At 39.2% G+C, this 72,089-nt stretch overlaps 2 protein-coding genes and 1 pseudogene across 4 annotated transcripts; 2 read left to right on the forward strand and 1 right to left on the reverse strand.

Annotated features, from left to right (window-relative positions):
* Positions 1-12,703: 12,703 nt before the first annotated feature.
* On the forward strand, positions 12,704-14,785 carry LOC145066286 (glycosyltransferase family 92 protein RCOM_0530710 pseudogene; annotated as a pseudogene).
* A 15,589-nt stretch (positions 14,786-30,374) lies between these two features.
* LOC145070310 (structural polyprotein) lies at positions 30,375-34,316 on the forward strand. The gene is made up of 4 exons (XM_079017248.1): positions 30,375-30,559; positions 30,693-30,822; positions 33,642-33,899; positions 33,982-34,316. The coding sequence occupies exons 1-4, from the start codon at positions 30,438-30,440 to the stop codon at positions 34,093-34,095; spliced, it is 624 nt and encodes a 207-aa protein (XP_078873374.1). The 5' UTR covers positions 30,375-30,437; the 3' UTR covers positions 34,096-34,316.
* Positions 34,317-34,904: 588 nt separating this feature from the next.
* LOC145065712 (serine/threonine-protein phosphatase PP2A-2 catalytic subunit-like) lies at positions 34,905-37,123 on the reverse strand. Of its 3 annotated transcripts, none has more exons than XM_079012761.1 (6): positions 36,688-37,123; positions 35,999-36,113; positions 35,783-35,891; positions 35,627-35,704; positions 35,352-35,543; positions 34,905-35,263 (listed from the first exon to the last, which is right to left on the reverse strand). In XM_079012761.1, the coding sequence occupies exons 1-6, from the start codon at positions 36,938-36,940 to the stop codon at positions 35,090-35,092; spliced, it is 921 nt and encodes a 306-aa protein (XP_078868887.1). In that variant the 5' UTR covers positions 36,941-37,123; the 3' UTR covers positions 34,905-35,089. The 3 variants fall into 3 exon arrangements, 2 of the variants coding, with proteins under 2 accessions (XP_078868887.1, XP_078868888.1); XR_013688516.1 differs by having other exon boundaries at positions 35,048-35,263; positions 35,627-35,658; positions 36,688-37,087; XM_079012762.1 differs by lacking the exon at positions 34,905-35,263 and having other exon boundaries at positions 35,351-35,543; positions 35,627-35,658; positions 36,688-37,087.
* Between the last annotated feature and the right edge of the window lie 34,966 nt (positions 37,124-72,089).

Below are 72,089 nucleotides of genomic sequence, written 5' to 3' on the forward strand. Positions count from 1 at the left end.
CATCCTTTTGTCCAAAGGTGTGTTGTGATTCCATTTGAGGCATTCATATTATTGGTGCTAAGCTCTTAAAGGTTCAAGGCTTTCAACTACAGCAAAAGGTATGTCATCTAACTAGAATTTTGTAGTATAGATACTGCATTGTATGCTAGTTAGGATGATGCTTTGGAAAAACAAAGTTTGCATGTATTTAAGAGAAAACATGGATCCAAAGCGTCTAGGGTTGCATGTACACCATAGGAGTGTTAGAATGCTCAAAACCCTTTAGTGGTATCAGAGACTAGGGTTGTTTTCCAATATACTCGATGCTACTTGCTTTCAAATGCTTAAAAAATCGGTTTTTCTGCTTTCTGGACAGTGGACTCGCCGAGTCACCTCACAAACCTGACGAACTCGTCGATTCAGTTCATGCACTCGACGAGTTGGTGCTCCAGAATGCAGATATTTGAAGTTTTTGGCTAGAATTGGACTAGGATCATTACACTAAGCTGTTTTTGAACTTATAATCAATGAAGGTACTATTGTGAAGAGATTAAAACCTCGCGCTCGAGGGCATAGTTTTGCGATACAAAAACCTACCTGCCATATAACTATTGTAATGAAAGATATATCCTTAGATGAATATATAGATACCGACTCTATTACATGGTCACAAAAACCTAAATCGAAAAAAAGCATACAACTATGTCGTATTATGATATGTATAGTAATGGGGGAACATGGGACAAAAAATAAATCCAATTGGTTTCAGACTTGGTACAACCCAAGGTCATCATTCCCTTTGGTTCGCACAACCAAAAAACTATGTTGAGGGTCTGCAAGAAGATAAAAAAAATAAGAACTTATATCCAGAATTATGTACAAAAAAATATGAAAACATCTTCTGGCGTCGAGGGAATCGTCCTTGCTTTTAGAGAATTCATGGCTCTGCCTCGGCCTTTCTGCCTATAGTCTAAGGAACCTATTATAAGGTAGCAACAGAGCTACCCTCCAGCATGCGAGTTCATTCAGTATCGAAGTCAGCTAGCCTTCATTCAATCAAGGCAAGTTCCATCTTATCCATTGAACTAGCTAGAAGTTATCGCTTCGGGTCGAAGCACTAAAAGAAAAGGACCGGGAAAGGCGGCAAAACCTGTTGTTGATGTGGTAATGATCACGCTTATCCAATTTATAAGATAATTGTCAAAGTTTCATGTTTTGTATTAGTTTATATGGTTAGGCTAATTATATGAAATTCGTTTGATATGAATTGTCTTGTTCTTATGAGTTTAAGTTTGATCATAGACAAAATTATTTGTTTTTTGTAAGTTACAATAGTTGATCTAATGTGTTCATGAATTTCATAACTTGTCCTCAAGTTATGGAAAATGAAAAGTTTTTCTTTTAGAAAGATCATTAAACTTATAGGTTATGAACTTGAAGAGTCTTTTTCCATAAATGTTTTTATGAACTCCATAACTTGTCCTCAATTTATGGATTTTCAAGAGTATTTCCATTAAAACCTATATTAAACTCATAAGTTATGGATACCAAAAGTTTCTGAATAGTTCAAAACTTGCCCTCAAGTTTTGGAATTTGTAAATGCAAAGTCCCACTTTGAAACATTTAGTTCCAAACCCTAGAATTTTAAAAGTTTAAAATTCAACCCTTATACTATTATAATATTATACGTTTAATATATATATATATATATATATATATATATATATATATATTGTAACGCCCGTGTTTCTGGGCTTGCCATTTTTAGCAATGTAATAGTCTAGGTTAACCTTTGTAACCCCAATTTGAAATAATAAAATGTATTATTTGTGAATTATGTGAATTATGTGACTTATGTGTCTTTTCTTAATTATTATAATTTAAGGAATTAAGAATAAAATGAGCGTCAAAATTAAAGTATTAGATATGCCCGATATCTTTGCATAAAGTTGTAGTGGCCGAAACGAGGTTTCCGAATATATATAGAACGCCCAAATCTGACTTCGTATGAGGAAGTTATGATTTTCTGAAGTTTCGACTGGGCAGTATGCAGCCCGAATACTCGATTTGAGATCGAGCGATTTTTAGCCGAAACAATCTAAACGAGAATCGAAGATCTCATTGTTAGTAGCGAAACGATGAAAAGATAGGCGAGAACGGACGTCGGACGAAGAAGTTATGAATTTATAACGAAGTTTTTCTGTCCCGCCCTTCTAAAAATAAATAATAAAAATAAAATTCAAAATTAGCTGACGGAGTCTAAATGAAAGTTGTAGAGTATGGTCTAACCTACGCGTGGATATAAAGAACGTTGATAACGGAGCTCGTATGCGAAAGTTACGCAATTTAGAAGTTGACGAGTCAAATTACGCCGAGCGTAATTTGAGTACGCCCAGCGTACTCAGTCGGATGCAACTTGTCTGACCAATACTCGAGTGCCACCAGTCGACGCACGCAGTGACGTCAAAGTATGCCCAGTGTAACCCGAGTACGCCCAGCGTAATCCCAGACCCAGCAGCCTATAAATAGAACTCGAGATCAGCCATTTTCCTTGCGATTTTTCTTACTTTCTCTCTAAGTTTTGCATCGTTTTGCGTGCCAATCATATCCCGAAGCCCCGGTATTATTCCCGAGCCCCGAAGCAAGTTCCGAAGTCCCGAGGATCCCGAGAAGTGAGATTTCCGAGCCGAAGCCCTGCCCGCGAGGAGCCCGGTTTTTGTGAAGATCTTCCAGATCTACGGAGAGACACTACATCTGCAAGCCGTAGTGCTGCCCGATCGTCTTCCGATCAAGTGAGTGTGTAGTCATTTTCATTCGAACGCAATATTATGAAGTATTCTATACAAAATACCTGCTATGTGTATATATTTTGTTGTTATATGTGTGAATGTATATTCACTCTCTTCTATCTCATAGATCTGATATATTCTCTATGAAATACGTGTTATGTGTGTATGCCTCATCTGTTATGCGGAATATGTATTGATTAAAGCATGCTATACAGGTCTTTAAACAATGTATAAAAATGTATATTTTTATCTACTAATATGTTGGGTAGAACATGGGTAGCTAATTGGTGTGAAATAAACAGATGAGAGGCCTCGGTGTTATTGGTGTTATTATAGTCGTTCAGCAGAGTATGGATGACGACCACGGACTATTCTAGACTGTCCTGTGCAACACTAGCAGGCTCATTACCTGTAAGTGTTGTGAACGACGTGTTCACCGGTGTACTCTATCCCCCACATGGTTGCCTTTAGGGCACTTATTGTTGAGGAAGCCCCTCTGCAGTAATGTCCGTCCCGATGAAAATCCTGAATTAGGTTCCTTATAATAGATGTTATTTTAAGGACGTAAAGTGAGGATAACGGGAATGGGTAATTGGGTTTATTGTGGATTGTTGAAATTAAATATAATTATTGTGGGTTGAAAACCCTATATGCTCATCAGGATCCCAAGCCTGACCCACTCAGTTTATTTGTATTACAGGAAGTGGCGCAAGAGCTTAAGATGGGCGAATCATCAAGTTGTTTTGTTTACAAGTCTGTATATGTATATATTTGTTGAATGACTTGTAATGTTATCGCTTATGCTTTATGATCTGTATCGGAACATGACATCCCGACTTTTGATTATGAAATGAAATCATATTTCTATATGAAATGTTTTGATAAATATCTATTTTATCATGTTTTGTTTTTGGGAACAGATTCCGCATCTCTTTTAAAATTAAAAGGATTTACTCTTAAATTGTTTAAAAAGCATAAATGAAATCGGTCTTTTCTGGCCGAGATTTTGGGGATGTCCCATATATGTGTGTATATATATATATATATATATATATATATATATATATATATATATATATATATATATATATATATATAAGAGTAAAGTCAGTATTACCATTACTAGGCCTCATTCACGAAGCCGGTCAATAAGGGGGTATATGGTTACTTCTTATAAAATGGCTGGTGGAGGGTCGTTAGCTGAACGAGTTTGACATGACATTTAAATTCTCATTAAAAGTATAATGAAATACTAAGTAACTAAACACTTCTAAATTCCCAATCTTAGTTACTCAGGAAAATGTGAATTTGGTGCTAACCCATTAAATTGCACTTTACACCTTGTTAAGTCGTTAGCGGAGCGTGTGTGGTTAACCAGCACACTAATCTAGGACTGACAGTGCGTGACAAAGGGTAGCTTGATGTTAATCATGGATCAATGGAGCATGTGTGGTTAACCGACACATTGATTAGGTGGTTGTAACATTAATTGTACCAAGCTAACTTTCATGGTTATTCACACCTTGTTTGTGATCCTCGGCATCCCGGTCATAAAATTGAAGGTCACAATCAAGATTTAAACATGCCATTGAATATTTCAATGAATCTCAAAGGATCTAGTAATTTCAATTAACTTAAAACCTAAAATTCTTTTTCGTTTGTCGTGGTGGAAATTGGTAAATCGTCATTTACCTACCATCAAATATTTTGCAGTTTTGATTATGGCATTCCTCTTCCAAATTGTAAAATATTGTGTTGGGTCCTAGCTTTAATATTTCATGTTGGGTGTTATATTAAGCAATAAAACCAACTAACTTGAATATTCTCTCATTGTAGATGTCTAGTTCAGATAACTATGGTCTTCCCGAATCTTTTGGAAAAATATTTCTAAATAAAGATGATTTTCCACAAGGTGATCAAGGTGAAATATTAATCCCTTCTTCGTGCTATAGTGGAACTTCACTTCCTCCACCTCCTCCAATTAATCTCCTTAACCCACAAGTTCAAGGTCACCCAAAGCCCTATTGGCAGGAAGGAAAGTCTATATGTGATCACGTCTTGGAGATGAAGTTACATATTGACAAGCTAGGAGAGTTGGGTGTCGAAGTCTCGAGGAAGTTGGTTGTTGATCGGTTTCTTCAATCACTTCCTAATTCATATAGCGGGTTCTTTAAGGACTACTATATGGGAGACCATGACATGACCCTTATTGATTTACCTATTTGCTAATTGTTGCTGAATCAGAAATGATTTGGCGCACTGGTCAAGCAAATTTTATAGGAAGATCTACCTCCCAAACATCCATGGACATTGACAATGGAAATAGTGGAAGTCCAGAAAAGATTTCTCTTGCTAATGGAAAGGGATCGGCCATGGTCAAGTCATTTGACCCAATGGTAAAGAGAAAGGCTAAGTCTGAGATAGTCCCGTGTACCATTCCCAAAGAGTCCATATGTTTATATTGCCATTTGAAGGGACATTGGAAGCGAAGCTGCCCTGACTACTTGAAGGATCTAAGAGAAGGTAAAGTCAAAAAGGTTTGACTTTATTTCAAGTAAGTCCACTATCTAACTCAATTAAGTTCATAATTGTTTATTCTTAATACATGATGTGACAAGGTTGCATTTTGATGTTTTGTAGGATCATGCAAAAGGAGGGAAGCTTAAAGGAAGAGTATGTTGCATCGGGTCGCGAAGATGGATTTCAATCGCATGGTTCAATGATCGGATTTTTGAGCTGCTGTTTATGAGTTATGATAGATTGCTTAGAGAATATGTAGTAACATAGTTTTCATTTGTAATTGCATTGTAAGGAAAAGTTTTTCAGCATTTTATAAATAAATAAAAATTTGGTTTTATTTTATTATATCTCCTTAAATGGCTTTTGTGAAAATTGATGTTTATGTATATTCTAGCAATGTTCAATATGAATTTTATTCTTTCGTTTGTGGTAGTGTCGAGAATTTACCAAATAAGGAAAGATTCTCATCATCCAAGTTTCAGTTGGACAAAAACTTGGAATCATGCAACTTGCATTGTGTGATGAATGAGAACCTTCATTTTTGGGAAATTAAGACTAATTTCTTGTTCACATGTATATGTGAGTCACGTGAAGGACTAGGAGATTGGGTACACTTGGTTGTGCGCTGGTTAGGTTCACCACAAAGATTGATAAAACAATTCGTCATGATTAACTAAAGTTTAGTAAATATGGTTATGCTTACAAGTTTAGGTATAATTCTGAACATTAGAAAAGTTTCAACGTATGGTAGAAGGAATGAGAAATGAAATTAGGCAGAAAAATAGATGTTTCTCCAAATCTGAAAAGATGGGAGAGTACTTGAGTATCGTGTTTTATGATCATCTTAATGATTATGAAAACCATGTCACAATTGATCCTCTAAGGATATCTTAGTGCATTTTTATTGCTAAGAAGAGGAATCGTGAATTTTTGAACTGGTTAAATCTAGAAGATGAGTCATACTTCGTTCCCAAACAAGTATTAGAGTCATACTCCAAGATTGTAACCTTGAGTGACATAATCTTAAGAAAGGTTTATAACACTTATCAAATGTAGAGTAAAATGTTTTCTACTCTTATACATTTGAAATTGGTAAGTTGTGATGTTTTGGATAAAATAAAGACCAACTAAGGCCAATTGTGTGAAGTGTTAGTCTGGATTAAGATCCACATTAACTCTTGGATATTTGTTTATCAAGTAATGTTCCTTGACAAAGTGAATCTTATATGTCAAGAGGTTAGTAGGAGTCTTAAAGATCTTGAAAGTTTCAAGAACTAATCAAGAGTAAACCTATTATTAAACACTAGCACACGACTTGAGGTTTATAACCTGTTATGTTGACATATTCTTATTTTTGTGCCCATTCCAGTTAAAGTTGACTATACATGTGAGTTCTATGAGTTCTCGGTTGTTTTAATAACTACTTGGAAGCAATGGTAGGCCCTTGAGCTGCCACGTGGCAAGAAATTAAGATTGAACAAGTTCAGTCCATATGAGTTTGGATGTGTCACTAACCCTGTCTTATGATTATGATTATGACACATTCACATGGATAGGAACACATACACCATAAAATCTAAGTTTCATAAGGTTTCTCTTCGATTTATGAAAATGATGGTGAGGAAACGCTTTCACTAAGTAGAATTTAAGTAGATAGCAGTTGTGAAATTTGCATTCTCAAATTCGATTATGATTACGGAATCTATTTTCATAAGTCGAATTCTGAGAAATGGCAAAGGTCTAAACATTTGAGAATTATTTTTATAAGTTCTAAAATTATATAGACACACGTGTAAGTTGTCTGAGGAAAGGTGTATGATTTTGAGAATCTTAGATAAAGTTTTATCGAAGCATCTCATGTAAGAAATCTGAACTTTGATAAGAAAGTCAATGAAGTATTGATTACTAGAAGTCCAGCTAATTTCTAAATACATGTCAAAGCTAGTGGGAGCATAAGTGTTATGCTAGTAAATTATTATTATTACGCTAGTGGGAGTATAATCAGTTATGATGAATGTTGCAAGTTAGCAATGTTAATTATAGAAAACAAAATTTTTAATTTGCAAGTTGCAGAGTTTGAAATTTTTTTTTCTATAATTAAGGGAGAGGAAATTATACTTCATTTCAAATCTAAAAGCTTTGATTGTGAGATTTCAATTAAATTTAGCCATGATTGTGTTAATTTCGTTCTTAATTTGATTATGATTATGGCATCCCTTTTCATAATTCTAATTATGAGAACATGGCAAATAGAAATATTGTAGCAAAAGACTGTTTAGGTATCACGTCTTTATGAATCGTGTCCAATATGCTTCGAGTATGGGGTCGATTGCATGTGCTATTATATTTATCTGTTCTAAAATTTTCCAAATGCCTAGGTAATTAAGAGGTAAAAAGGAATAGAATAAGATATGACTAAAGTGGTTAAACAACTGCTAAGGACAATCTAAGGTTCTCCAAGGATTGGTCGCTTGTAGTTGGAAGTATAAAAATGGATGGACCATATTGACATATTCTGAAAAGAGGCATCTCTTGTTCAGAAGTGATAGTCAAAATGGGAATATGGATATGTTTCCATAGGTGGAAGTTATTCCTTAAATCTGTGTAAGATTAGAAAACCTAATGCAAGAAGGATGTTCAAAGGTATGTACTTTGAATTTGAGACTTCTCTTCCTTGGAATTGTTTTGTTGTCAATATCCATTGGAATACTTTGTAATGTCTGTTGCTAAGTCTCTGTGAATTTTGTGCATAGTCATTACAAGAGAATCATTGCATATAAGTTTAGAATCTAACAAATTACACTTAATGTCAAGAATTTGATATTCTCACATTTACAGTAAGGATTTAGGATTGTAAAATGAGCATCATGTAAATATTTTCAGTTGATCTATTTGCACAAAGTAAGGACTATAGACAAACATAGTGTGCATGCTTGGAGCATGGCATAGCTATTGTCTAGCAAACATAGTGTGCATGCTTGGAGCATTGCATGACCATTGTTTTTAATTCAAGTATTGAGTTGATTATTCGAAACATTATACAATGAATAATGAGTAATCAATATGGCTCAAAAGTTTTGGGGCCATATAGCATTAGTATTATTCTTGTGTTTCACATTGCTTGTTTTGACTTCCCGAATAATTGGGTTATTCAAACCATCCACAGTCGATCATACTTTGGAAGTGGGTATTGAGGAAAGACTGTCATGAATGGGTTTGTAGTTTGTCTAGTTGTTTTAGACATAGATGTATTGTTCATGAGTGCTCCTGGAATAAGATTCGAGTATTGGATTCAACCCACACTCATTTGAATCACTTCATGGATTTTATCACGAGTGATCATAAGACGATAATATCTTATATTGTTCAAATGGAGAGGTATGAGTTACAGTTTACAAGTTGATTGCCCATTGATGATATGTAAACGCACCGGTACCTCGGTATTATAAAACATATCATTTTGTGTGATTTGATGAGTAGATAGAGCAAGCATATGAGTTGAAGTTTATCCATTCCTTTTACCCTTGGAGGGATAAAAGCGATATATGTGGGCCCCTAGATGATTTAGTGATGACACCCCTAAGTTCTTGGCCAAGCCTGTACTGATTTGATTTGTTTCATTAGTCGGTCGTCATAAATCAGAAATTGGGAAACAATAAATGGATAGAGAGAATGATTATAATCCATGTCTCAGTCCATATGGTATCTAGAATGGAGGAATATATGATCCCTTATCTAATGGACATGTCATTGACTAGGTCAGAGTTCGACATCGGCTTTTAAGAGCTACGATTCTTAGTCGGGTTGTAGAGTTGTACTTGCAATAATAGTTATTAGACTTATCCAATTGGGAGGCTGTTGGATTAGTGTCTAAGTCCATAACTATAATTGGTCTGTACTTGACCCGAGAGTAGCATGGTCCATTTGGGTTGCATATCATCAGGACAATTTGATAGGATGGACTTTTGAGAAGAGGTTATTTGTGATTTATTAATATATTATAAGTTCTAATATATTAATATGAAATCATATTATTTAATTAGTATTGATCAAGAATTAATTTGGAATTAATTTTGTGATCAAAAGAGACTAATTAAATATATGGGGATTGATTGTGTAAATCATTCATTTTTATAAACTGGGCTTATAATCCATAGTTCTTTATGTTGGGCTAAACCCATGTGGTGACCCATGGATACTCCATGGAGGTTAAAACCCATGGAGCCTAAGGAATGTGGAAATTCATGCACATTAGGTTTTGCATGGTGTAACCTTAGTTGTGCCACACTGTATAAGAAATCCCTTGGTTGGTGAAATTGGTGCTAGATGGACTAGATTGTTATTGGAGAGCCATAACCGATTTGTATACACCATACTCTATCAAAAGTAATCCTTTGTCCAAAGGTGTGCTGTGATTCCATTTGAGGCATTCATACTATTGGTTCTAAGCACTTAAAGGTTCAAGGCTTTCAACTACAACAAAAGGTATGTCATCTAACTAGAATTTTGTAGTATAGATACTGCATTGTATGCTAGTTACGATGATGCTTTGGAAAAACAAATTTTGCATGTATATTAGAGAAAACATAGATCCAAAGCATCTAGGGTTGCATGTACACCATAGGAGTGTTAGAATGCTCAAAACCCTTCATAAGATTCATCATCCTCTCCCTCTTTCTCGTTCAATCTTCTCAGCATGCACTCCTTGGCCAGATGGTTTTTGCCATGATAGTAATTACAATCACAGCCAGATTCCCCCATAAGCTTTTTATCCTTCTTCACTTCTTCTTTCTGTGAGTTATTCGCATTCTCCTCCTTTACCTTTTCAGAGATACAATTGCCCTGCCACTGGCAGTTTCGGTTCTTGTTACGACCGAAGTTCTTCTTTGAGAATCTCTTTGGATTAGATACCATCAAAGCGAATTCCTCCTTAGAAAGTTCACAGTAAGGGAGATCAGACTCCGAACCATCACCATCTATATCCTTTTTACCCTTCTCAACAAGGGCTTGTGATCCCATCCCAGAAACTATCATCCCTTGTTTCGTCACTTCATCTTCATGTGTAGTTCTTGAACTGCTCATGCGCTTTTACAGTCGAAACGACAACCTTCCATTCAGATCTATGCCCGTTCGTGAACATGACCTTTTGCTCGATTAGTTCACATCCAATGTTGTGCTTCATCATCCTACTGAGAATATGATTATAGTGATTGAAAGTTTGATCCAGACTCTCTTCAAGCTTTTGTACAAATGATCCAAACTCTGAAAGCAGTAAAGTCTAAGTGGAATGCTCAAGATCAGCATCAGTTGAATACAATTCTTTATGCCTATCCGAAATGGTTTTTGTTGTGTCCTATGAACTAACCAAACGAAAAGTGTCTGGTGGCAAAGCAAATTTGATGATTCTCATTGCTTTGATGTTGCTTATCATCCTGTCCTTCTCGTCTTGTGATATGTTTTTAACATCAAGAAGAAGCTTGTTATAGTCGCCTTGAGTTTTGATTTCTCTTCTTGTTCCTATATGAATAAACGTCTGGACAACAATGGCTTCCCAAATCAAATAGCCATTGTCTTCAAGACCAAGTACGTAGTCTTCAAAATGCAACGCCCACACTTCATAATCATTAGGAAAAAGAATGGGAATTCTGGTTGTAGATCCAATGTTTCTTGAAAGATTTATTGAGTTAACGTGTGAATCATCTATCATGTTTAGAGACCAATAAAACATGTATGAATCATATGCGTAAACTAAATGGTTTTTGGGTAATATCAAGATCAAAGCTCAGCGTCGATAATGATCACGGCTGAACCAAATCTAATAATAGCGGAAACCCTAAAAACTCTTTCAATAGAAGAGAAGCATATAGATTACACAGTCTCCTGCTCTGATACCAATTGATGAGTTGGAAAATCTAAGGATCGATTAGATTTAACAAGTAAAAGCAATAAATAATAATAATATGAATCAAGAATGTGTCGAATGGTTATAAATCACAGCCTCAGAAGAGCTCGATAAAGAACTGGTATTGTAGAGGTGTGTAGGATTTACAATGACACGATTAACCAATACATGATGCATGCATGCACCTTAATTAGTAAAACCCTAATCATTAATCATGGGCGGACAGGCCCAACCCAGATACACAAAACACTAAACAAAAGGCCCAAAAGATGCAACACTAAAATACTCCACAACTGTGATATCTAAGTTTGTATTATTTGTGAATTGATCATTCCCACTATACTGTCAAAAATTATGCATTACACTTCTAGTATGACTGGCATGAAATGATGCAACATAATCCATAATCAAAGATTCTATTGAGTTTTCAACACAACAGATATAAGCATTATCATCAAAATATGCTGCCACATTCACCTCCTTCTTGCATTTTCCAGTTTAGTGTTTTGGCTACTGATTTTTGAAGTGATCGTTTTGCTTGCAATTCCACCATGTAATATCTTCATATCTAGAATGTAATACCTATTTGGATATGATTTAAATTATTATTTATCAAAATGGAATATAAATGAGATTTAAAGTTTTGGGGAAAACGTAAGTTCGAGGCGCGTGGCACATCATTAAGTTTGGGCTTGAGCTTGGCTCGTTTTTTGTCTAACATGCCTAAATAAACTTAAGTTTGGTTCGAGCTCATTTACTAATATTCTAAATCACTAATTCCACAAATATATTTTATTTTAATATATAAAAATTATAATAAATTATATTATATATAGGCTCGTTTAGGGTCGCGAGTCTAATCGAGCTTAGTGACATAGGCTCAAAGCTTGAGCTCGTTTAATTAACGAGTTTAATATTAACCTCGAGCTCGTCTTAGGCTCATTTAAATCGGTTTGGAGTCGAGCTTTTATCAAGCGATCTCGAATAGTTCACAAGTAGTTTGACTCGTTTGTACCCTAAGTACAACTACGATAGACGGATTCTAGCTTGAGTCCTTATCATCCTCTTGGTCATTGAATCGAAATAAACATATTAAGTTATCCGGAATATCCTTTACCCTACTGGCGTGGTGGTAAGTCGGCCATGATCACACCACGCACCCCCAACGTATGTTAAAGCCATAGTATGTGGCTAAGTGTGCCATAAGCCATAACTTCCGCCACCTATGGCATGCAAGATACTCTGAGGAGCATAAACACCATTTATGGCTTAGCTTGTTGAAAAAATTAAGTGAACACATATCAAAAACTAAATTATAATGTTCTGTTTAATTGTTTCCATTGTCAGGAATAGTTAAATTATGTTTTTAATAAAATGAGTCAACACAATTATACACAATTATAATATAATAATGGGATGACACCAAAATCAACACCAATGTGCCTCTAATTAATATTAAAATTTTATTTTGAGTCATTATTCTATCATTTTAATATGCTCAAACATCGAAGTCGACAAAGTTGAAATTATTTAGCAGCCTAAAATTGAATTAAAAATAACACAAAAATACAAATCGACATGTGTCAAGCACCAATTGTTCCTCCCCACGTTCAAAAATGATTGAAGGCCATTCTTTACGCGTCATAAAGAGACTCTGCAGCTCATTTCTTCTAATATTCCTTCACTGAACCCCTAAGTACAACTCCCACTGCCAAACGTACAACACCCACATCTCCTCTTCTCTCTCTGACATAAAGACACAGACCAAACTCTGAATATAAAACCTCCGAACCAGAGGACCGGCCATACTCTGTCGGCCATTTACATAAACACACCAGATCCAAACTACAAACCGTTAATGGATTCTTCCGACCAACGGCGGAAGAGAAAGCGTTCTCTAAAACCCACCCACCATTTCTTTTCACTAAGATCTCTGCTTTATTTCTTCTCTTTCTTTGCTTTCTTCTTTATCCTTTTCCGGCGAAACACGCCGTCGTTTCACCATGTAGTCGTGCTTCCCGGATCATCAACATCATCTTCAATTCACCGACTATTCTCCGGTGAGTTGACTCGGTTTAAGATAGACGATAGAGTTCTGTTCCCTGATCATATTTTAATATTACTTTCCGGAATCGGAATTGGAAGTTGGAACGTTGTCGGAAATGGTAAAGGATTGGAATGTGTTTACAGAAATAATTATACAGAGGAGGAGGAAAAGGGTGTGGCAGTGTTATCAGTGGATGAATATAACGACATCCAGTGGCTTGTTCGGTGTCCGCTTCCTCCGACGAACTTCTCATCCGTCGTCACTCTCCGGAGCCGGGGCGCGATCACGGTCGCTGATACGACGGTGGTAGCAATGAATTCTTGGGAGAATTTAGCATACGAGGCGGTGTTGGACGGGAACACGGCGGTGGTGTTCGTGAAAGGAATCAGTCATAGACAGGACAAAGCATCCGACCCGAATCGATTCCGATGTCATTTCGGGTTCGGGAATCAGAATTACATTCTCACCTCAAAAGCACTAACCGCTGCTCAGGAAGTCGTAAGGTGTGCGTTGCCGAAATCCCTCGAAATCCACCCGGAAAAATCTCAGGGAATTCGAGCCACCGTCAGTTTCCAACTCCCGATGAGAAACCACCACCACCGAACAATTTTTGTTCCATCGGTCGCGAAATTATCAAGCTCCAAATTCGAGATAAACACCCCAAAACACGACCTTTGCGTCTGCACGATGCTATGGAACCAAGCGGATTCAATTCGCGAATGGATAACTTATCATTCATGGCTCGGAGTTCAAAAATGGTTTATCTACGATAACAACAGCGACGACGGGATAGAATCGGTGATAAACAAGCTCGATCTCGAAGGTTTCAACGTCAGCCGCCATGTTTGGCCATGGATCAAAACTCAAGAAGCAGGATTTTCCCACTGCGCAATAAAAGCCAAAAACGAATGTAATTGGGTTTCCTTCATGGACGTCGACGAGTTCTACTACTTCCCAAATCTCCCCGGACGTGACGCTTTAAGAACCCTAGTATCAAACTACACTTCATCGCCATCAATCGGAGAACTAAGAACGCGTTGCCGGAGCTTTGGGCCATCGGGGTTACGTTCGCCGCCCAAGAACGGCGTAACGGTGGGGTACACTTGCAGATTACAGAGGCCTGAACGGCATAAGTCGATTGTAAGACCAGAGGCATTGGACACGACATTGATGAATGTGGTGCACCATTTCCATTTAAGGGAAGGGTTTAGGTTTCTTGATGTGGGTCAAAATACAGCGGTGATAAATCATTATAAGTATCAAGTTTGGGAGGCTTTTAGGGCGAAGTTTTATCGGAGAGTTGCGACTTATGTGGCTGATTGGAAAGATAGCCAGAATGAAGGGTCGAGAGATCGGGCCCCCGGTTTGGGGACTGAACCGATTGAACCGGCGGATTGGAGGTTGAGGTTTTGTGAGGTTTGGGATACCGGTTTGAGGGATGTTGTGTTGGCTAATTTGGATGATGTTTTGTCTAGGGGTAGATATTTGGGGGGTATAGATATATAACATATACAGTAATTAATATACGGATTGATTTATTATTGCTCACATGTATATTCTTTTGTTTCATTGTGAATTGCATTTTAAAAAAATGGAGGAATTGAATTGAGTCTACTCGACAACCCAATAATGAAATGGAATCTTCAATTCCTGTTCTGTTGGATTCTGTTGGAATCTTCAATTTGAGAAAAACGGAATCATTTACTTGTCATTGATAAAAAGTTTAAAATTTGAACTAAAATTTGTTCAAAGCATCATATGATAAAATACTCTAAATTTTAAGGAATTGGAATGTAAATTCCTGGTAAAATTTACGTTACATTCTGTGTTTTGAAATTTACATTAAATTTTTTAAGGCTATGTTTCGTAACAATTCGAAGGAATTGGAATGTAAATTCCAATAAAATTTGGTTTTAGTTGACAAAACTAAATGAATTAAAATTATTTTAACTTTTATACTTTTAAGGTTACGTTTCAAAACAGTTGGAAATTTGAAGGAATTGAAATTTAAATTCCACAAGAATTTTAGATTTCATTTCTAACGTTTCATTAAAAATATAAAAATACCCTCTCACCTTATTTTTATTTTAGTTTATTTTGGTCATAACAATGGTTGTAGAAATCGAGATTAATCGGTGATTAATCATGGATTAATCGTTTGGCGTTCTCCAACCATCGAGGATTAGGACATTAATCAGAAATTTATGATTAATCGGGTTTGGCGGGATTAATCGGCCTTGGAGGGATTAATCGGTCAACAAAAGTCGAAAAAAGTCAAAAAATATCAAAAAAAAATTTAAAATTTAAAAAAAAAATTCAAAAAAAAAACCAACTTTTTTTTTACTCCAAAATTTTCAAAATTTGAAAATTTCAAATATTATACAAAAATGTTCATATTTTCGTATTTCCAAATTTCCAAATTACAAATTTTCTTATTTTCTAATTTTAAAGTACTTGTTTTTTAAGATATATTAGTATTTAATTAATTTTAATATTTTATTAATAATCTATGGTCTCCGATTAATCCCCGCCAAGATCGATTAATCTCTTAACACCAGTCGATCATCGAGCTACCGTTAAGCGATTTTTACAACCTTGGTCATAACTAATAAAACAAAAACACTTTATTATCATCTTTCACATCTCACCTTTATGTTTTATTAAAAATAGAGTTAATTATAGTTTTGGTTCTTATGGTTTGGTTAGATTTTAGTCCAAATTTTGAAATTTTAGTAAGATGCATCCATGTTTGTTTTATAAATTACACACATCTATGATTCATTTAAAAAAAAAGACTATTTTACTCTTTATATATATATATATATATATATATATATATATATATATATAGGATTAGGTTATTTTGTTTTCACTATCTATTGTGTGCATGTATGACTGATTCTGGACAAATCATTTTAGTTATTTTAAGAAAGTAATTAATGCATATTACATGTTGAAGATATAATAGGTATTAATTACATCTTCAACATTTAATAAGCATTAATTACTTTCTTAAAATAACTAAAATGATTGGTCCAGAATCAATCATACAGGCACACAATAGATAGTGAAAACATTTGAACCTAACTCTATATATATATATATATATATATATATATATATATATATATATATATATATATATATATATATATATATATATATATATATATATCAGTTCATCTGTTCTAGATATCTGTTGTGTGGATATTGGAATCAATATGATCAATCATTTCAGAGGGATAATTTTGCAATATTACATTTTAATTAATATTTTTAAGTTAGTTAATTTGATTCTTATCCCGATCCAATCCCTTTAGATTAGACAATTGTTTATGAATATGTTAACTATCATTAAGCCTAATAATCTATATATATTATCATCATCTGTGAAATATACGTAATTTCCATCACACGACCTATTTTCATCGCTACTTTCATCTTCATATTTTTCATAGTATAATGGATGTTCTTGAAGAAAAATCGATGGAGGTATTAATTTTTGCATTTAATGTATATTCTTGAAGACATATTTTTTTCATTGTCATAAATATGTAATACAATTTATATTGGCAGGATAACTATTATACTGATAAGAATTTAGATGTGAAGTCTTCTAGGAATGCCTTCTTAACGAAGACATTAAAGATAAAAAATGGTGGTAATGTCAATGATTCCAATGCGAATGAAGTTGTCAAGAGAAAAAAAGGATGTGGGATTTGCTTTGGATTTAGTCATAATAATAGAAACTGCCCTTATGGATCTGTCAAGAAAGCATAGAAGTTCAAGAAGTTTATCAATTAGACGTTTTAGCTATTATGAAGTTGATTTTCAGCAAAATAAAATTATGATTTGATGAATTTTAGGGGTTTTTCCTTAAATGTTTATGTTTTTAGTCTATAAATATTAATAATAGTTCATAGTTTGATGAATTTTAGTGGTTTTTCCTTCTGTATATTTTGTAACATCCAAAATATGATCCAAAAAATTTCATTTTTAATAATAGATAAATAGTATTTTCCAATATCATCCAAACATTCAAATAAAAACCAATGTATCAATTGTCATAAAATCAGAGTAAACATCATATGCAGAATCCCAATGGTGTGTGCGATGTAGTCATCCCGAGCTCTTCCCTTTAGAAGCGGAAGTACCTGAAACATAAACTACAAACAGTAAACACAAAGCTTAGTGAGTTCCCCCAAAATACCACATACTATACATACAATAAACATATAGTGGGCCCCGCCCAACATATAATAACATATATCAAATAAACACATACACATGCAATAATTGTTGGATTAGTGTCTAAGTCCATAACTATTTTGGTATGTACTTGACCCGATTATGAGCATGGTCCTTTTGGGTTGCCTTCACCATAGCAATATGTAGGATGAATTAAGGAGAGAGAGGTTTAAATATGATTTATTAATATATTATGAGAATAATATATTAAAGGAGAAATCATATTGTTTAATTAATATTAGTCAATAATTAATTATGAATTAATTTTGTGGCTAAAAGAGATTAATTAAACTTAGGGGACTGGACTGCAATTATTGGATAATTGAGTTATTGGGCTAAGGAATGCTAAAGGAATAAGGGGTGAACGAAATTATGATGGAAGCCCATCATATTTTCGTCCATGGCCTTATCCAGAAGGTTCCATGGGTTGCTTAGAGTTTAAGCTGTCCATTAGGGTTTTAACTGAAACCCTAGCAGCCCACACAAGTATATAAAGGACCCCTTAGGCTCCAAAAACGTGTGGAACTAATTCTCTAGGGTTTCTAGCTGGTTTTGGGCAGCCTCCTTTCTTCTCCTCTTCATCCAAGTTGTATATGGTGTTTGTGACTCCATTAGAGGTGCAGCATTTGAGGCACTAAGCTTTTGAAGCCAATCTAAGCAAGGAATTGATTGTTATTGCTATATAACAATCAAAGGTAATTCTATAAACCCTAATTCAGTTTATAATATGTTAGATCTAAGTTTATTAGTCTTGGATTCAAATCATGTACAATAGAGAAACCTAGATCCAAGCATTAGGGTTTGTATGAGCACATAGGATTGTTCTTATGCCTAAAACCCATCAGTGGTATCAGAGCCTTGATTGGTTTCAGTTGTATGTGATGCTATGTTGCTTTATTTGCTGAAAAACGAATTTTTGGCCTCTGCCCGACCTGACTCGGCGAGTCCAGTCCCTGACTCGGCGAGTCCAGGGGTCAGACAGAGGGAATTTCGGGTTTTTGCTGCTGTTTTGACTTGGATTTGATGCCTAATTTGTTTTTTGAAGTTAAAATCCGATTTTTATCTTAATTATATGTTTATCCTTGCCAAAACAATAGATAATTTCAAATCTTTTAAATATTGGTTGTTTATGTGATAAATATGGATTATTTAAAGTTATTTGGTAATTATCTGATGACTAAAATAAGATTAGGTCAAAAATAGATAATTATGAAATTAATTGTTTAATTTGAATTATTTGTTGTTTGATCCCTAATGTTTTGAAATGTTTCAAAACTTGCCCTCAAGTTTTGGAATTTAAAATTTGACTAAAAGTTTAATTTTGAAATGTTAAATTCTAAAACCCTAGTAATTTGAAAAACTTCAAATCACACCCTTATGGTTTTATTAATTAATTAAAGTGTATAATTAAAAGTGATTTAATAAACCCATAAAGTCTTGGTTTACATTTAATTAAATTAAAAGTATAATTTTACTAAATTAAACCATCTAGTATTTTAAAAGTGTAAAATACACCCTATACTATATATAACATTAAAAGTCTAATATTATATATGTATGAGTAAACAGTCAGTCTTACCGTTAGTAGGTCTCATTCACGAAGCTGGTCTATAAGGGGTGTTTAAGGAAATTGCCTATAAAATGGCGATTGAATGGGTATCCACTCTTACCCACCGCACTCTTGACTAGTGGAAGGTCGTTAGCCGAACGAGTAGGATAGGACAGAAACCTTCCATTATAAGTATAATGGAGTACAAAGTAACTAAATCCCTTTTCAAATTCCCAAATCATAGTTACTTTAGGAAAAATGTGAAATTGTATGCTAATCCATAGAATTACACTTCGTACCCCTGTCAAACGTTAGTGGAGTGTGTGTGGTTAACCGGCACACTAATTTGGGGATGACATTGGTAGCGAAGGGTGACTCGATGTTTGTCATAGATCAATGGAGCGTGTGTGGCTAACCGGCACATTGATTAGGTGATAGTAGCATTGGGTGCACCACGTGATTCGTATGGTTATTCACACCTTGTTTGTGATCCTCGGCATCCCAGTCACAAATAGTAGGGCATAATCGAGATTAAACATGCCATTGAAAAGTTCAATGAATCTCAAAAGATCTAGGAGTTTCAATTCATTTATGTCACACCCCCGAACCAGACGGCGGAAACGTCCGGGGGCTGTCGTGACTCAATTGAATACCATAACATTGAATATATGAAACATAACAACATTCGTCACCATGCATTAATACAGTACAACCAGTAGAATTTACATGAAGTATATTGGTTAAACATTACATTCCCAAAAAAATAAATTGTTCGATTCGTACATCAATACACTGCAAGCCATCACTGAATATGATTTCCTTTGGTTCACTGGTTCCCTGAGAATACAAGTATTTTGAAAAACGTCAACATATGAAATGTTGGTGAGTTCATAAGTAGTGTTTGAAATCCAATGTTTTGTGTTGTTTGAAAAACCACCAGAAAATCCGATATTTTCTGAAAATAGTATAGTCAAAAAGATGTGAAGATCCATAGGTATGCTTGTTTGTTTCTATACTTGTAAAAATTGTTCATTAAAATTGTATGCATTTTGAATCCGATATGTATTGAAAAACCTAGGAAAACCCGATGTTTTCCTAATCCTTTGAATTCCATGAAGTTACGTTGAAACCATTACAAAAAGAGTAGTCTCATTCCCAGGCGACGTTGGATTATTTTTGAGCATGATTAATTGCTACAAACACGCATTACACAAACGCCCAGTTTATAGCTATACTAACGATCCCGAAGGCGTCGTCCGTACTAATCACGTTATCCAACCGCCCTGACTACGTGTCGTCCCACATCCGAAGAGTAAGAGGACACGAAGACCTCGATGACTCTATTAACCGGTTGGGGATAAAAATGTGTACGAGGGGTCCCCGACCCGCCTTGCAAAAAAATGTAGACTTTACTAGCAATACCAAAGGACCCTTGGGGACCAGTAGTATACAAGCCATTGAAAGTCCCTCTACGTTGTGCCAAGTCGGTGAAACCCAACACTTCGTAGAAAAAAAATGTCTTCGGGCCTTAAGATCAGGTCGTTGGGCTAGCTAGGCCCAACAAACAAGATTTTACACTTTTGGGGCCCAAAGATGGTGCGTAGACGTCTGTGCACACTCGCATGTAAATTGAGTTCCCAAACGTTATTTGTATGTATCGTAGTGTCGCCATGTTAGTAGTTTCGGATTTTCATTGGTTCGAGACCGAACCAATTCGTTTTACAACGATTTTGGTATTGTAGTGTATTGTATTTCGTCGATAGTCGCAGTACCATTGTTTGATCAAATTGCATGTATTGAATTAGCCTTGAAAGTTTTCTGTTTCAGCCCCTCATTGTTTGTAAAATTTACTTTTTCACCCCTTTAATTGAATACTTTCCGGTTTGGTCCTTAAATCAATTTTCTTGACATTTTAACACCAAAAATTATTAAAATTAATATTTTTCAGCATATTTTTCATAGAAAACAGTTTAAGTCCCTGAAAATGCAATTTTCTCGGTTATAACCCTTCTTTTTCGCAACTTTGACAATTTTGGCCCAAATTGTAAGATTTTTGCAATTTTGGTCCTTTTTAAATTTAAAAGCATTTTAAACCTTTGAAAAGGACTTGGAACAATTATAGTCCACTGTTTTACAGAAAAATACAGTTTTGACCCTCCAAAACAGAAAATCTCGCATAATGGGCCTCATTGGGCCGAAAATGTCATTTTTAGCCCATTAAGCTTGAAATTTATGTTTTTAATCCTCTAAATGAGTAAATTTCCAGAAATTGTTTTATTGAAACTGTTTTGGCACACCTCATCCATCAGAATTCGTGATATGTCAATTTGGGCCCTTAATTTTGTATTTTTCACATTTTAGGCCCAAAATTTGTGTTTTTAGCCCAAAGAAAATTGTTACTAACTACTTAGCTATTTTTCTTGAAACACTTTGTATGTAGAAATATATTTGATGCTAAAATCATTTAACATAGGATATATCTCGGTTTTTGAGGGGTTTTATGGCTAGATCCAACATTATAACACACAAAAGCATACATGTAAGCATGGAAATCATACAAGGCATACAAAACACATATAGATATACACTTTCACTTGCATTCCCCCCCCCCCCCCACAAAACTCATAAAAACAGAAAATAGGGGGTATGAAGCTCACCTTAGGGTGTGATTTTCGGTTTTTGGAAGAAAAGATGGAAGAAAACTTGGTGATTTTTGGCCTTAGCACCTTTCCTTGGTAGATCTCGAGTTTGAGATGGTTCTAGGATGCAAGATCACGATTTTTGCATAGATTAGGAAGGGATTTTGATAACAAAAAGAATCTAAATCATAGATCCATGCATAATCTTACCTTAGATGAAGAATTTGTGGAAATTTCCTCTTGAATGCTTCCTAAAACTCGAGATTTTTGAGTGGGGAGGAAGGAGTGTTCTTGAGTGATCTAGAGAGAATTTGTGAGAGATTTGTGAATGTGTGTGTGTGTGTTTCGGCCGAGAGTGAGAGGGAGGAGAGAAGAGATGTGATTTTGAAGTGATGTGCATGGAGGTATGTGAGATATTTTGCATGGAAGTCCTTTGGATAACAATGATGTGGCACAACAAGTCAACTCTTCCATCCTCTTGGGCTTGTGCATTTGGGCCGAGAATTTGGAAAGAAAAGGAAAAATTTGGGCCTTTGCCCCTAAGCCCAACATTAGTGTTAATCTTGAGTATGTTTTAAGTCTAAAGAAATGTGGTAGGATTTTCATATTTTTATTGGACTAGTTTAGGTTATTCATGTATCAAGGCTTTTAATTCATTTCATTCTAGGTCCAACATAGCCCAAAATGTTGAAATAAATTAGTGTGGGTCCAATTAGAGCCCAATTAGGGTTCTAAGCCCATGATAGTCTAATTGGAAGCTTATTGGTCCATTTGGATCCAATAAGGGAGTCCTAGTCCAAAGTGGACTTAAACAAGGACTTCTAGGGTTTCCAATTGTTTGGTGACTATTTGTAGTACTTGTATAATGTATTTGATTGAAGTTTTTGAAGTCATAATCATAGGTGTTACACATGTTCTTAAGTTTTTGATTCACATTAGCTTGAATGTATAGATTACATAACACAAAATTTCCAGTTGTGACATCATCCCCCCGTTAGAGGGAATTTCGTCCCGAAATTTTGTTTGAAAGCTAGATTTGAGAATTGCTAGAATAGGTGAGGGTACTTTTGCTTCATTTGTTCTTCGCGTTCCCATGTGAATTCTGGCCCACGCTTTGTGTTCCACCGTACTTTCACGATCGGGATGCGACTTTGCTTAGTACGCTTCACCTCCCTGTCCATGATTTCGATTGGTTCTTCGACGAACAGGAGATTCTGCAACTAGATTACGGCATCCCTCTTCTAGGTTGTAGAGTATTGTGTTGGATCCTAGCTTGATGTTTCATTTGGGTGTTACATCAAGAATTCTAATCAACATGACTTGAATTTTCTCCCGTTTTGTAGATGTCTGAATCTTACAATGGTCTTCCCAAATCCTTTGGAACAAGCTTTCCAAATGAAGATGACGTTCCGAGATACGATCAAGGAAATGAGAGTCATGTTTCACTTCCTCCACCTCCTCCAATCATTCTCCCTGACCCACAAGTTCAAAGGCTTGAAAAGTTCAAGCTCACTCAAGCCCTTTTGGCAAGTAAACACGAAGATGGGAAACCTGTGTGTGCACACGTCTTAGAGATGAAGTCACACATTGATAGGTTAAGCATGTTGGGTGTCGAGATTTCAAGCGAGTTGGCTGTTCACTGGGTTCTTCAGTCACTTCCTGAATCATATAGTCAGTTCGATAAAGAGTACTATATGATGGATCGTGACATAACCCTCATTAATCTCACCTATTTGCTTATAGCTGCTGAATCAGCAATGATTTGGCGTGCTGGTCAAGCAAACTTGTCTGGTGAATTAAACTCCCAAACTTCAATGGACACTGGCAACATTGGAAGTGCAGAAAGAACTAAGTCTGTGATTGTCCGATGTGCTGTGCCAAAGGAGTCCATTTGCTTTTATTGCCAAGAGAAGGGGCATTGGAGACGAAGTTGCCCTAACTACCTGAGAGATCTAAGAGATGGGAGAGTCAAGACGTATGGCTCTGCTTCAGGTAAAATCTATTATCTAACTCTTTTGAGTTCCTATTCTAGATTCTTAATACATGATGTGATAAGATTACATTTTGATGTTTTGTAGGATCGAAGAAAAGAGAGGAAGCTTGAGGGAAGAAGTGAGCTGAATCTAATCATGAAGAAATGGATTTCGATCGCATTACTTGAAGAATGGATTCTTGAGCTACTACTTGGAGTTAGAATAGATTGTTAAGAAATATGTAATAACATAGTTTTTCAATTAAATTGCATTGTAAGGACAAATTTCTTTCCGCAATAAAATGAATTTTGATTTTATCTTATTTATTTATCCTTGCGATGGCATGTATGAAAAAATTGATGTTTGAATGTTTCTATTATTAGCAACAATGGATTTGATTCTTAATTGTATTATTTGTGGAAATATCAAAAGTTTACCAAATAGGGAGAGTTTCTCATCGCCCAAGTTTCAATTGGACAGAAACTTGGAATCATGCAATGTGTATTGTATGATGAATGAAAAACTTTCACATTTGGGAAACTTAGACTAATTCTTTGACAAAGTGTCAAATTGAAGGACTAGGAAGATCAATTACACTAGGTTGTGCGTTGATCAAGTCTACCACAAGAGTGACAAAGATATTCGTCATGATTTACTAAAGTTTAGTAAATATGGTTATACTTATAAGATTGAGTATAACTCTGAGTTGACTGAAATAGTTTCAATCAATAGCAGAACGAATAAGAAGAATCAAGAAGGCAGAAAGATAAAAGTTTCTCCATTCTAAGAAGAAGGGAGAGTACCTTTTATTGTGTTTTATGATGAAGTCTTAATGATTAAGAACCATATCTCAATTGATCCTCTAAGTGAGTCTTAGTGCATTTTCATGTCTAAGAAGAGGAATCGAGAATTGTAGAAATGGTTAAATCAAAGAGTCAATCATACTTCGTTCCAATATCAAGTCTTAGAGTCATACTCCAAGATTGTGACATTGAGTGACAAGTCTTAAGTAGGTTTATAGCACTCATCAAATGTGGAATTTGGAAAAGTTTTCTTATTCTTGCACATTAGAAATTGGTAAGTTGTGATGTCTTGGATAAGATAAAGACCAACTAGGACCAATTTGTGAAGTGTTTTGTCTTGATAAGAACTACACTAACTCTTGAATGTTTGCTTTGTCAAGAAATGTTTCTTGACAAGAGAATCTTATATGTCAAGGAGTCAGTGGGAGTCTTAATGGTCTTGAAAGGTTTCAAGAACAAATCAAGAATATACCTTATTGATCATCACTAGCACACGACTTGAGGTTTGCAACCTATCGTGCTGACATTATTTTATTTTTGTGTCATTCCAACTGAGTTAATTGCGTATGTGAGTTCTATGAGTTCTCATTTGAATGCATACTAGAGCCTTAGTCGATGGAAAGTACATTGATATGTAAGGACAAGTTACTAAACTACTTGGAAGACATGGTGGGCACTCGTGTTACCATAAGGCAAGAAATGAAGATTAAGAAAGTTCAGTCCATATGAGTTTGGATTTGTCGCAAACCCTGGTTTTGGCAAATTCACATGGATAGGAAATCATACACCATAAAATCTAAGTGTCATAAGATTCCCTCCTTCATGAAAAATGACTGTGAGGAAATGCTTTCACTAAAAGAAGATTTTAAGAAGACAGCGATTGTGAAAATTGTATTCTCAAAATTCGATTATGGTTACGGAATCCCTTCCATAGTTCGAATTATGAGATTTGGAAATTAGTTTCAACATTTGGAACTTAGTAACATAAGTTCTGAATTGTTTAAACACACATATAAGCTATCTAAGACAAAGGTGTATAAGGTTAAGAAGCCTAGATAAAGGCTTATCGAAGCATCTGGTATTAGAAATATGAATTTCAGAAATTCAATAGGAATTGTTTTCTGAAAGTTCATTTGTTTTCTGAATACATGTCAAAGCTAGTGGGAGCATAAGTGTTATGCTTATATGATAATAATCATCATGATAGTGGGAGCATAAGTGTTATGCTTGTATGATTATTATGGCGAGTATTGCAAGTTAGCAATATTAATTATAGAAAAAAAAGATTCAATTTGCAAAGTTGCATGGGTTGAAAAGTTGTTTTAATATAATTAAGGGAGAGAATATTATACTTCGTTTCAAAATCTAAAGCTTAGATTGAGAAATTTTAATATTTTCAGTTAAAGGATACATTGTGTGTTCTTAAAATTCGATTATGATTACGGCATCCCTCTTCATAGTTCGAATTGTGAGAACATGACACATAAAATATTATGGAAAAAGATTGGTAAAGTATCATATCTTTATGTAAGACATTATGCATCGTGTCCCATACGCTTCGGGTATAGGATCGATTGCAAATGTTATAATATTTTACCATTCTAAAATTTTCTAAATGTATAGCGCATTTAGAGGGAAAAAGGACTAGAATTGGTTTTGACTAAAATAATTAAACAACTATCAAAGGATGATCCAAAGTTCGCTGAGGATTAGTCGCTTGTGAGTGGTTGGAAGTATGGTATTGGATGGACCATATCGACATTATTATGAATAGATAAGATTCTATTAAGAATGAGTTGTCATATGAAAAATGTGGAAATGTTTCCATATTGGGAGTTGGATATTGAGATTCTATGCCTAGATTAGAAACTTTTATGCAGGAAGGATGTTCAAATGAATGTACTTTGAATGTGAGACTTCACGTCTATGGAATTGTCTTGTAACAATGTCCGATAGAGTACTTCAAAATTTCATTAGCCAAGTCTTGGTGACTTTTGTGCTATGACTTTATGAAAGGATCGTTGCATAAGATGTTAGAATCTAGCATATTCTAATAGTAGCAAAGAACCTTGTGTTCTTACACTAATGATAAGGATTGGGAATTGTGAAATGAGCATCATTGAAAAGGTTTTTAAATTAATCTATTTCATAAAGTAAGGACCATAGGAAACATAGTGTGCATGCTTTATGCATGGGACAACTATTGTTGTAATTTGAGTAATAAGTTGATTTTCTGAAACAGTAAACGATAATAATGAGTAATCAATATGGTGGTTAAATAGAAGTGTTTTATTTACTCTCACAAGTTTGAGGCCATATAGGATTAAGTATTATTGTTATGTTTCAATTTGCATGTTTTGACTTCCAGAATAACTAGGTTATTCAAACATCCACATTTAGTCATACGTTGGGAGTAGGTATGAATAAAGACTGTCATGAATCGGTCTGTAGATTGTCTGAAGTGTTTAGACATGGCACAAGTTTGCTGTAGAGTTCATGAGTGCTTTGATAAGATTAGAGTATTGGATTAAACCCACGCTCACTTGGATCAATTCATGGTTTTATCACGAGTGATTAGTGAGACGATAATATTGTATATTCTTGAAACCGAGATGTGTGAGTTGTTATTTGTTGGTCGGTTACACATTGATAATAAGTAAACGCACCAGTAACTTGGTGTTATAAAACTTATTATTGTGTGTGATTCGATCAGTAAATGCAAGCGAGCATTCGATTCAAAGTTTATCCATTCCTTTTACCCAAAGTGGGATAAAAGCGATATCATTGGGCCTCTCGATGATTTAGTGGTGACACCTAAGCGCTTGGCCAAGCCGGGACTAAGTTGATGTGTTCAATTGTAGTCTGTTATCAGTCGTCATAAATCGGAAGTCGGGAAACAGTATAGAGAGAATGATTGAAATTCATGTCTTTTGTCTATACGATATCTTGAGAATGGAGGAATATATAATCCCTTATCTAGAGGACACGCTATCTGATAAGATCAGAGTTGACAGCGGCTTTTGAAAGCTACGATTGCTGATTAGGTTCTGAAGTCATACGGAAAATAGTTATTAGACTTATCCAAGTGGGAGACTGTTGGATTGGTGTCTAAGTCCATAACTATTTTGGTATGTACTTGACCCGATTATGAGCATGGTCCTTTTGGGTTGCCTTCACCATAACAATATGTAGGATGAATTAAGGAGAGAGAGGTTTAAATATGATTTATTAATATATTATGAGAATAATATATTAAAGGAGAAATCATATTGTTTAATAAATATTAGTCAATAATTAATTATGAATTAATTTTGTGGCTAAAAGAGATTAATTAAACTTAGGGGACTGGACTGCAATTATTGGATAATTGAGTTATTGGGCTAAGGAATGCTAAAGGAATAAGGGGTGAACGAAATTATGATGGAAGCCCATCATATTTTCGTCCATGGCCTTATCCAGAAGGTTCCATGGGTTGCTTAGAGTTTAAGCTGTCCATTAGGGTTTTGACTGAAACCCTAGCAGCCCACACAAGTATATAAAGGACCCCTTAGGCTCCAAAAACGTGTGGAACTAATTCTCTAGGGTTTCTAGCTGGTTTTGGGCAGCCTCCTTTCTTCTCCTCTTCATCCAAGTTGTATATGGTGTTTGTGACTCCATTAGAGGTGCAGCATTTGAGGCACTAAGCTTTTGAAGCCAATCTAAGCAAGGAATTGATTGTTATTGCTATATAACAATCAAAGGTAATTCTCTAAACCCTAATTCAGTTTATAATATGTTAGATCTAAGTTTATTAGTCTTGGATTCAAAGCATGTACAATAGAGAAACCTAGATCCAAGCATTAGGGTTTGTATGAGCACATAGGATTGTTCTTATGCCTAAAACCCATCAATAATCACATAGATACATAGCATACAAATATCCATCGGACCCCGCCCAGCATCGGGCCTTAGCCCGGAAAACATATAAACACAGGCACATACAAGAGTAACAAAGACAGCTAGCATACTAACGTAAGATAACACAACATAAGCATAGGTTGTTATTAGTGCCTTCGACCCGCTGAACCTGGTGAAGAAACTCACCTTGAATACATAATGATAGTTAAACAGGTCCCGGCTCTAAATATCAGCTATACTAAACCCCTAAATAGAAACGATTTCCTTAAATACAACTCAAAATGCCCAAAAACCCCTTATAGGTCAAACTTGGTCAAAGACTAAAGCCAAAAGTCAAAGTCAACGGCCCGAGTTGACCTAACACGTTGAGTTGTCCTTCAACTCGCCCTGTTTCCCCATTAATTTGCAAAGTCGGGAAGACACCTATCCAACTCGCCGAGTTTATCACTAAACACGTCGAGTTCGCCAGAAACCTAACATCTTAATTCATTAAGTCGACTTTATCGAATCTAAGAGCTTCACAACTCATATCTCAAATAAAATGGCATCTAGACCAGTAAACTTTCCAACTGTATGATGGGTTTTGAGCACTACATCATTCCTATGGTGTACATGCAAACCCTAAAGCTTTGGATCTAGTTTGTCTAATGAACATGCAATAATCATCCAAAGCCATAAACCCTAGATCTAGTATGTGATAATCGATATTAACATAAGAATAGGGTTTAGATCTTACCTTGATTGTTATGTAGTAATAACAATCTCAATTCCTCCTTGTAATTGACTTCTGAAAGCTTAATGTCACAAATGTCACACCTCTAATGGCTCACGAACACCAAGAGCAAGAGGATGACTTTGGATAAGAGAAGGAGGCAACAAATTTCGTCCAAGAACCCTAAGGGAAGCTTAGCCACGTTTTCGGTGCCCTATGAGTCCTTAAATATGTGAGGCTATTAGGGTTTTGAACTAGGAAACCCTAATCTGACTGCTTAGGCCCTAAGCAGCCCATGGACTCCCTTTAGAGCACCCCTTAGACGAATTCCTTATGGTCTTCCCATAGAATTTGTCCATCCTATGTTCCAAGGTGATCCATAGCCCAATTGCAACTATCTTATAATTACAATATCAGTCCCCCAAGTTTAATTAAAGTCTTTTAGTCACAAAATTAATTTCCTAATTAATTCTTGACTAATATTAATTAAACAATATGATTTCTCTTTTAATATATTATTCATATAATATATTAATAAATCATAATTAATCTCTTTCTCCATAAATCATCCTATCAAGTTGTTTTGGTGAAGGCAACCCAAAAGGATCATACAAATATATTAAATGAAGTTTGGAATGCCATACAAATATATTAAATGAAGAATACGGAATGGCTCGGTGCCTCTTAGATTTAGTTTTTCCCCTTATTGGCAAGAATTGCTCCTCATCTTACTAATCTTTGGTTAATTTTCTAAATAACCTTGTATTTGACATTATTATAGTGTTATAGTTTCTATTTTAACTCTATAATAATTATATTTTAACAAGTAATCCCAAAATATAATCAATAGAGTCAAATGTCATATTTTAACTCTCAAGATTTAATATCACCACTCTCAATATCTATCATTGACCTATGAAATAAAGCGTATCATCAGGCTCAAACTTCGAAATAACACTACCCATCGAGTATTTTTAAGATGAAACGATACATTATTAAAACCTTATGTGCAATTTGCAATATCATAAAAATGATATATAAGTAATAGATTTTATTTAACACAAAGAATTTTAATAATCTATGTTTTATACTATAATTTAAAGTAATGTCATTAGGACAAACGTCTAGACTGTATACTTTAACATTTTTTTTTACTATTATTTAAAGTTTAAACAAAAAAGAATAAATGTTATTATAGGAAAAATAAAAATAACCAAGTGATGGTTTTATTTTTGTCTCGAGGGCCTTTCTGACATTTATCTAGAATAAAGGGTCTATTTGACTAAATTTGATCATTTCTGGTACCTACTAATCAAATTCATATCTGCGTATGAAAATATACATCGGGAAAACGTAGTCCGGAAGAATCTACGGCGAAGATGCCGACGGCGTCTTCTAAATTCTCATCGCCCGTTCTTCTTCAACATCTGTTCATAGCTGCTATTGCTTTCAATTGTTTCGTGGTTTATGCTTCTTCAGATCCATCCGTATCACCCGAATTGTAAGCAAATCATTTTCTGTATTCATCATGTTATACGCACAAAAATGCTATAATTCAATGATTATGTCGCAATAACCTAGTAATTTTTACTAATCAACAAGTGTATGATGATTTTGATTCGATAATTGTGCAGAGAAGGAGGACGAGAAATAGGAGTAGGGCAGAGAGGTTTGAAGACATTCAAGGAAAAGGCAACTGGCACAAACATAACCTTCGATTGCTCTCCCTTTGGTCCTTGCATACCTTGCCTTTACTCTGAAAAGGTCTCTTCTTAATCAGTATTATTATGTATTTATGTTTGTGTTTTTCATTTATGTGATTGCATATTTTGATGTATGCTATAAGGGAAGGTAGCATATAGATGTGATTTTAGTATGTTGATGCATTTAATTGATTAGCAGAATCCAAGATGATACTCTTCCTTTCTAAGAATGATATTTCCCTCCTCTAAATTGTTCAATAGATATGAAAGATTAAACCATGTAGATTGCATAGAAAGATTTACAGCTTAGATATAGTAAGTATATTGGCTATAGGCTCCATAGGAGCATTAAAACATGAGTATAATTTGTTGTTCTAAACTACATGCTTGAGGGTCTATTTGGTCATCTCTGCAAACTTTTTTTTTTTCTCTTTAGTTCTTATTCTTGTTCATCTTCTTTTGAACTAGTAAATGCCACTACCTAGTTTTATAACCTAAGGTAATGTTGGTTAGCTAAACAACATCATGTTTAAGGCTATTTAAATACTTGTAAGATACATTTGCTAAAAGCTAGGGCTTTAAAATGATTTTGTAGGAGTCACACCCACATTCCTAGCATAAAGTGCTATGCTTTACTACTTGGATCTTCGGATGCTATTACTTGCTTAAATTATATTTTCACTAGGGGAATGCATGTGCGTTGCACACGAGTAAAGTTATGTAGTTTATATATATATATATATATATATATATATATATATATATATATATATATATATATATAGAGAGAGAGAGAGAGAGAGAGAGAGAGAGAGATTTTTTGATACTTTTATCATTTTAAGAAAATAATATGTAGATATTCTTTTCGCTTATTTAACATTTAACACCTTATTGAAATTAACCAATTTAATACAATAGTTTGGAAATTGAGAAGTTATTATTAAAATTTAGAATAAATAGCACAAAAGACACTAAGTTTATACCAAAATTCTAATTTGACAATTTGTTTTTTTTGTCTCAAATTTGACACTATGTTTTTCAATTTGTTACAATTTTGAACACTTGACCGGTCAACCCAGTTACCTGTTGGCATGATGACGTATCGGTTTTGATGATGTGTCATGCTGACTTGTCAAAATTGAATTTTTCCCACAAAAGACACTATGTTTTCACTTTTTCCAATTATAACACTAAGTTTATTTATTTATTTATTTATTTATTTATTTATTTATTAGTTTTGACACTTTATTTTTTTGTTCCAAATCGAACATCATTTTTTTAAATTTTGTTCAATGTTGACCATTTTCCATTTGAAACCGTATAAATATTTTTTTATTACATTTTAAACCGTATAAATACATTTTTTTTCATTTAAAAACCACATTTTTATATAAATACAAGATTTTTTTTACATTCAAAGCATAATGTTATGTATAAATATGTATTAGTCATATCATGAGAACCAAACTAATCATAAGCTTCGAATAAGAATAACAAAATTTATCAATTATCGCTTGTGAAATATTATTTATTTTATTTTTTGTTATAGATATTACACATATTTTTATTTACAATGAAATAATTCTATTAGGTATATATTGATGTTGCATCTAACGTTCGTTTCAAGCATTGAAGAAGAGGTGGGAAATATAATACAAAATACCAAAATTTAATGAGAATAATAAAATAGATGTAATAATGTTGATATTTATCCTTCATAAAGAGCTTTGAAACAATTGAGCTGAAAAATATTATTTAACTGGAATCACACCATGAGATTCAAGATGTTCCTAATAATATTATGAATATGATATGAGATGTAAAAATTTCACCGGTTGCAAATCTAATCTCTGGACCTTGATGGATTACACGCCTCCAAATCTCCAAACTCATTTTAATGATGCGTATTTAATATAAAATACGATTTTTATATAACTAATACCTAGTTATACATAACATTATGGTTTGAATGTAAAAATTTAAAAAAAAATGTATTTATACAAAAATATGGTTTTTAAATGAAAAGAAATGTATTTATACGGTTAAATGTATTAAAAAAAAATTTATACGATTTCAAATGGAAAACGGTCAACACGGAACAAAATTGGAAAAATAATGTTCGATTTGGAACAAAAAAATAGTGTCGAAACTAAAAAAAAAAGTTAAACTTAATGTCAAAATCGAAAAAAGTGAAAAATTAGTGTCTTTTGTGGGGAAAAAATTCAATTTTGACATGTCTGGCAGCATGCCACGTCATCAAAACCAACATATCATCATGTCACGTCAGCAGGTAACCGGGTTGACCGGTTAAGTGGTCAGAATTGTAACAAATTGGAAAACACACTGTCAAATTTGAGACAAAAATAAATACAGTGTCAAATTAGAATTTTGATGTAAACTAAGTGTCTTTTGTGCAATTTTCTCTAAAATTTAATTAATAAAAACTAAAAATCTATGTTAGATAACATGTTGGATTTGGTGCATTAGTATTCAACACTATGATTTTTAATTAAAAAAAAAGCTAAAAGTATTAAAAAATGTATAAATTGATATTTTTACATGTTGTGTGAATTACTTAAAACAATTTCAACATTATAAATAGCAAATGATGTTTTTTGAAATCTACTTATTTATTTATTTTTCTGCAAAATTTGTAATATACTATTTGTTTTGTTATTAAAAAAAAGTACAATGCCTTAACTGGCCAGCTTATCCAAAGTACAATACCTTAAAGAGAAAAAAACCCAAAACTAGAATGTTGTAAATTGTAATGCACAAATAAATGAAAGCAGGCTGCTATTTTTTGCATTTATCCATAATAATAATAATAACAATGATGATTAAGTTGATCTGTTTTGTTTTGTTTTGTTGTTATTACAGAAAGATGAAAATTTCAGATGCAGTGAAACTGGGTATCGAATTCCTATAAGATGTATAAAAATTCTAAATCAAGGCGATGAAGAAGAAAATGAGGATAAGAAGAAGAAGAAGCAAAAGGGCCGAAGTCTATCGGAAGATTCCTCATCATCTTCAACTTCATCTTCATCTGGAATAGAAGTGGGAAAAGAAGTCTATTTAACTTACAGAAGCTGTATACCTGCCATTGATGAAGAAAAGCTCTCATTCATTGGCTTTGAGGTTTCTTCTCTTCAATTCCTGTTTTTCTTCTTCATTCTTGATTTTCAGAGTTAAAGTCACTGATTTTTATTAAAACTTTCAGGCAATTATGTTGGTGATGCTTGCATGTAGTTCATTTGTAATATACAAACGTAAAGGAACACTGGGCATGCAAGGAGGATTCATCAGACTTCCTACCAATCCTCCTAGGTTTTAAGATCCCAACATCATGGACTCAATGTTTTTTTTTTCGTTGTATTATGATAGAATGTAATCAGATGATGATGATGATGATGATGATGATTCTTTATTATTTTTGAAAGTGAAACAATATCTACCCCACAGAAAAGTTTGTAATTTTGAGTGGAAATTCTAAAGTGTAGAAGAACTATCTTTCACAAAAGTTGAATTATCGAGTATGCATCTCGTTTCTTCTCATTATTGATCATTTCTTCTTTAAGGAACTAAAACCACTAAAGAAAGAGAGTTAGTGGTGAGAAGGGCAATAAGGTCATTTTCATGTGAAGTTAGTTGGACCAGTTTAGTATAAATAGGAGGTTAGTGTATCAAATGGTATCAAATGATAGGCTAGGGTACGTCACTTCAAATTTTATCATTTGAGGTGAACCTCAATACATGTTTGTTAAACTTTATAAAAAAATATTAGTTTTGTGAATTACTAAAATATAACTGATCAAAATAATCGTTAAATAATGTTCCATAATTATTAAATACAATACTTATATATCTTGACGTTCATTAATATATTTATTGTAGCAAACTAAAAATATAATGTATACAAACTAAAAAAGTTAAGGCGACCTAATAAGAAAAAACATATTCAAGTACAATAACATGACATGGCAGTTTTTAAAAAAGTACAATGTCTTAATATGAAATAAATAAATAAATAAAAGTACACTGCTATAATAGAAAGAATGAACATATAATCTCAAGCATAAACACCCTATCTCTTTAGTTTCTATTAATTCCCATGCTGAAAATTGCCAATGGATACACATAACATAGTACATACCAAGTCTTTCTTTTTCTAACATACAAATTACCATCTTACCCTTCTCTAAAACACATATACAAAAACTTGTGTTTCTCTTTCTCAACCACACCATGATTCATGAATGATTCTAAACAAAGAATGACAACATCGACCATCACAAGTACAATACCAACTCTCAGGGGTAAAATGGTAATTATAAAAAATAATCAGGTGTCTTTCGAGAAGTATCGGGTTCAATTTGCTTTGGGGCTGGATCAAACTGAAGAAAGTTTTGTTCCATGTTGTCACTAATTTCCAAAATAGCCGCCATGTTTCCACATCGATAACAGTAGTTTGGTGCACTAAATACTGTCACCACATTTTTATCCTGAGAAACAACACCACACCAAATATATAAGAAATAAATATTTTAAATAAATAAATAAAGAAAGAAAGAAAGAAATTTGAAAAGACACCTGGCACCAGTTGAAACCCTCCATGACAAGCTGGTGTGCTCTTGAGATGAGAGAGAGGCCATTCGTATGATTAAACTGTGTTGCTATGTCTTGTCCAAATGTATACCCTGCGCCACGTGGCGATATCCCCCACCCACATCTGTCATCTGGATCAGACCATAACAGATCACACATCGGCCCTTCATGTGGGACCTACACACACACACAAACACACACACTTTAGTGGAAAAATAGCAATGTACTTTCCTAATCTTTAAATAAATAAATTTATGTACCTCTTGGATTCGGTCCAAGGCGCGGATATTGTCTAGAGTATCCAATGATGGTGAAAGCCCGCCATGTAAGCAAAAGATCTAGAAAAGATATATGACGTGGATAATAAAAAAATAAAAAAAGATGTATGACGTGGATAAAAATACAAACATTCTAACCTGGCTTTCAATGAGTGCTGTAAGAGGTAAGTAATCGAAAAGGTCTGTGAAATGCTTCCAAACATTTGCATTTCCGTATTTCCTCAAACATTCATCATAGAAACCATATCTGTTTTTTTTAAAAGAAAAGAAGAAAATCAGTATCATAAAAGTTGTTCAAATGTGATGCTTTTTAGGTAAACACATTAAATGACTAAAAAAGGTTTAAGGTGTTACACTTGAGTAATTTGGCGACTTTCATGATTTCCTCTAAGAATGGTAAGCCTGTCTCTATAACGAACTTTTAGAGCCACCAAGAGTGTGACAGTTTCCACTGAATAATACCCGCGATCTGCATCAACAATTTTATTAAAATGATCACAAAATAAATAATTTGTTTCATAAACAATCAGTTTTTTTGTTACTTTCTCTCTAATTAAGCATCCTACTCTTCACTTTTTTCCATAATTAAGCTGCCTTTTCTTCACTTCTTATCTAAATAAGCAACCTTTTCTTATCTTCTTTCGTAAATAAGAAGCCCTTTCTTCACATTTTCTCCAAACAAGAAGCTTTTTTTTTTCGTTTTCTCCCTAAACAAAAGTCTCTCTTCACTTTCTCCATAAATAAACAGTCTATCAAAGACTTAACGCCATAAATGCATAAACAACCCCATGTCAGATTCACTACAGAAAGTAGAAACTACATCTTTTGCTATTATATTGGTCAAGTCTCCCCATATTCAAGAATTCGCAGGAATTTCAGTCGATCATAAACTTCCATCAATGGACAAACAACTTCAATATCTAGAATTCTCCACGCAACTTGGAAGAAGAAAACAAGCGCCGTCGAAAAATTCTCATCAAACCCTAAATGCCTCATTAAGCAGACGTACAAAAGTAAAACAAACAAAAAAATAATAAACTCACCAACATAATCACCCATGAAGAGATAATTGGTATCAGGGGGATTTCCACCAATCCGAAACAGCTCAACCAGATCGTAAAATTGACCATGAATATCACCGCACACCGTCACCGGACACTTCACCGGCTGCACATTCCATTCCTCGACAAGTATAGTCCTGGCCTGCTCACAAAGCGTTTTTACCTCCGATTCCGTTAACGGCTTGCACTCCATCAGCTGCTCTATCTGTCGATCTAGATCCGCCTGCGACGGCATTTTCGCCCTCTCTATTTCCCCCACCAACTATAGAAGATCTATGACCAAGGACTAAATCAACACAATACTTCTAACTCCTATAACATCCCACAATCTACCAAACCAAAGCGAATCAACATTCAACAGAAAATCTAGGGTTTGAATTCAGTAAAAAATTAAATGGTTACAGAGATTCCTCCTCGTTAATTCCTCCCAAAATTTGATGTTGTAACATCCTGATTGGAAGATTTTAGGAGAAAGGTTTAGCCCTTTGTGGATATAGATAATTTAAGCATAAAGGTTTAGGCCTATATGGATATACATAATTTAGGTTACATGATTAAAGTTCGGGTTGTGCTTTAGAGCCCAAGAGTATCGGTATAGACGTTGGCTCGGTTTTTAAGGATTTTGGGTTTTGTTTATAGAAGTTGTAGGGCTAAGGCGAGTTGTTAGAAGTGTAGAACTTATCGCCATTTTTTCGAGGATATAAGGTTCGTCGGTAACGGATCTAAAATGAGAAAGTTATGACAAATTGAAATATTTTGCAGTTTTGGCCCTTAATGTAATAAAGGTTGCAAGTAGAGTCCCATGCGTGCGTGGAGAAGGGTATGTGCCTGGGGTGAGTGCGCCTGTAACGTCCAAAATTTCAAAACAATTAAAACTTTTCAAAAACCACTCATTTTAATAACGTTGTTACAAAAGGTTTTCAATACATTATTTAACAGAGTATTTTCCCAGGTTCATATCATAAACATCAACGCGAGGAACGGTACGATCACGCCTTTGCCTTGCCACAGACTCTTGAGAATCTGAAACATAAAACCACAACTGTAAGCCCGAAAGCTTAGTGAGATACCCCCAAAATACCAACCACATATACGCCCTTCCAGGCCACGACCTTCCGGTCCATGTGTCTCAGGGGACTTCCGTCCCTGCTAGGTAAACCTTCCGGTCCTACCCACGCCGACCTTCCGGTCCACAACACAACATATTGCCTTCCGGCCCATAACATATTGCCTTCCGGCCCATAACATATTGCCTTCCGGCCCATAATAAAACGCATACATAACATAACAAATCATAAAACGACCCTACATATCGGGTCACACCCCAGATCTAGCAATCATAACACATAATCATATAGCAATTCACAGACAATAATCGATCAACAGATCACATATCATAGCATTACTCTAAACAAGATACCGGTCTAGCCGGTCACTAGCATAACATTACCCTACAAATCAGTCAATATACTAAATGCATACATACGCCTTTCCAGGCCATGACCTTCCGGTCCACATAGCAATGCCTTCCGGCCCATATCATGTAATAACAACTACCCGGATTTCCATCCGATAAAAGGGTCGGACTTAGTGCCATGAACCCTAGCGATATAGTGAGGATAACTCACCTCGAAACTGCCGACTGAACAGATAGCTCAAGCTGCTCCGATCACTGATACGATCTCCACCTCTGGACAACCACCAATGCACTGAACTCAAACAATAAACAACAATTACCAAAATACCCCTGGAACCACTGGTCAATCCTTGGTCAAAGACAAGGTCAAAGTCAACCCCTGACTGACCCTACTCGCCGAGTCAACCCTATGACTCGCCGAGTCCCCATACTCAGAACTTCACTCAACCCGCGATCTAACTCGCTGAGTCACCCCAAGACTCGCCGAGTTCAACAACTCTGAGTCCACTCGCCCTTGACTCACCGATTCTCTAAGATTCCCTTTCTACACGTCGAGTATCCCCCTTGACTCGACGAGTTCCTCCTGGACGAATCGCGGGGCCACCCCGACTCAACTCGCCGAGTCTGAAGAACAACTCGACGAGTCCCAGTTAATCTTCAAGCTACTCGCCGAGCCTGTTCATCGGACTCGGCGAGTCCATGCCATGCAACCGCTCAAACTGCTTTCTAAGGTCAGAACTGCTCCGACCATTCATAGGTCTGGCCTTCCTAGACTGATTCATCACGTAAGGTCCTCATTTCGGTGCTCATAATACACCCCATGACTCATAATTACATTTTGACCTAAGGTATAAGGATTCCAATCCAAAACCTCCATTGACTCCCGAAATACTCAGGCATGGGACATTCTGGACTTCCACAGGTCCCAATACAGGGTTCCAATCGCTTGGGGAACTAGGGTAACACTCAATCTAGCCACAAAAGGGTTCAATAAACCCTAAATCCCTATACACATCAACATAGAAGAATGTAACTCGAAATATTACCTGAATAATGTGCTCTCTGTGTCCCCAATCCACAGAACGTGACTTCTCTTGTTGTTCCCTTAACCAAGCCTCCTCTTCCTTGCAAAACAACACCTCCAAAATCCACAATGGTCTTCTGCCTTGCTCCAGATGCTCACAATCGAATTAGGGTTTCTCTCAGAGGACTAGGGTGAACAATGACGGCCATAAGGTCCCTCATATACGTCCCAACCCTGAACGGTTAGGGTTTTCGCTAAACAGCGCAGACTCGCCGAGTCCATATCCGGACTCGTCGAGTCCAGTCGCGAACCCGCGACCAGATCCGTAATCCTACTCGGCGAGTCTAGGCTCCAACTCGCCGAGTCCCCTCTTAAAACACCCAAAATCATAAATATAACAATACCTGGAATTCCGGGCTGTTACAGCGCCCAACGTAACGAGCAAAATGTCAAACCCTAATTTTTAGGGTTTGGGCACTATTTAAACAACCTTATGAGCTCTAGGCTCTTTCATTATCAGCCTCCAACCTCCACCAAACCTTAATCTCGTTTCTCTAGCTTGTATGAGTGTTTGTGGCTCATTTTAATGTTCTTATGAAGCTCTTGGTGAAGAATGAGTCTTGAAGGAGGATAGCTTGTGTTTCTAGCTTTTAGATCTGAGGTCTACTCTTGTTGGTGCATCTTCTAGAGATATCAAGTTCAAAACTTGCTCATTGTTGTGATAGTTTTGTTTTGGGTCCATTTGTAGGGTTTTATGTCCCAAGATTGGAGCTTTGTGAGTTTGGTGAACTCCAGAGTAAATATCCTGTCCTTTTAAGTGTGTTGGGCTGTCTTGATTCTTAAAAATGAGGACTTGGTCATCAAGAACTCTCCATGCATGTGTTAAGGTGATTAAGGAGAGTCTTAATGGTTACTTTTAGAAGTTGGGTCCCATTAAGACATGCAAACTGATAAAGTTGCAAACTTTATCAGTTAGGGGCTTGTAATAAAGCTTCCTTAGGGTTTGGATGCTTTGGGATGAAGTGGTTAAGTCGAAAATGGAGTTTTGGGCCAGAGCAGTTGTAACATCCGAAATTCCAGGTATCATATTTTAATTATTTAGTTTGTGTCAAGAAGAGAGACTCGACGAGTTGACGCCTAGACTCGTCGAGTAGGATCGCAATTGCTGACTGGATTTAATGAATGGACTCGACGAGTCCGCGCTGCAGACAAAAACCTTAAATCCTCGGGCATGTGCCCTATTTAAGGGATCTTATGGCCCTCATTTGCGGCCACCTTCACCCTTGAGAGCACCAGAGAACCTAAGAGCATTGTGAGTGAGAAAATAAGCCATTTTCTTCATTTCTAGTGTGATTTTGCAAGAAAGAAGGAAGGAGGGCAAGCTAGGCAGATTGAGGAGCTCAGATCTACTACCATTTGATCAGAAGAGGCTACTATAAGTATAAATCTATGCTCATTCTTGTGTATATGGTGATCTACTTGAATCTAGGGTTTTCTTATGCCTTCTTTAGCTTGGATTCGAAGCATATGAGGTCCCAAGGTGGAATTCTTCTTAGATATGGACCTTAAGAGGTCCATAGAGTCCTATCTATCCTGCTTTATGCTATTCTTTTGGAGATATGAGCCTAGGTTGCCATTTTAGAATCTATTTCACCAAAAGAAGCCCTATGAGTATTGCATGAGTGTAAAGGTTGGACCTTTACGTGATTATTGTTTATTGGAAGGTCAAATCTATAGGTTAGAGAAGCAGATCTGACCTCAGAAGGTCTTTTGAGTGTTTTCATGGAGGGAACTCGTCGAGTCCATAAGGGGACTCGACGAGTCGAGTTGGGTTGCATCGCGATTCGTGACCAGTGGTAACCCGTCAAGTGAAAGGTTAACTCGACGAGTCGAGTGAGGATTTATGAGGATTAAGAGGACACGCATGGACTCGCCGAGTCACACGAGTGCACTCGACGAGTTTGGTCAAAGTTTGACCATTGACTAGGGTCGACTTCAATTAACCTTAGGGTTTTGGTCAAGCTAATTCAAGAGAGGTCAGGGAGGGGTATAATGGTCTTCTACCCATTCTTTAGAAATGAGGACAAGAGAAAGTATTGATTAGAGATGTTATTATGTTGATAGGAGGAGGCTAGGTCGGGTTATCGAGCACGAGAGGTTATCCGACATCGTACGAGGTGAGTCTTCTCACTATACTTTACCTGAGGAGGGACATTCGGGAGTTCGTGGCGAAATCGACGTACCGGACATTTGCTGAGCTCCAGGAAAATGCCCAGAAGAGGGGGATTGAGCTAGAGACTCAGGTCAGGGAGGAGGCCGAGTCTCAGAGGAGGGACAGGCGACCGGTACAGGTACAACCGACAGCCAAGCGGGCTAAGCCCGCTGATACGAGATCTGGAGGCCAGAAGGGCCGCACTTGTGGGAAGTGCGACAAAGGACATGATGGAGTGTGTTGATCGGCTGCTTGCTACAAATGTGGCAAGGAGGGGCATATAGCCAAGGACTGCCCCAAGGGATTTATGGTTTGCTTTCATTGCAACCAGACGGGTCACTGGAGGGCCGAGTGCCCACAGCTGTTACAGGGATCTGCCCCTGTTACTGCACGAGCTACTGAGGTCGGCCAGTGAAGGTCGAGGCACCGAAGGCTCGCGGGAGAGCCTTCCAGTTGAGAGCGGAGGAGGTCCGCGCAACGCCCGATGTCGTGGCTGGTATGTATTCTTTCATTTATTTATGCTGAGTTGAGATATTGTGCTTATATTATGATATGCGTAGGTACTTTTCTTGTGAGTTCTGTACCTACTTTGGTGTTATTTGACTCAGGTGCGAGTCCATCTTTTGTGTCGTTAGTGTTTAGTTAGCACATCAGTATTCGACGAGAGGTGTTCAGTCGACCTCTACGAGTTTCCATAGCTGACGAGCAAGCGGTGTATGCTGCTGACGTGATTCGAGGATGTGTACTCGAGATCTTCGATGTTGAGTTCACGATAGATCTGGTCCCGATTGCGATGGGGGACGTTTGCATTATAGTGGGCATGGATTGGTTGAGCCGATTTGGGGCGATTATAGACTGCGAGCGGCAGATGGTGACGATACGAGACCCTAGTGGGGGTGCTGTCTGTATATGGCGAGGGTACCCGATGTGGGTCAGCATTTTGTTCGGCTGCCAGAGCGAGACAGAGTTTACTGCAGGGCTGAAACGGGTTTGTAGCTTATGTGATGGATACACGAGTGGCCGCAGAGAGCCCGAGTTCGGTAGATGATGTTCCGATAGTGCGTGAGTTCCCAAATGTTTTTCCTGAGGAGTTGCCTAGTGTGCCTCCTGAGAGGTTGGTGGAGCTCTGCATCGATTTGGTTCCGGGGGCAGCGCTTATCGCCAAGGCGCCTTATCGCCTTGCGCCACCAGAGATGCAGGAGTTATCCTCGCAGCTTCAGGAGCTGCTGGGGAAGGGGTTTATTCGACCGAGTAGCTCGCAGTGGGGAGCGCTGATCCTTTTCGTCAAGAAAAAGGATGGTTCACACCGGATGTGCATTGATTACCAAGAGTTGAACAAGTTGACGGTCAAGAACCGTTACCCCTTACCAAGGATCGATGATCTGTTCGATCAGTTACAGGGAGCGTCTTGGTTCTCCAAGATAGATTTGAGGTCTGGATATCATCAGATGAGAGTGCGGGATAAGGATATCCAGAAAACGGCGTTCAGGACTCATTATGGGCATTACGAGTTCATGGTGATGCCTTTTGGGCTCACCAATGCACCGACAACGTTCATGGATCTCATGAACAGGGTGTGCAGGCCAATTTTGGATCGATCGGTAATCGTGTTCATCGACAATATTCTGGTGTATTCGAGATCCCGAGAGCAGCATGAGGAGCATTTGAGGGAGATCCTCGGGGTTTTGAGATTGGAGAGGCTTTACGCCAAATTCTCCAAGTGCGATTTCTGGTTACGAGAGGTCCAGTTCTTTGGGCATCTCGTTAATCAGAATGGGATATTGGTCGATCCGGCCAAGATTGAGGCGATGATGAGTTGGGAGGTGCTGAGATCCCCCACCGAGATCAGGAGTTTTTTGGGGTTGGTCGGTTACTATCGGAGATTTATCAAGGATTTCTCCAAGATTGTCGTGCCACTCACCAGGTTGACCCGGAAGGGCGTTGCTTTTACGTGGGGTCAAGAACAGCAAACCTCGTTTGAGACTCTTCGCACAGAGACTGTGCGTAGCTGTGACAACCGTCAAAATTCGAGTTAGTTCTAGATTTGAATAAACTTAGTTACACATATAGGCACTACACATATTAGACTGAGTAACTAGAAGCTAAGTTATAACCTAGTAGAATCTTGGAAATAGATAGAGACAATGGATAATGTGCTTGGATTTCACATTGGTATGTGAATTCTACAACTACGTAACTGGAGTGAATATCCATCTTTAGGTCACTCTTTGACTCGAGCCCCTTTTTATGAATCATATACACACATTATGCACTTGACCTAGTAGTAGAAATTAGGTTGGAGCCTCATAGAAACTTAAGTCAGAGTTGGAAACTAGGACTAGTATACTTGATTCCTCAATTTCGCTTGAATCTCGAAACCACTACATAGAATGCCAATAAACCGATAAAATAAGTTACACATATTATTTATAACTATAAAAGAGTTATAATACCATAAGATAAATTGAAGTCTCAAAGATTCTATTGATTTTGATATCTAAAGATCTATTAAATCTCAAACCCTAAAAGCCCTAAAACCTAAGTTTTATAAAATTTGACATCAAGAATTCTATAAAAATAGTTATGAAACTTATAATATTATCTTAAAACAATTAAATTCAGGGAAATATAATCAAGGAAAATAAAAATTTAAGTCATTTACATTCATCCTTAATTTATAAGTCAAAAATCAAGGTTTCATGAATAAAAACTTGATTTTAGTGCACATTTTATATAAAATTTAGATATTTTATAAAATAACTTAAATTTTATAAAACAAAATGAATGAGAAAGGGTTATTATACTCAAAATTTCGGACCCCTCTCTTCCCATATATCTTTCTCACACTCTCACTCTCCAACACACACACACATCTCTCTTCTTTCTCTTTCTAGAAAACTCTCTCTGCCTTCTCTCTAATTTTTTTTCTCCAAACACCACAACCACAGCCTCTTAACCACGAAATTATGGAGATTCATAAGGTTTTTTCAAGCCACAAATAAATTTAAGGTAAAGAACATACATCTTTTGAAGATCCACAACAATGATTTAAGCTATGCATGTGCATTTTACTTCAAAAACCGACTTCTACTTCTTCATCTTCTTCACAGTTGTTTTCTTTTTGTTAAAATGGTTTTTAGAACATCATGGATGTGTATTAACACCATGCATGTATGATAAACAAGGTTGCATGTTCATGATCTTAGTGCAAAAATCGATTTTAAGGATTAAAACATCAAACTCAAGTTAAGAGTTTTTGAGAAACAAAATTTTGTTCAAAAATGAATGTATACATTTTGATAAGTTTTAATCTTTTGATCTCTGGAAACATGACTAGAATATAAGTTTATCATGATATCTTTTAAAATATTTCAAAAGATTTACTCAAAGAAATGATGAAAACTCATTTTTCTAACCAATCACCATGCATGCAATCTGCCAGATTTCTTTACCTGACTTTAAACTGCCATATCTCACTCATTTCTTAACCAAAATTCGAGATTCTTTTTCTGAAATATAATATTTTGAGTTAGCTTTCAAACCCATCTGATCTCACTAGAAAATTCAAATATTTAGATTTTTAGCAATTTTTACAAAATTGTTGCTCAATCAGCACCTTTTTGTGAATACTAGTTTTGTATTGCATGTTCAAAGATCTTATTCATCACTAAAAATCAAGGAAAAATTAATTTGAGCACTTAACATCATGTATTAAGAGGTATAAAAATATCTTGAATCAAAAGCCTTTGGAACATGTTGCAAAAATTCTCAAGGTAACATCAATAATTTTTACCAAAATCACAAGAATCAAGTTTTTTCTATAATTGTTTGAGTCTTTAGGCATGTTTTTCGACATAAAAAATAAGAAAACAATTTTTCATTGTTATTAAATTGTTTGAAGTTGCATTCTGGAAATTTTCAGCTCAATATATATTTTCTTTATTTTTACATGAAAATAATAAGAAAATAGAGTGTTAAAGAATATAAAATACTTACAATTGTAAATAAATTCTGGAAATATTTGTGGATGACCCATTAAGTTAGTAAACATCTGTCATGAAGTTTCATCGGTTTTTGTTACTGTTTAATATGGTTTTGAATTTTCTTTTTGTTTAGCCCCAATAAATCATAAAACCGCTTTAGATAATTTGAAAAGGGTATATAATAATTTTCGCAGCATATACTCTCCGTGTAATGTATTCCTATTTTTCTCCGATTTTTGTATTTATAATGGACTAAAAACAGAAAAAATAGTTTTACTCATCCAAAAATTAGGAACATTTACCAGAACACCTTGTAGTACATTAGGAGGCAACATAAGAAGTTTGATGATTTTTCTCTTATGTATACTATTTTTCTCATATTTTCTAAGATTAAATACACTTAAATACACAAAATCGAAGTCCAGTAGATAAAACCACCTTTGGGATTTTTCCCAGATTATTTCCACTGTAAATGAACTTTAAATTTTTTTTGGTAAGTTACTTTAACTGTTTAATAATTATTCTCCAATTAATGATTATTTAAGAGGATAAAACAAAGAAAAATAGAAAGACTAATTGAAAAATATCTTTTATATTTTTCACATCTTCTGCATATATACTAAAAGTGTTACAAAAGTTTTGGGCAATTTTGGAAACTGTTTCCTAAATATTTCAATATTTATTGGAATAAATGCTCAAAAATCACACAATTTGGTTAAACAGTTTAGAAACTCATTTTTATATTTTTCACAGATTAAGTATGTGTAATAACACTTGTAAAAAAACGTTTGGTGAATTTTTGAAACTGTTACCTATTTATTTCTATTTTTATAGAATAAATACACAAAAATTAGAAAAATTGTATTAAACTTTTTGAAAACACATATTAATATTTTTCCTAGATTATGTACACTGTAAAATAGTTACACAAAAATTATAAGAGTTTTTCATGATAATTTACTATTTTTCCATGATTTTTTGATTATTCATGGAATTAAATGGTGAAAAATAGTTAGACAAATCAAAAATTCAAGAAAATTTATCTTAAGGTCTTTGACTTCAATTAAAACTGAAATGAAAACTTTGAGAAATTTATAACTAAATTGATTTAGTTTTTGAATATTTAATCATTGGAACACCTCTAAAATGTTAAATATTAACATTTCAATAATGGAAAATTTTCCACTCAAATTGTTATATAACAATTAATTCATTGAAACTTAATTTCCACAGAAAAATGTTTGTAACTTATCAATATTAAATTTTAACACATTATTGGCATAATTCTATTGTAGTAGTAAGTATACTAGTATTAGATTTCGATTAGAGACTTATTAGTGTGTAACATCGTTGTAGGAAAACGATAGTGGTACCGGTGGAGCGTAGATCAATGCACCATTTGCATCATCTCAATGCATTGTGAGTATTCACCAATCCCCTATGTTCGATTTTTAAATGTTTTGGGGTGGAAAAGCATGTCCTAAACTACTTATGTTCGTTGTATTTATTTGACTCGTATAAATTTGGTTACTATATTTTGCATATTGTGAGTATTCACGCACTCCCCTATTTTCAGTTTTTATGTTTTGGGGTGGAAAATCATGTCCAGAAAAACTATTATTTGCATGTTGTATTTAAATTGATTTGTATCAAACATGATTGCTATTGTATTGCTATGTCTCTCTATGTATGTCTATGCAACACGGAACATGAGAACTTATCGTACGAAGACCCTTCCCTTATCTCTAACCATTAACTCTTTGAGCCAATGGTCATTATGGATAGCACTATTAGGAATTGACAACTCCTCACTCGCCCTATTGCTGGAGTGCATGATACCGTATTCATCTATGGAACGATAAACATAGACCTTGATAGGGATTCAGTCATAGGTTTGGTTGAGACTCATTGTTTGCTCATACACATACAAACTCGTTTCTCGTTATAGCAATAAACTTGTTATCAATAATAGCAATCAAATTTGTTTCTCATTATAGCAATGAACTTTGTTTCTCATTACAACAACAAACTTTTATTACTGAAAACTTATATACATGTTTTAGCAATGAAATTGTTTGCTCCTTGTAGCAATGAAATTGATTGCTCATTTTAGCAATGAAACTTGTTTACTCGTTTGAGTAACAAACTTTATCTTCCATGAGAATATGAATGTTGCATCTTATTCGGGCAACATACTTTATCTCTCATGATGACAAAGAACTTTGTTTTTACAAACTTATTTACTCCTTTTAACAATATACTTTTATTATTGGAAACTTTTATCAAAACTTTGATTTCAATTCATGAACCAATATTATTTTGTTAAACTTGTGAGTACTCACCAACTATTTTTATAGTTAATGCTCGTTTTACATGCTTTTTCAGGAATCATCGAGTAAGTGGCACTTAGGGACACTTCACTTTTAGGAGCATTCGCATGTGTTGTATTTCAATTTACATTGTAATTTCTTTTAAAATTTATTCAAACCCATTGTAAAATTGTAATGATTTTTAATACTATGGTTGGTGTTATCTTTTAACTTTTTCTATGAAACCCTTTATACTGCCACGCCTCGTGTTTCCGCTTTAGCGGGGTGTGACAGAAGCCCCGGTGTTAGCCCTTATAGAGGGAATGGAGGATTTCATGGTATATTGTGACGCACCGATATCGGGGTTGGGTGCGGTGCTTATGCAGAGAGGGCACGTGATACCGTACGCATTGAGGCAGCTGAAGCCTCACGAGGTGAGGTATCCCACCCACAATTTGGAGTTGGGGGCCGTGGTGTTTGCCCTCAAGATATGGCATCATTATTTGTATGGGGTTCGGTGTATCATATACACGGACCACAAGAGTTTGAAGTACTTGATGGATCAGCCCAACCTGAACACGCGCCAGAGGAGATGGTTGGATGTGGTAAAGGATTATGACTGCGAGATCCTGTACCACCCGGGCAAGGCTAACGTTGTAGCCGATGCCTTGAGTCGTAGGGCAGAGAGTTCCCCGATACGAGATATTTGTATGAGGATGATGGTGATGACTCCGGTGTTGGATACCATCCGAGAGGCCCAAGAAAAGGCTGTGAGACCGGAGAACCGCAAGAGAGAGCGTGTGATTGGGAAGGTATCTGAGTTTGTTACTGATAACCGAGGGCTTATGACCTTTTAGGGTTGGATTTGGGTGCCGTTTGCGGGCGGGGCACATACCATCCTGATGGAGGAGGTGCACAGATCGAAGTTCTCGATCCATCCCGGGGCCACTAAGATGTATTTGGACCTGAAAAGAGATTATTAGTGGCCCTGTATGAAGAGGGATGTTGCGTGGTTTGTTGAGAGGTGCTTGACATGTCGCTGGGTCAAGGCCAAGCACCAGCGTCCCCATGGCAAGTTGCAGCCACTTGAGGTTCCCTAGTGGAAGTGGGAACAAATTTTTATGGATTTCACCACCAAATTGCCGAGGACCGCGAGGGGTGTCGATGCAATCTGGGTGGTCGTTGACCGGCTGATGAAGAGCTCTCACTTCCTTGCTATCAGTGAGAGCTCTTCCACAAAGAGATTGGCAGAGATGTATGTGAGAGAGGTGGTATCGCGGCACGGAGTACCGATCTCGATTGTGTCAGATCGAGATGTACGTTTCACTTCCAGATTTTGGAAGAAATTCCATGAGGAGTTGGGTACGAGGTTACATTTCAGCACCGCTTACCACCCACAAACGGACGGAGAGAGTGAGCAGACGATTCAGATGCTCGAGGACATGCTTCGAGCATATGTGTTGGACTTCGGTGGAAGTTGGGACACGTACTGTAACGCCCCATTCCTAAAAGTACTTATTTGTGAGTTCCCGGGATTTAAGAGGAAGGGTATTTTGGTCCTTTGTGGGAAAAGTGGAAAAGAAGGCCAAATATGAAAATTTGGGACACGCCGAGTATGCCCAACGTAAGCTGGGATTATGCCTAGCATAAGTGCGTAATTGGACGCGGGTGCAAGGTTGAGTACGCCCAGCGTAATCTTAGAGTTCTAAAACCCTAAAATCAGGGTCAGCCACTATATAAGGAACATGTTGGTTCTTACCCTAGCCTCCATAAGCTCTCTCTTAACCCTAGAAACCCTAGATAGCCGTTCCACCTCCATTGTTGGGTGTGTTTGGCCTTGGAAAGCTCATTTTGGCAAAGGAGAGGCTAGAAGAAGAAAGAAGAAGTTGTCAAAGAAGGAGTTGAGTGGCTGGAGCTTATAGATCTGGAAAGATATCATCCTTTGGAGCCTATCTGAGGTATAAAGCTTCTTGCTTGTCATTTATATTGCATAGATCTAAGTGTTGTGAAGATTTGACATCATTCTTGTCCCAAAAGTCCTCATCTTCATGCATGTTTTGAGTTGGTCGAGATTATCTGTCCTTTCAGACCTTTGGAGATGTATTGAGTGAGAAAAATGAGGTCCCAAGGGCTGTGGTTGTTCCATGTGTGAGATAAGTAGGTCTTAATGTATTAAGACCTTGGATTAACAGCTTTATGGACGTCCCAAGTGATAAAGTTTGAGACTTTATGAATCTTAGGCATATTTGGCCTAAGGATCTGAAGTTTGGGCTTAAGAGCTTAAGCCATTAAGAAGTTATGAGGACTTAATGAGCAGTGAAGTTACGCCCCGCGTAACTTAGGAGTACGCCTCGCGTAGCGAGTCAGTGCCCCGATCCCCAGTTGCGAATCAGCGTGTACGCCCAACGTACCAAGGAGGGTACGCCCAGCATACTCCCTCTGTTGGGTTTTTCATTTTGGGCCTTAGGGATTGGGCTGTTATTGGGCTGCTGGATTTTGGGCCGTGAGTGGACATATTGGATGGAGTATTGTGGACCCATTAGTTGTTATGGACCATGGGTCTAGGCCCATTTGGTGTGGTGGGCCCAATTTAGTAAATTGGACCAATAGTGGGCTTTGCTTCGGACCTTTGGACTTTGGGCCATTAGTGGGCTTGGGAGCTTACCTAATGTTGGGCCGGATTGAGTTAAGGGTAAAATGGTCAATTTACCCTTGGAAGAGTATTGTGCTTAGGCTAATGATTATTTGTGCTATGTTGGCTAGTTCGGGATTTTCGGTGAGTTGGTGATTCGAGAATCTGCTTCTTCAGTTCAGAGTTTCGGCAGTGGCGAGGTGAGTTATCCTCACTATATCAACAGGGTCCAAGGCACCAAGGCCGGCCCTTTATCGGATTAAGATCCGGGTATTTGTTGTTATGTTATTGCTTTGATATGTTTGCATCCTGATAGATAGGATGGTATATGTTAGAGACCTGGTTAAGGTCGGTATCCTGTTATGTAGGGTGATGTTATGCTAGTGACCGGTTAGTTCGGTATCCTGGTTAGGATGATGATATGTTATGTGATCTGTTAGATCGTCTTGTTGATTGTGAATTGATATATGATTGTATGTTTATGTGCACATGGTTGTCAGAATGGGGTTGGGTTGAGGCCGATCCTGCTTTGTGCTGTAGGCCAAGATACCCAGGGCGGACCGGTTGTCCCGAAGGCCCATCTAGCGGTCCGGATAAGCTGTAGGCCCCAAGAGGGCGGACCAGACGTGCCGAGGCTCGGAGAGCGGACCAGGCCGACTGAAGGCCCGATGTTGGAGGACCAGTCATACTGTAGACTCAGAGAATGGACTAGGTGGATTGAAGGCCCGGTGTGGGCGGACCAATCACACTGCAGACTCGATGTATATGGCTAGACACGGAGGGTGGACCAGGTGGACTGTTGGGCGGTGCGACGGACCAGTCACACAGTAGACCCGAAGTGCATGGTTGTTATGTGTTCTGATATGATATGTGTAACATCCCGGAATAGCAAGAGTAAAGTTGAAGGGCTAAAAGAGTAAAATGGGAAGGAGCGACTCGACAACTCCACGAGTGAACTCGGCGAGTAGGGTCGCGACTCTAGTCGCGTGTTAATTGAACAACCCGGCGAGTAGCATGGGTGGACTCGACGAGTTGGTGCTGAGTGGAGAAAACCCTAAATCCGGAGGTTGAGCCCTATATAAAGAACATTATGTCTCCTCCCAGGCCTCCTTATCATCCCTTGAGTTCCAGAAGCCCTAATTTCGTGAGGAAACCCCATTGTTGAGTGAATTAGAGCTTGGAGAAGGTGCTTTAAGCTTAAAGATTGGAGGCTTGTATCAGGAAGCTTGGGGGAAACAGCAATCTACAGTTGGTTGGGCTCATTCCAAGGGTAAGGAACCATTTCCTTAAGCTATTTTCTTGATGGGTTCATGTGTGGTGGTTGGTATGGCATCTAAAGTGAGATAGAAGCTTGGATCTGAGGATGCTACTTCAGATCTAAGCTTGTGATGGTCCTATATGTCATAAAGTCCCTGTTGATGAGTGTTTGAAGGAGCTAATTTGTCCCAAACCCTAGCCCTAGAGTGTAAGTGCCTAGATCTCCTTGCATTCACATAAAGTTTGCCACTTTACGTGATGGATGGCCTTAGGAAGGGTAGATCTATGGTTTGGATCATCTGCATGGCTTGGAAAGCCTCTGTATGGATTCAGACCCGGTGGTACTCGGCGAGTCACATGGGTAGACTCGGCGAGTTGCTTGAAGATAGGCTGGAACTCGACGAGTTGGAAGATCAACTCGGCGAGTTGGATGAAGATGGCCTGGAACTCGATGAGTTGGAAGAACAACTCGGCGAGTAGGTTGAAGATAGCCTTAGACTCGACGAGTCTGTTCTTGGACTCGGCGAGTCTTGTCGAAGTGTCCCAATCTTTTCTGGTTGAGCCGTGAATCGGTGAGTTGTGTGCGAGTGGACTCAGAGTTGTTGAACTCGACGAGTCTCGGGGTGACTCGGCGAGTTGGGTCGCAGATTGAAGGAAATGCTGAGCATGGGGACTCGGCGAGTCATCGGGTTGACTCGGCGAGTAGAGTCAGTCAGGGGTTGACTTTGACCTTGTCTTTGACCAAGGGTTGACCAGTGGTTTCCAGGGGAATTTTGGTAATTGTTGAATATTGTTTTGAGTTCAGTGCCTTGGTAGTTGTCCAGTGGTGGAGACCGTATCAGTGATCGGAGCCGCTTGGGTTATCTGTTCATTCGGCAGTTTCCAGGTGAGTTATCCTCACTATATCAACAGGGTCTAAGGCACCAAGGCCGACCCTTATCGGATTGAGATCCGGGTATTTGTTGTTATGTTACTGCTTTGATATGTTTCATCCCGGTAGCTAGGATGGTATATGTTAGAGACCTGATTGAGATCGGTATTCTGAGATGTAGGGTGATGCTATGCTAGTGACCGGTTAGGTCGGTATCCTGGTTAGGATGATGATATGTTATGTGATCTGTTGATCGGCTTGTTGACTGTGAATTGCTATCTGATTGTATGTTTATGTGCACATGGTTGTTTGGAATGGATTTGGGTTGAGGCGGGTCCTGCTTTGTGCTGTAGGCCAAGATACCCAAGGCGGACCGGTTGTCCCAAAGGCCCAGCGAGCGGTCCGGATAGACTATAGGCCCCAAGAGGGTGGACCAGACGTGCCGAGGCTCGGAGAGGGGACCAGGCCGACTGAAGGCCCGGTGCGGGCGGACCAGTCATACTGTAGACTCAGAGAGTGGACCAGGTGGATTGAAGGCCCGGTGCGGGCGGACCACTCACACTGCAGACTCGATTTATGTGGTAAGATTCAGAGAGTGGACCAGGTGGATTGAAGGCCCGGTGTGGGCGGACCAATCACACTGCAGACTCGATGTGTATGGCTAGACTCGGAAGGTGGACTAGGTGGACTGTTGGCCGGAGCGGCGGACCAGTCATACAGTAGACCCGAAGTGCATGGCTGTTCTGTGATCGGATATGTAATGGCATGTTATGCGTGTATGGTATATGTGGTTGGTATTTTGGGGATATCTCACTAAGCTTTCGGGCTTACAGGTGTGGTTTTATGTTTTTCAGGTTCTTCAGGAGACCGTGGCAAGGCGAAGGTGTGATCGTACCGCTCCTCATGTTTTTTCGTGATGTGATTCTGGGAATACTTTAAATAATTTGTATTGAAAACCTTTTTGTAATAACTTAAATGGAATCAGGTTGTTTTTGAAAAATTTAAATTGGTTGAAAGTTTCGGTCGTTACAAGTTGGTATCAGAGCCTTGGTTTGAGTGAATTGGAGGAACACTCGTGTGACTCCAGTCTCAAATCGAGGAGAGTTTTCAAAAGAGAATTTAAAATGGTTTTCAAAATGAGTAAAGGAGGACGCGGAGGTACAATCAGCCGGAGCCAGTAAGTAACCCCAAAATACCGTACATGATATTTGTTTTTGAGCTTTGATAGAACAGCATGCTAGTGATAGGCTAGGGATCTTCAGGATTTCATGATAATGCTGCCTGATTTGTGATGCCTGTAGCCTAGGGTTTCCTTGTGGGAGATTTTCCAGTGTTCCTCTAGTGGTGAGGGTTGAGCGCTTGATTGTATGTTTTCTCTAGGGCGTTGTGGTAGTACTTCATACAAATATGGGTAGGTGTGGAAGGTAGTATGGGCCCGTACTACTGAAAGCACAGGACCCATACGCGTATCAGGGAAACCATGACCTCTAGGGTGGGGTTGAGAGAGTTGGTTCCTGGGATAGTGGGAAGTGTCTGAGATTTTGTGGTATTTTTCAGTATGGAGATTCCGAGGCATGCTGGGAGTGGATTCGGATCCGGATCGGGAGCAGGAGAGGGAGTTCCGGGCGGGTCAGTACCGCCCGAGGTTATTGGTCAGATGAGCACATGCGAGTTGGATGCGAGGATTCGTGAGATCCTGCATGATGAGGTTGCTGCGTTGTTCCGGGCTGAGTTGTCGGAACTGTTTGGGTCGATCAAGACCGCCATGGTTGAGTATTTTGATGAGCGCTATGCGGCTCTCACAGAGACGGCTGCCGCGGCAGCTACAGCGGCTGTAGCAGCGGCAGGGGGAGGAACTGGTCGGGGTTTTCAGTATCGGGACTTCGATAATACGAAGCCTCCCACCTTTGATGGAGTTCAGGACCCGATTGTTGCTATGAGGTGGTTATCGGACGTGGAAGGGTGTTTCTTCACGTGTTCATGCCCTGCTAATCAGAGGGTGAGGTGTGCTCTGAACCTGTTGAGGCTCGGGGCGAAGGATTGGTGGAGGTTGACCACGGGGTCATATTCAGATGCGCAGAGGGCTGCGGTTTCATGGGATCAGTTCAGAGAGATGTTCAGCACTCGTTATGTCCCGCAAGTTGAGAGGGAGAGATTGGCTCAGGAGTTCCTTGAGCTGAAGCAGGATTCGGAGTCGGTGACTGAGATCACCAGGATGTTCACTGAGAGGGCGATGTTTTGCCCAGAGTTCGCTTCGGAGCAAGCTCAGATGTCTCGATATCTGAGCATGCTTAAGAGGGACATCAGGCAGTTTGTGTCTACGTAAAGGTGCGAGACCTTGTTGGAGTTACAGGAGGCCGCCAGGCGGTGTGAGTTAGAGATTGAGTTGCAATTGTGTGAGCTGAGGCAGGCTCCGGTGCAGTCGCAGCCAGCGCCGAAACGGTCCAAGATCGTTGATGCTAGAGTGGGAGATCTGAGTAGCCACACTTGTGGGAAGTGTGGGAGGGGTCACACCGGAGTTTGTAGGTCCGGTGGTGCATGCCGCAAGTGCGGAAAGGAGGGGCACTATGCGAGGGATTGTCGGCAGTCAGCGCCGGTTTGGGATTTGAGGATTTGTTACCATTGTCATCAGATTGGACATTTGAGGGTCAACTGTCCACAGCTTGCTGCAGGACCGGTGCAGGCTCCAGCACCGGCCACTTTGAGGATCACAGGTGGAGGTCAGGGTGGAGCGGAGCCCCCAAGGGCTTAGGGTCGTGCTTTTCAGCTTACAGCAGAGGAGGTCAGAGCAGTGCCGGATGCAGCTGCGGGTATGTTTCTTCCTTGATGTCTTGTTATCTTGTGATTATTGTGGAGTATTGTTTATGTGCTAGTATCTTTGTGTGGTTCTCGGTGTGGTATTCGTTGTTCTTTTAGGGTTATGGCATGGCTATGGGTTAGTATTGGGAATTTCGTGGTTATCATTTATGAGGGGTTGTTAGTGGAAACCTAGCATTGGTCTGAAGGCCGGGTAGCATCTGCTTTCTGGGGAGTGGTTAGCTGCAGATTAAGTTTCTTTCGAGTGGGTTAATCTGTGTTGATATGGGATTTTGTTAAGGTTGTTTATGCTTGTGGGAAGCAGTCCGCGTGTAAGTGTTGGTTTTGTGCAGGGTTGTTTGGGTGGTCGGTAATGGCGACCGATGTTTGATAGTCAGTGCTACAAGTGGGGGAGAATTGGAAAATTCTCCAGAAGATCGATGAGCATTTGAGGGTGCTTAGCTATTGGGATTCAGCAGTGTTCTGTCAGCCCAGAGTGTAGGCTGGTAGGAACAAGTGTCGGGCATGCGGGGCGGGATACAGACCTAGGGCATTTGATTATGGAGGGCCTGGGGATCAGGCCGAGATCGATTATGTGTGATGGAGATAGAGTTCGGAACCCCTAGAGGGCTAGAACGGTATGCATGGGAGGATTTCCCGGAGAGATAGCTCGGAATGATGAATGCTGGTTGAGCGGTTTGGATAGACTGAAGGCCGGTAGGCGTACCAGTCAGGCCGAAGGCTCGGAGAACGGTCCAGCTAAACTGAAGGCACTGAGAGCGGTCCAGATTGGCTGAAGGTTTTGAGAGTGGTCCAGATTGGCTGAAGGCCTGGTGAGGCGGTCCAGTCATGCTGAAGACTCTGCAGGTATTGTTGGATCGGTTTGAGGATATGGATTATGTATGTTGCAGTGTGATAGCATTAGAAGGTCTGGCCCCGGGTAGTGATCTTGATTAGTTGAGATAGTGCGTGGGCTTGAGAGTCCCTGCGATAAGAGTCAGAGTATGTGTGTTGGATGGATAGTGGTTACGCTATGAAGGAGTGGTGTAGCGTTGGGCGAGCACCGTGGCACTTGTCGGAGTTACAAGGCGGCCAAGTGGATTTCCTTGGTAAAGGAAAGAAAGAGGAGTGTAACTCCGAGAGGGAGTGCAAGTTCACGGAAGTGAAAGCGGCAGAGCAGAGTTATGATTAGAGTGATCCAAGTATGGTCATTGAGCAGCATGTTTGCGGCAGTGGAATGGAAGCAAATCCGGTTTGGGATGTCTGTTGAGGTCGCAGAAGGAATTTCGCGGGTGTAGAGCCAAGAAGCTCGGAAGGGATGCAGGGAGGGAGTCTTGGGCTCTCAGTGTGATTCTGATCAGGGAATTGTGTATGTAGTAGTGGTTCATCCTGGGGGATGTTTGGAGTTGTCATCAGTGTATCGGGTTTTCCCAACCTGAGGGTGCTAGAGCTAGTTCATCATGTGTATGTGATTGCAAGAGGAGAACTCATGGGAGTTGCTCTGAAGAATGTGTCTTTCTGTTAGCAGAATGGTTAGAGTTGGACTCGGATCGGGAATCCGGTGGTGCATGGTTATTTTCTAGCTCATATGGGTCGAGTGATGGTTGTGATTTGGAGCAGTGTTGCATCATGAGTAGTACTCAGTTGTTAAGTGGAGTTAACAGAGGGTAAAGCCGGTGGCCGGCTTGAGACGGTGGTCAGGACACCGCAAGAAAGGAGAAAGTGAGTTCTGGTTTCGATGGTTGTGCGTTAAGGAGCCTGGCCTGGTTAATGCCAGGTGATGCGTTGCGGGAGTATTTCTAAGATTTGAGTTGTTGCAGGCTTCGAGGACGAAGCCTAATGTAAGTGGGGGAGAATTGTAACATCCCGGAATAGCAAGAGTAAAGTTGAAGGGCTAAAAGAGTAAAATGGGAAGGAGCGACTCGGCGAGTCCACGAGTAAACTCGGCGAGTAAGGTCGCGACTCTAGTCATGTGTTAATTGACCAACTCGGCGAGTAGCATGGGTGGACTCGGCGAGTTGGTGCTGAGTGAGGAAAACCCTAAATCCAGAGGTTGAGCCCTATATAAAGAACATTATGTCTCCTCCCCAGCCTCCTTATCATCCCTTGAGTTCCAGAAGCCCTAATTTCGTGAGGAAACCCCATTGTTGAGTGAATTAGAGCTTGGAGAAGGTGCTTTAAGCTTGAAGATTGGAGGCTTGTATCAGGAAGCTTGGGGGAAACAACAATCTACAGTTGGTTGGGCTCATTCCAAGGGTAAGGAACCATTTCCTTAAGATATTTTCTTGATGGGTTCATGTGTGGTGGTTGGTATGGCATCTAAAGTGAGATAGAAGCTTAGATCTGAGGATGCTACTTCAGATATGAGCTTGTGATGGTCCTATATGTCATAAAGTCCCTGTTGATGAGTGTTTGAAGGAGCTAATTTGTCCCAAACCCTAGCCCTAGAGTGTAAGTGCCTAGATCTCCTTGGATTCACGTAAAGTTTGCCACTTTACGTGATGGATGGCCTTAGGAAGGGTAGATCGATGGTTTGGATCATCTGCATGACTTGTAAAGCCTCTGTATGGATTCAGACCCGGTGGTACTCGGCGAGTCACATGGGTAGACTCGGCGAGTTGCTTGAAGATAGGCTGGAACTCGACGAGTTGGAAGAACAACTCGGCGAGTTGGATGAAGATGGCCTGGAACTCGACGAGTTGGAAGAACAACTCGGCGAGTAGGTTGAAGATAGCCTTAGACTCGACGAGTCTGTTCTTGGACTCGGCGAGTCTTGTCGAAGAGTCCCAATCTTTTCTGGTTGAGCCGTGAATCGGTGAGTCAAGGGGTGACTCGGTGAGTTGTGTGCGAGTGGACTCAGAGTTGTTGAACTCGGCGAGTCTCGTGGTGACTCGGCGAGTTGGGTCGCAGATTGAAGGAAATGCTGAGCATGGGGACTCGGCGAGTCATCGGGTTGACTCGGCGAGTAGAGTCAGTCAGGGGTTGACTTTGACCTTGTTTTTGACCAAGGGTTGACCAGTGGTTTCCAGGGGCATTTTGGTAATTGTTGAATATTGTTTTGAGTTCAGTGCCTTGGTAGTTGTCCAGTGGTGGAGACCGTATCAGTGATCGGAGCAGCTTGAGTTATCTGTTCAATTGGCAGTTTCGAGGTGAGTTATCCTCACTATATCAACAGGGTCTAAGGCACCAAGGCCGGCCCTTATCGGATTGAGATCCGGGTATTTGTTGTTATGTTATTGCTTTGATATGTTGCATCCTGGTAGCTAGGATGGTATATGTTAGAGACCTGATTGAGATCAGTATTCTGAGATGTAGGGTGATGCTATGCGAGTGACCGGTTAGGTCGGTATCCTAGTTAGGATGATGATATGTTATGTGATCTGTTGATTGGCTTGTTGACTGTGAATTGCTATATGATTGTATGTTTATGTGCACATGGTTGTTTGGACTGGAGTTGGGTTGAGGCGGGTCCTGCTTTGTGTTGTAGGCCAAGATACCCAGGGCGGACCGGTTGTCCCGAAGGCCCATCGAGCGGTCCGGATAGACTGTAGGACCCAAGAGGATGGACCAGACGTGCCGAGGCTCGGAGAGTGGACAAGGCCAACTGAAGGCCCGGTGCGGGCGGACCAGTCATACTGTAGACTCAGAGAATGGACCAGGTGGATTGAAGGCCCGGTGCGGGCTGACCAATCACACTGCAGACTCGATGTATGTGGTTAGATTCAGAGAGTGGACCAGGTGGATTGAAGGCCCGGTGCGGGCGGACCAATCACACTGCAAACTCGATGTGTATGGCTAGACTCGGAGGGTGGACCAGGTGGACTATTGGCCGGAGCGGTGGACCAGTCACACAGTAGACCCGAAGTGCATGGCTGTTCTGTGATCGGATATGTTATGCGTGTATGGTATATGTGGTTGGTATTTTGGGGATATCTCACTAAGCTTTCGGGCTTACAGTTGTGGTTTTATGTTTTTCAGGTTCTTTAGGAGACCGTGGCAAGGCGAATGCGTGATCGTATCGCTCCTCATGTTTTCTCATGAAGTGATTATGGGAATACTTTAAATAATTTGTATTGAAAACCTTTTTGTAATAACTTAAATGGAATCAGGTTGTTTTTGAAAAATTTAAATTGGTTGAAATTTTCGGTCGTTACAATATGGCATGTTATGCGTGTATGGTATATGTGGTTGGTATTTTTGTGGTATCTCACCAAGCTTTCGGGCTTACAGTTGTGGTTTAATGTTTTTCAGGTTGTTCAGGAGACCGTGGCAATGCAAAGGCGTGATCGTACCGCTCCTCATGATTATGTTTTATGATGTGATTCTGGGAAGACTCTGATAATAATTGTATTGAAAACCTTTTTGTAATAACATTGAGAAAATGGGTTGTTTTTGAAAAGTTAAAATTTGTTGAATTTTTATGGTTGTTACAAGTTGGTATCAGAGCCTTGGTTTGAGTGAATTGGAGGAACATTCTTGTGAATCCAGTCTCAAATCAGGGAGAGTTTTTAAAAGAGAATTTAAAATGGTTTTCAAAATGAGTAAAAGAAGGACGCGGAGGTACGATCAGCCGGAGCCAGTAAGTAACCCCAAATTACCATACATGATATTTGTTTTTGAGCTTTGATAGAACATCATGCTAGTACTAGGCTAGAGATCTTCAGGGTTTCATGATAAGTGTTTCCTGACTTATGATGCCTGCTAGCCTAGGGTCCTCTGTGGGAGATTTCTGGTGTTCCTCTAGGAGTGAGGATTGAGCGTTTGTTATGTATGTTTTCACTAGGGTGTTGTGGTAGTACTTCATATAAATGTGGGTAGGTGTGGAAGGTAGTATGGGCCCGTACTACTGAAAGCACATGACCCACACGCGTATCAGAGAAACCATGACCTCTATGGTTGGGTTGAGAGTTGATTCCCAGGAGAGTGGGAAGTGTCTGAGATTTTGTGATGTTTTTCAGTATGGTGGTCTCGAGGCATGCTGGGAACAGATCCGGGTCAGGATCAGGAGCCGGAGAGGGCGGTCAGGGTGGGTCGGTACCACCTGAGGTTATTGGTCAGATGAGCACAGGCGAGTTGGATGCTAGGATTCGTGAGATCCTGCATGATGAGGTTGCTGCGTTGTTCCGGGCCGAGCTGCCGGAACTGTTTGGGTTGATCAAGACCGCCATGGTTGAGTATTTTGATGAGTGCTATGCGGCTCTCACTGAGACGGCTGCCGCAGCGGCTACAGCGGCTGTAGCGGCGGAAGGGGGAGGAGCTGGTCGAGGTTTTCAGTATTGAGATTTCGATAATATGAAGCCTCCTACCTTTGATGGAGTTCAGGACCTGATTGTTGCTATGAGGTGGTTGTCGGACGTGGAGGGGTGTTTCTTCACGTGTTCAGGCCCTGCTGATCAGAGGGTGAGGTGTGCTCTGAACCTGTTGAGGCTCGGGGCGAAGGATTGGTGGAGATTGACCACGGGGTCATATACGGATGCGCAGAGGGCTGCGATTTCATAGGATTAGTTCAGAGAAATTTTCAGCACTCGTGATGTTCTGTGGGTTGAGAGGGAGAGATTGGCTTAGGAGTTTCTTGAGCTGAAGCAGGATCGGAGTTGGTGACGAAGATCACCAGGATGTTCACTGAGAGGGCGATGTTTTGCCTTGAGTTCGCTTCGGAGCAGGCTCAAATGTCCCGATATCTGAGTATGCTCAAGAGAGATATCAGACAGTTTGTGTCTACGTAGAGGTGCGAGACTTTGTTGGAGTTGCAGGAGGCCGCCAGGCGGCGTGAGTTAGAGATTGAGTTGTAGTTGCGAGAGCTCAGGCAGGCTCCGATGCAGTCGCAGCCGGTGCCGAAATGGTCCAGGACCGTTGATTCTAGGGTGGGAGATCAGAGCAGCCATGCTTGTGGGAAGTGTGGGAAGGGTCACACCGGAGTTTGTAGGTCCGGTGGTGCTTGCCGGAAGTGCGGAAAGGAGGGGAACTATGCGAGGGATTGTCGGCAATCAGCCCCGGTTCGGGATTTGAGCAGTGCCGAATGCAGCTGCGGGTATGTTTCTTTCTTGATATCTTGTTATCTTGTGATTATTGTGGAGTATTGTTTATCTGCTAGTCTCATTGTGTGGTTTTCGGTATGGTATTCGTTGTTCTTTGAAGGTTATGGTATGGTTATGGGTTTAGTGTTGGGAATTTCGTTGGTTATCATTCATGAGGGTTATTAGTGGAAATCTGGCATCTGGTTTGAATGTCGGGTAGCATCTGCATTCTAAGGAGTGGTTAGCTGCAGATTGAGTTTCTTTCGAGCTCGGGATGATCAGTGTTGTTATGTGATTTTGTGAAGGTTGCTCGTGCTAGTGGGGATCAGTTCGCGTATAAGTGTTTGTGTGGTGTAAGGTGGTTTAGGGAGGTCGGTGATGACGACCGGTGATTGATAGTCAGTGCTATAAGTAGGGGAGAATTGGAAAATTCTCTGGAAGATCGATGAGCATGTGAGGATGTTTAGCTGTTTGGGATTCAGCAGTGTATCTGTCAGCCAAGAGCGTAGGCTGGTATGAGTAAGTGGCAGGCATGCGGGGCGGGATACAGACCAAGGGTATTTGATTGCGGAGGGCCTGGGATCAGGCCGGGATTGAGTATGTATGATGGAGATAGAGTTCGGAACCCCTAGAGGGCTAGAACAGTATGCATGGGAGGATTTCCCAGAGAGATAACTCGGAATGATGAATGCTAGTTGAGCGGTCCGGATAGACCGAAGGCCGGTAGGCGTACCAGTCAGGCCGAAGGCTCGGAGGACGGTCTAGCCAGACTGAAGGCCCTGGAGGGCTGTCCAGATTGGATGAAGGTTCTAAGAGTGGTCCAGATTGGCTGAAGGCCTGGTAGGGCGGTCCAATCATGATGAAGACTCTGCAGGTATTGTTAGACCGGTTCGAGGAAATGGATTGAGTATGTCGCGATGTGTTAACATTAGAAGGTCTGGCCCCAGGTATTGATCTTGATTAGGGGAGATAGTGCATGGACTCGAGAGTCCTTGCGAGCAGATTCAGAGCATGTGTGTTGCATGGATAGCGGTTATGCTATAGGGGAGTGGTGTAGCGTTGGGCGAGCACCGTGGCACTTGTCGCAGTGACAAGGCGGCCAAGTGGATTTCCTTGGTAAGGAAAGAAAGAGGAATGTAACTCTGAGAGGGAGTGTAAATTCACGGAAGTGAAAGCGGCAATGCAGAGTTATGATTGGAGTGATCCAATTATGGTCTTTGAGCAGTGTGATTGCGGCAGTGGTATGGAATCACACCCGGATTGGATGACTGCTGAGGTCGCGGAAGGGATTTTGCGGGTGTAGATCCAAGAGGCTAGGAAGGGGTGTAGGGATGGAGTCTTGGATTCCCAGTTTGATTCTGATCAAGGAATTGTGTATGTAGTGGTGATTCATCCTGGGGGATGTTTGGAGGTGTCGTCAGTGTGACGGGTGTTCCCAACCCGAGGGTGCTAGAGCTAGTTCAGCATGTGCATGCGATTGCAAGAAGAGAACTCATGGGAGTTGCTCTGAGGCTGAAGAATGTGTCATTCTGTCAGCATGGAATGGATAGAGTTGGACTCAGATCGGGAACCCGGTGGTTGAGGGTTATATCTAGCTCGTAAAAGTCAAGTGATTGTTGTGATCAGGATCGAGAAAAGTGCCATGGAGTGGTACTCGGTTGATAAGTGTAGAATCTGATAAGTGTGGTTATCAAAGGGTGAAGCCGGTGGCCGGCTTGAGGCGATGGTCAGAACACCGTAAGAAAAAGGGAAGGTTGAGTTTCGGATTTCAATGGTTGTGTCTTAAGGAACCAGGTTTGGTTAATGCCAGGTGATGCGTTGCGGGAGAAGTTCTGGAGTCGAGTTGTCGCAGGCTTCAAGGGCGAAGCCTAATTTAAGTGGGGGAGAAATGTAACGCCCTGTTCCTAAAAGTACTTATTTGTGAGTTCCCGGGATTTAAGAGGAAGGGTATTTTGGTCCTTTGTGGGAAAAGTGGAAAAGAAGGCCAAATATGAAAATTTGGGACACGCCGAGTACGCCCAGCGTAAGTGCGTAATTGGACGCGGGTGCAAGGTTGAGTACGCCCAACGTACTAGAGGTACGCCCAGCGTACTCTCAGAGTTCTAAAGCCCTAAAATTAGGGTCAGCCAGTATATAAGGAACATGTTGGTTCTTAGCCTAGCCTCCATAAGGTCTCTCTTAACCCCAGAAACCCTAGATAGCCGTTCCACCTCCATTGTTGGGTGTGTTTGGCCTTGGAAAGCTCATTTTGGCAAAGGAGAGGCTAGAAGAAGAAAGAGGAAGTTGTCAAAGAAGGAGTTGAGTGGCTGGAGCTTATAGATCTGGAAAGAGATCATCCTTTGGAGCCTATCTGAGGTATAAAGCTTCTTGCTTGTCATTTATATTGCATAGATCTAAGTGTTGTGAAGTTTTGACATCATTCTTGTCCCAAAAGTCCTCATCTTGATGCGTGTTTTGAGTTGGTCGAGATTATCTGTCCTTTCAGACCTTTGGAGAGGTCTTGAGTGAGAAAAATGAGGTCCCAAGGGCTGTGGCTGTTCCATGTGTGAGATAAGTAGGTCTTAATGGATTAAGACCTTGGATTAAGAGCCTTATGGACGTCCCAAGTGATAAAGTTTGAGAGTTTATGAATCTTAGGCATATTTGGCCTAAGGATCTGAAGTTTGGGCTTAAGAGCTTAAGCCATTAAGAAGTTATGAGGACTTAATGAGTAGCGAAGTTACGCCCCGCGTAACTTAGGAGTACGCCCCACGTAGCGAGTCAGTGCCCCGATCCCCAGTTGCGAATCAACGTGTATGCCCAGCGTACCAAGGAGGGTATGCCCAACGTACTCCCTCTGTTGGGTTTCTCATTTTGGGCCTTAGGGATTGGGCTGTTATTGGGCAGCTGGATTTTGGGCCATGACTGGACATATTGGATGGAGTATTGTGGACCCATTAGTTGTTATGAACCATGGGTCTAGGCCCATTTGGTGTGGTGGGCCCAATTTAGTAAATTGGGCCAATAGTGGGCTTTGCTTCGGACCTTTGGACTTTGGGCCATTAGTGGGCTTGGGAGCTTACCTAGTGTTGGGCCAGATTGAGTTAAGGGTAAAATGGTCAATTTACCCTTGGAAGAGTATTGTGCTTAGCCTAATGATTATTTGTGCTATGTTGGCTAGTTCGGGATTTTCAGTGAGTCGGTGATTCGAGAATCTGCTTCTTCAGTTCAGAGTTTCGGCAGTGGCAAGGTGAGTTATCCTCACTATATCAACAGGGTCTAAGGCACCAAGGCCAACCCTTTATCGGATTGAGATCCGTGTATTTGTTGTTCTGTTATTGCTTTGATATGTTTGCATCCTGATAGCTAGGATGGTATATGTTAGAGACCTGGTTAAGGTCGGTATCCTATTATGTAGGGTGATGCTATGCTAGTGACCGGTTAGGTCGGTATCCTGGTTAGGATGATGATATGTTATGTGATCTGTTAGATCGGCTTGTTGATTGTGAATTGATATATGATTGTATGTTTATGTGAACATGGTTGTCAGACTAGGGTTGGGTTGAGGCGGGTCCTGCTTTGTGCTATAGGCCAAGATACCCAGGGCGGACCGGTTGTCCCGAAGGCCCAGCTAGCGGTCCGGATAGGTTGTAGGCCCCAAGAGGGCGGACCAGACGTGCCGAGGCTCGGAGAGCGGACCAGGCCGACTGAAGGCCCGATGTTGGCGGATCAGTCATACTATAGACTTAGAGAGTGGACCAGGTGGATTGAAGGCCTGGTGCGGGCGGACCTATCACACTGCAGACTCGATGTATATGGCTAGACTCAGAGGGTGGACCAGGTGGACTGTTGACTGGTGCGGCGGACCAGTCACACAGTAGACCCGAAGTGCATGGCTGTTCTGTGTTCTGATATGATATGGCATGTTATACGTGTATGGTATATGTGGTTGGTATTTTGGGGGTATCTCACTAAGCTTTCGGGCTTACAGTTGTGGTTTAATGTTTTTCAGGTTCTTCAGGAGACCGTGGAAAGGCAAAGGCGTGATCGTACCGCTCCTCATGATTATGTTTTATGATGTGATTCTGGGAAGACTCTGATAATAATTGTATTGGAAACCTTTTTGTAATAACATTGAGAAAATGGGTTGTTTTTGAAAAGTTAAAATTTTTTGAATTTTTATGGTTGTTACACGTACTTATCATTGGCTGAGTTTTCCTATAACAACAGCCACCATTCGAGTATCGGTATGCCTCCTTTCGAGTTGTTGTATGGGAGGAGGTGTCGGACTCCCATCTGCTGGGGAGAGGTAGGGCAGCGAGTGATGGGTAGCACTGAGATAGTGCTTCAGACGACTGAGCAGATACAGCAGGTCAGACAAAGGTTGCTGACAACTCAGAGTCGCCAGAAAAGTTATGCGGATAAGCGACGATCCGAGCATGAGTTTCAGGTTGGTGACTTCGTACTCCTGAAGGTATCTCCTTGGAAATGAGTGATCCGATTCAGGAAGAGGGGAAAGCTGGGGCCCCAGTACATTGGTCCTTTCAGGGTGACCGCGAGGGTGGGCAGGGTAGTGTATCATTTAGAGCTACCTGCAGAGTTGAGCCAGATACATGATACCTTCCATGTGTCTCAATTGAGGAAGTGTATAGCCAACGAGTCGGTGGTAGTGCCACTAGAGGATATTCAGGTGGATGCAAGCCTGAATTATGTTGAGAGGCCGATCATGATCTTGGATCAGAGGATCAAGGTTCTGAGGAACAAGGAGGTGCCCCTGGTTCAGCTCCAGTGGCAACATCGGAGAGGGTCCGAGCTGACTTGGGAGCCAGAGTTGGAGATGCGGGAGCGGCATCCAGAGGTGTTTGCAGAGCGAGACTTCGAGGGCGAAGTCTGATTCTAGTGGGGGAGAATTGTAACATCCTAAATTCCAGGTATCATATTTTAATTATTTAGTTTGTGTCAAGAAGAGGGACTCGACGAGTTGACGCTTAGACTCGTCGAGTAGGATCGCGATTGCTGACTGGATTTAATGAATAGACTCGATGAGTCGATGAGTTGACTCGACGAATCCGCGCTGTGGACAGAAACCCTAAATCCTCGGGCTTGTGCCCTATTTAAGGGATCTTATGTCCCTCATTTGCGGCCACCTTCACCCTTGAGAGCACCAGAGAACCCGAGAGCATTGTGAGTGAGAAAAGAAGCCATTTTCTTCATTTCTAGTGTGATTTTGCAAGAGAGAAGGAAGGAGGGCAAGCTAGGCAGATTGAGGAGATCAGATCTACTACCATTTGATCAGAAGAGGCTGCTAGAGGTATAAATCTATCCTCATTCTCGTGTATATGGTGATCTACTTGAATCTAGGGTTTTCTTATGCCTTCTTTAGCTTGGATTCGAAGCATATGAGGTCCCAAGGTGGAATTCTTCTTAGATATGGACCTTAAGAGGTCCAAAGAGTCCTATCTATCCTACTTTATGCTATTCCTTTGGAGATATGAACCTAGGTTGCCATTTTAGAAGCTATTTCACTAAAAGAAGCCCTATGAGTGTTGCATGAGTGTAAAGGTTGGACCTTTACGTGATTATTGTGTATTGCAAGGTCAGATATATAGGTTAGAGAAGCACCTCATAAGGTCTTTTGAGTGTTGCCATGGAGGGAACTCGCCGAGTCCATGAGGGGACTCGACGAGTTGAGTCGGGTTGCCCCGCGATTCGTGACCAGTGGTAACCCGTCGAGTGAAAGGTTAACTCGACGAGTCGATTGAGGATTTATGAGGATTAAGAGGACACGCATGGACTCGCTGAGTCACACGAGTGCACTCGACGAGTTTGGTCAAAGTTTGACCGTTGACTAGGGTTGACTTCAGTTGACCTTAGTGTTTTGGTCAAGCTGGTTCAAGACAGGTCAGGGAGGGGTATAATGGTCTTCTACCCATTCTTTATAAATGAGGACAAGAGAAAGTATTGATTAGAGATGTTATTATGTTGATAGGAGGATGCCATGTCGGGTTATCAAGCACGAGAGGTTATCCGACATCGTACGAGGTGAGTCTTCTCACTATACTTTACCTAGAGTGGTAATTATGTGTGACCGGAAGGTCTTATGTGCTATGATGAGTATGTGATGCATGCTGTTATATGATATGTATGTAACACCCAAAATCAGAAAGGCCAAGAAAGGAAAGAAAACCCTAAGTCAAAGGGTCAACTCGTCGAGTCCAGGGAGGAGCTCGACGAGTCGGAGCGGGATCCGGGGGATCGATTAAGTAATCGACTCGGCGAGTCGGCTAAGGGGACTCGGAAGTCTGGTCTGAACGAGGAAAACCCTAAATCCGAGACTTGGAGCCTATTTAAACGTCTCATTCTCTTCCCTAGGGTTCCTTTACTGCCTCTCTAACCTAGAACGCCAAACCCTAGCCACCATATCCGTTTTTGGGCTAATTCTTGCCTTGAAGAGTGCTTTAAAGCTTGGAGAAGGAAGAAGGATCTTGGAGGTGCGAGAAGGGGCTATAGATCTGGGATTGGGAAGACATTTCAGAGCATTTGGAGGTAATAAACTAGTACTTGGACTCCTTTGCATCTAGATCTATCTTGGCTATGAGTTTTGGGGCTTTTATGCCATGTCCTTGAATAATTTTGAGTTGGAGCCGAAATTTGAAGTTGCTACTTCAAATCTAAGTGTATTCTGGCTTAGAGAGTCATAAAGTATCAACCTTGAGGGTGTAGGTGAAGTATGGTTGTCTTAAACCTGAAAATGGAGTGTTTTGAGCCTAGATCTCCTTAGCTACACATAAAGTTTGCAACTTTACGTGAGGAATAGGCCTTGGAAGAGTGGATCTACAGTTTGGAGTCCCTACATGACTCACAAAGCTTCTGAATGTATGAAGGACCGAATAGACTCGACGATTCCTTCGAGTGGACTCGGCGAGTAGCATGAAGATTAAGAGCATACGAACTCGACGAGTCAGTAGGTAGACTCGGTGAGTAGGGTTGACCTGAAAGGTTGACTTTGACCAGGACTTTAACTTTGACCAGAGTTGACTTAGTTGACTTTCGGGGGACAGTTAGACTAAGTGTTGCATTGATATTGGTAGCTCGTGGAGCTAGTGGAGCAGGAGTTCAAAGAGTTGCCGGGTAGTAGCTAGAGGGGTTATCGGCAAGTTCAGCAAGTGCAGGTGATTTTCTCTTTGTGTGAATGGGCCTACAACCACAATGCCGACCCATGTAGTTATGAGTAGGAAGACCCGGGGGTTAGCCCTAGGCACAGTATGCTAGTATGATATTCAGGACGAGGTCCAGTGTAGCGGGAGGGTGCCCAAAGAATGGTTTGCATGATAGTTATACTTGTTGTCTGTGTGATACATGTATGTGACTGGTAGGAAGGTGAGTGTGGGCGAGGTCCCGTATCTCACCAGCAGTAGAGTATGGACGGTGTTCCATATCTCATTAGCAGCAGAGTAAGGGCGATGCCCAGGTTAGGGAAAGAGTGAGTGTGGGCCGGGCCTGTATCTCACTATCAGTAGGAGCATGGACGGGGTTCCATGACTCATCAGTTGCAGGACATGGGCGAGGCCCAAGATAGGCGAGGCCTTTAGAGCAGGATTCGGTAGTATATGTTTAGTTTATGTGTTGTGATATGTTATGTGTTAGTATATGTTGGCCGGCGAGGCCCAGTGACAGGCAAGGCCTAAGCGAAACAGATCTGTATCCGAGCGGGGCTCGAAGCCAGGCGGGGCCTGGAGCGACGGGGCCGTTGTAGCGGGCAAGGCCCGAGGTAGGGGGTGAGGCCCAGAATAGCGGGCTTGGCCCAGTATGTGCAGTATGTCGTTATGCATGGTATGTGGTAGGTTGGGGAACTCACTAAGCTTCGTGCTTATGGTTTTCAGTTTTGGTTTCAGGTACTTCCGGTAGCGGAGGAAAGAGCTCGGGGTGATCGCATGGCACACACCATAGATTAGACAACCTGGGATGTTTTACTCTGATAATGAACATATGTTTTGGAAATTAATACTTTGATTATGTTATGGATTGATAATTATGTTTTAAGTAATGTTTTATAAAAGAAATTTTTAGTCTTGAATTTTGGGACGTTACAATGTATGTGCTATGTTATGTTATGAGTATTATGATATGGACCGGAAGGTCAACAGTGTATGGGCCGGAAGGTCAAGATGATACGAACCGGAAGGTTAGAGAAGTGGGACCGGAAGGTCTACCAGGACTATGGGACGGAAGTCCCTTGAGACACATGGACCGAAAGGTCTTGTAGTGCTATAGCCTTGAGTGGTGTATGCACGTATGTGGTATTTTGGGGAACTCACTAAGTATTTATGCTTACCGTTTATATGATATGTGTTTCAGGTACCAGCGAGGATTGCGTGAAGGCGCCGACATGATCTGTAAACATTGATGGAGTTTTATGTATTTGAGATCTTGGGATTGTTTTATTTGGTGGACATGTGTTACATTGGATTTTGATATTTCTTATGAATGAAATTATATTTTAAAAATGAAAAAAATTATTTTGGAAATTCACGTTGTTACAGCAATACGCCCCGCGTACTGGTCTAGTTCTTCGATCAGGAGTGCGTGTACGCTGAGAGCACCAGGGAGATCCGCCCCACATAATCTTGTTGTGTCTTTTGGGCTAGATCTCGTCTTGGGCATTAAATGTTGGAGTCTTGGTTTTGGGCTTGCTGTATTGGGATTTTTGGTCAGATGAATACAAAGTCTGGGGCATTGTGTTGGGATTGCCTTTCTGGTCTGAAGTTTAGGGTTAGGCCTTGGTGGGCCCAATAGACATGGGCTATTCATAGGCCGAAATTGTGGGACATCTATAGACTTAATGTGTGGGGGTTGGTCTTAGACCCTAATTTAGTTGTGGGTTTGGCTCAGTGTTAGGGGCCGGTGTGCAGCAACAACAGTTGGAGGATCTATTCCTCATCCAAGGTGAGTCTTCTCACTATACTTACCTATGTGGTAATGCATGCATGACCGGATGGTCTTATTTGTATTTTTGACCGAAGGGTCTTATTTAAGTTATTGACCGGGAGGGGGGGGGGGTTCTTATTAATGTTACTAACCAGAGGGTCTTATCTGCTTTATGTGTTATTATGCATTCTGTCTTTATGACTTATGTTGTTATATTATTCTGTATATATGTTGACCTATGACCGGAAGGTCCATACCGAGACACAGGACCGGAGGGTTCTTATCGAGACTTAGACACAAGAGTCTTATTATTCGTGTATGTGGTATTTTGGGGAACTCACTAAGCTTTGTGCTTACCGTGTCGATTTAAATATGTTTCCGGTACTTCTGTAAATCCTTTCTGTAGATTCCAGGAAGGTGGATGCATGGTTGTACACATCCGTCAGCTTATGAAGATTCGAGGATTTTGGGATACTCTGATATTGCTTTGATAATAACTTACAATTTATGTGATGACTTGAATTTATGAGTAATATTTTGAGAATTAAAAATGAAAAATTTGTCTTGAAATTTGAGGTGTTACAGAAGTTGATTAATCTGTTTGTAGATTGCAGAATCTGTGTATTGACTGCGGTGTTCAAAGAAAGAGTGAAATGAACCTCAAATGAAATGCAAATTTTAGGCCCGTTAATTTTGAATGGCTCAGGTGACGCCCTAGAGTCAAAGTCATTTCGGAGATGGTTTCCACATGGTGCTCAAATGCTAACATGCACCGATTCAAGATTAAAGTAACGCACACACGATACGATTAGTTGAGTCAAATTAGGTTTTAAATAATAAGTATTAATTTATTAGTTTACTAATTGTGAGACCTATGTATTATATGGGTTAGTTTTAAAAAATATATTAAATATAAATGTCAAAATATTTTAGAACTTTGAATTTATAAGAAAATCAGAAAAATATTGAATTATTATAATAGAAATGTTTTTTATCTTTTAAATTTAAACAAATACTAATTTAAATAAATAAAAGAAATTTTTGAGAATTTTGAAATTAAAAGGTATGTTTATTAATGAAATTGATATCCACTTATTACTACATTTATTGCATGTATTATATTATAATATTATGTATAATTTAATAAAATTAGAAAAACTCATAAAATGACATGTGGAAAAAAATTAATTCAAAATAACCACAAAATGACAATTGACAAATTGAATGAGAGTATGACAAGTGGCAAAAAAAAACATTCATTTATTAGAGAGGATTAGTTTATGATAATGATGATGTTAAAATGAAGTTTTCTAAAATGTTTTTAGAGGTTTTTGATAAGTTATGAGGAAAGTAATTTATCAAAAATAAAATGTTTTTAGGGATTATGCCCATAATAGCCATATTTTGGGTATGGTTTTCAAAATGTAGACATAAAAAAACATGTTAATACAAATAGACATTCTATAACAACGTAAAATTTTCAAAATAATTTTTCGTTTTAATACATTCAGTCATTCATAAATAATGTCAAACACATTGTATCAAATGTTAATATCACAAAACTTTTCCCCAGAATCTCTACAAAAACTCCAATGCGTGTGTGTACGAATCATGCCGACGCCTTCCCGCGCTCATCACTAGTACCTGAAACACATAACACAACAACTCTAAGCATAAATGCTTAGTGAGTTCCCCAAAATACCACATACGGCACATACGCCAATCAAGGCTATAATACGACCCTCTGGTCAATGTGTCTCAGCGGGACCCTCCAGTCCCATAGCTTGTTGGACCCTTAGGTTCGGTCATAGCTCGTTGGACCCTCTGGTCCGGTCTACATCATCATACGACATACAAATATCACATAGCACATAATCTCATACATAACACATAAGACCCTCTGGTCATCACATAGTACCACTCTAGGTAACGTATAGTGAGAAGACTCACCTCGATGTC

Source organism: Lactuca serriola, chromosome 8 (genome assembly GCF_051521515.1).
Source record: "Lactuca serriola cultivar US96UC23 chromosome 8, Lser_US96UC23_V15, whole genome shotgun sequence".
Classification (NCBI taxonomy): Eukaryota; Viridiplantae; Streptophyta; class Magnoliopsida; order Asterales; family Asteraceae; genus Lactuca; species Lactuca serriola.

What these genes read in the sequence shown, in the direction of transcription:
- LOC145065712 (XM_079012761.1), bottom strand. Translation starts at nt 36,940, where the DNA reads ATGCCGTCGCAGGCGGATCTAGATCGACAGATAGAGCAGCTGATGGAG. An exon ending in CTTCATGGGTGATTATGTTG is followed by an intron (nt 36,114 to 36,687) that starts GTGAGTTTATTA and finishes TTGTTGATGCAG; the next exon opens with ATCGCGGGTATTATTCAGTG. An exon ending in AGGGTTTCAACTGGTGCCAG is followed by an intron (nt 35,264 to 35,351) that starts GTGTCTTTTCAA and finishes GTTGTTTCTCAG; the next exon opens with GATAAAAATGTGGTGACAGT.
- LOC145070310 (XM_079017248.1), top strand. Translation starts at nt 30,438, where the DNA reads ATGCCGACGGCGTCTTCTAAATTCTCATCGCCCGTTCTTCTTCAACAT. An exon ending in CTTGCCTTTACTCTGAAAAG is followed by an intron (nt 30,823 to 33,641) that starts GTCTCTTCTTAA and finishes TTGTTATTACAG; the next exon opens with AAAGATGAAAATTTCAGATG. An exon ending in TCTCATTCATTGGCTTTGAG is followed by an intron (nt 33,900 to 33,981) that starts GTTTCTTCTCTT and finishes TAAAACTTTCAG; the next exon opens with GCAATTATGTTGGTGATGCT.